General features: G+C 43.4%; 1 protein-coding gene across 1 annotated transcript; it reads left to right on the plus strand.

The window, feature by feature from the left end:
* The first annotated feature begins 12008 nt into the window (after nt 1-12008).
* On the plus strand, nt 12009-40609 carry cnpy3 (canopy FGF signaling regulator 3). Its single transcript, XM_072270929.1, has 7 exons — nt 12009-12105; nt 12218-12333; nt 15700-15823; nt 23160-23256; nt 25311-25433; nt 31998-32115; nt 39839-40609. Exons 2-7 carry the CDS (start codon nt 12231-12233, stop codon nt 40087-40089), a joined length of 816 nt encoding a protein of 271 aa, XP_072127030.1. The 5' UTR covers nt 12009-12105; nt 12218-12230; the 3' UTR covers nt 40090-40609.
* The last annotated feature ends 10289 nt before the right edge of the window (nt 40610-50898 follow it).

The following is a 50898-nucleotide window of genomic DNA, read 5'->3' on the forward strand; positions in this document are numbered from 1 at the left end:
TGGGCAATCAGGCTCAGACTAATTCTTTAAACTTCAAAAGTTCGAAGTAGACTTATTATCAAAGTACATATATTTCATCATATACAACACTAAAATTCATTTTCTTGTGGGCAATTACAGTAAGTACAAGAAACACAATAGAATCAACAAAAGACTGTATCCAACAGGGGAGACAAACAACCAATTAAAAAAGAACTGTGTAAATACAAAGACAAAGAGAGAAAAAAGAAATAATGGTAATAAAAATAAATAAATAAACAATAAATATCGAGAACATGAGATGAAGAGTCCTAGAGGGTGTGTCCCTAGGTTTGTGTTGTACTATTCTATGTTCTATGTTCTATGTAAGTTATCCCCTTTGGTTCAAAAGCCCAATGATAGAAAATAGAAAACCTACAGCACAATAGAGGTCCTTCGGCCCACAAAGTTGTGCTGAATATGTCCCTACCTTAGAAATTACCAGGGTTACCCATAGCCCTCTATTTTTCTAAGCTACATGTACCTATCTAAGTCTCTTAAAAGACCCTATCGTATCCACCTCCACCAGCGTTGCCGGCAGCCCATTCCACGCATTCACCACTCTCTGCATAAAAAACTTACCCCGACATCTCCTCTGTACCTACTTCCAAGCACCTTAAACCTGTGCCCTCTTGTGGCAGCCATTTCAGCCCTGGGAAAAAGCCTCTGACTATCCACATGATCAATGCCTCTCATCATCTTATACACAAAGATAAGATGATTGAGGAGTAATAACTGTTCGTGAACCTGATGGTGTAGGTTCAGAGGCTCCTGTACCTTTTTCCTGATAGCAGCAGTGAGAAGAGAGCTTGGCTTGAGAAGAGATCTCTGATTGGTTCCATGACACTGCTCTGTTTTCAAAATGTGCTAAGTTTTCTCTGATTTAAGTTTATTAGTAATTCAATCCTGAAGTCACTATTCACTCTGAGTAATAACTTTGAGATAGACCAAAGACATCTTCTCAATTCTCCTTGGATTTCTGACCAGTTTTCTTAATAGTCCATACCTCTCCGTACCTCCAGTTATCCAGCTATTTTATCATAACCCCATAATTTGACCAACACCAATGACTTCCCTCTTAAGGAGTAATATTTCAGCTTTTACTAGTTACTTCATGTGGTTATAGAACATAGAACATGCAACAGTATAGCCCAGTACTGGTCCTTTGGCCCATAATGTCGTGCCGACCTTTGAACCTCCTCCAAGATCGGTCTAATGCTTCCCACCCACATAGCCCTCCGTGTTTCTCTTATCCATGTTCTAATCAGAGTCTTTTAAAAGTCTCTAAAGTATTTGCCTCTACCACAACTCTTAGCAGTGCGTTCCATGGACGCAACGATTTCTGTGTAAAAAAACTACCACTAACACCCCTTTCCTTTCCTTAATCACCTTAAAATTCTGCCCTTTCGTATTAGCCATTTTTGCCCTGGGAGAAAGGCACCTGCTATTCACTCAATTGATGCCTCATCATTTTATACAGTAATGGATCAGTACTATCTGGCAGCAATGTGTTTGTAAACCCCTGGAACCAGAGCATAGTGTGTCTTTGTTTATGGACTGTGGACTTCCTCAGACTTATGCTTTTTATATTCTGTGATTTTTTTTTCTAATCGCCCGTTTTTTTCCTGTTTCGTTGTGCGAGGGGAGGGTGATCGAGGAGTTGATGTTCTGTTAGTTTTTTGTGGGGGGTGGGTTGATAGTCAGGATGCCATTCTTTTTGTATGGGGGGGTGGTAGGTTTGATGTTTCTCTCTGAGCAACTTTCATGTTCTTTCTCTGTTTCGTGGCTATCTGGAGAATACAAATTTCTGCGTTTTACATGGAAACATGCTTTGATATTAAATGAACCTTTGACCGTTGCAGAATTGGTTGGGTGAAATTAAAGTGGATGGAGGTACCTTACTTTCACTTTGAGCAATTTTCCTTGCCTTTTTACACACACCCATTTATTAGCATCAATAAAAGTGTCTGGATATTGAAATGTATTCTAACTACACGTATCAAAATGCAAGAGGCAGAAAGTGAGAACTTCTACCTTCCGCTGGAACTTCTATGAAACAAGCCGAAAGTGGGAAACCTGTGCCTCTCCTGTATCGTTTGAAGTAGCTGTACAGTGGTACAGTTAATAGAGCAGCTATCTCATCATTTCAGAGACCAGGATTTCAGTTCTGGCCTCTGGCGCTCTCTGTTTGGAGTTTGCATGGCCTCCCTATGAGGGTGTTGGTTCCCCTGGGTGCTCTGAATTCCTTCCTATCCTACAGACGTGTGGATAAGTTGGTTCATCAGCCACTACAAATTGCCCCTAATGTGGTAAAACCTGGCCCCTCAATGTCCAATCCTACATCCCCGTCATGAGAGGTGGAAATGGGTAAGGCCAGCCAACAGGGCTCTGGTGAAGCTGGATATAGGCCAAGCCCCTGTACAGTAGATGCAATGGATTGCAGAAGCGCTGACGGATCCCAGACATAGCACTGACGTCAGAGGATGATGGAGACAGGGGGTCATCGAGGGCCAATGTTCCACTGGGAACTAAGGGCTCAAGAAGGCAAGAAAGTGATGAAACTTGGAGAGTTGATGGAAAAATGGAACAAATAAAATTGGATTAGTGTATCACTAATGTTCAATGACTGATATAGACACGAAGGTTTAAAGGATTTGTTTCCATGCTATGTGACTCTATCTGGGTCAGTATCTTCTTTCATATCTTATAAGGAATGTGTTCTACATAGAACATAGAACATAGAATAGTACAGCACATTACAGGCCCTTCGGCCCACAATGTTGTGCTGACCCTCAAACCCTGCCTCCCAAATAACCCCCCACCTTAAATTCCTCCATATACCGGTCTAGCAGTCTCTAAAACTTCACTGGTGTATCTGCCTCCACCACTGACTCAGGCAGTGCATCCCATGCACCAACCACTCTCTGAGTAAAAAACCTTCCTCTAATATCCCCCTGAACTTCCCACCCCTTACCTTAAATTCATGTCCTCTTGTATTGAGCAGTGGTGCCTTGAGGAAGAGGTGCTGGCTGTCCACTCTATCTATTCCTCTTAATATCTTGTACACCTCTATCATGTCTCCTCTCATCCTCCTTCTCTCCAAACAGTAAAGCCCTAGCTCCCTTAATCTCTGATCATAATCCATACTCTCTAAACCAGGCAGCATCCTGGTAAGTCTCCTCTGTACCCTTTCCAATACTTCCACGTCCTTCCTATGGTGAGGTGACCAGAACTGGACACAGTGCTCCAAGTGTGGCCTAACCAGAGTTTTATAGAGCTGCATTATTACATCGCGACTCTTAAACTCTATCCCTCGACTTATGAAAGCTAACACCCCATAAGCTTTCCTAACTACACTATCTACCTGTGAGGCAACTTCCAGGGATCTGTGGACATGTACCCTCAAATCCCTCAGCTCCTCCACACTACCAAGTATCCTGCCATTTACTTCGTACTCTGCCTTGGAGTTTGTCCTTCCAAAGTGTACCACCTCACACTTCTCCGCATTGAACTCCATCTGCCACTTCTCAGTCCACTTCTGCATTCTACTAATGTCTCTCTGCAATCTTCGACAATCCTCTACACTATCTACAACACCACCAACCTTTGTGTCGTCTGCAAACTTGCCAACCCACCCATCTACCCCCACATCCAGGTCGTTAATAAAAATCACAAAAAGTAGAGATCCTTGTAGGACACCACTAGTCACAACCCTCCAATCTGAATGTACTCCCTCCACCACCACCCTCTGCCTTCTGCAGGCAAGCCAATTCTGAATCCACCTGGCCAAACTTCCCTAGATCCCATGCCTTCTGACTTTCTGAATAAGCCTACCGTGTGGAACCTTGTCAAATGCCTTACTAAAATCCATGTAGATCACATCCACCGCACTACCCTCATCTATATGCCTGGTCACCTCCTCAAAGAACTCTATCAGGCTTTCCAGACACGATCTGCCCTTCACAAAGCCATGCTGACTGTCCCGGATCAGACCATGATTCTCTAAATGCCCTTAGATCCTATCTCTAAGAATCTTTTCCAACAGCTTTCCCACCACAGACATAAGGCTCACTGGTCTATAATTACCCGGACTATCCCTACTACCTTTTTTGAACAAAGGGACAACATTCGCCTCCCTCCAGTCCTCCGGTACCATTCCCGTGGACAACGAGGACATCAAGATCCTAGCCAGAGGCTCAGCAATCAATCTCTTCCCTCGTCTCGTGGAGCAGCCTGGGGAATATTCCATCAGGCCCTGGCGACTTATCCATCCTAATGTATTTTAATAACTCCAACACCTCCTCTCCTGATTTGTATATTTCCATAAAAGTCTTTGTAGCTTGTTTTGATCATAAGGAACAGTGTTTGTAGCAATATCTGTAGTGTCATATTAAAATATTGGTAAAATTGAAAATTTCACTGTGTGAGCAAGTAAGACCATAAGGCCATAAGACATTGGAGCAGAATTAGGCCATTCGGCCCATTGAATCTGCTTGGCCATTCCATCATGGCTGATTTATTATCCCCCTCAACCCCATTCGCATGGCTTCTCCCAGCAACCGATGCCCTGACTAATGAAGATCTTCTCAACATCCACTTTAACTTTACCCAATTACTTGACCTTCACTGCCATCTGTGGATGGCAATGGATTCCACAAATTCACCTCGTTCTGCCTAAAGAAATAAGAAAATGAGTTTGGAACCTGTTGCTTAGTTTGTACCTTGTGTCCCCCTGTCTAATATCAATGCTGAATACCACTAGAGATTGTGCAATCTCCCCTCATAATTTTACCATTATGGTCCATTCTGGTAACTCAGTGCTGCAATCCCTCCAAGGCCTTCGCAAGACATGGTGCTCAGAATTTATCACCGTGCTCTTCGTTTGTGATAACAGACCCTCCAATAGCAGGAAAAGAACTTCTGGCTCTTGTATTTTTTATTGTATTCTTCATGCTTATTGCATTTTTTATGGTGCATCAGATCCAGCAATTATTTTGTCCTCCTTTACACTCGTATACTGAAGAATGACTATAATCAATCCTGAATCTTGTATATCAGAGCTCAAAGTTCAAAGTAAATTTATTATCAAAGTACATATACGTCACCATATACAACCCTGAGATCCATTTCCTTGTGGGCATACTCAACATATCTATAGAATAATAACTATAATAGAATCAATGAACGACAGCATCAACTTGGGCATTCAACCAGTGTTCAAAAGACAAATGTACAAATACAAAAAGAAAGAAATAATAATAATAAGTAAATAAGCAATAGATAGTGACAACATGAAATGAAGAGTCCTTGAAAGTGAGTCCATTGTTGGTGGGATCATTTCAATGACGGGGCAAATAAAGTTTAGTGAAGTTGTACCCTTTGGTTCAAGATCCTGATGGTTGAGGGGTAGTAACTATTCCTGAACCTGGTGTTGTGAGTTCTGAGGTTCTTGTTCCTTCTTCCTGAAGGCAGTAGTGAAAAGAGAGCATGTCCTGTGTGGTGTAGGGATCCCTGATGATGCTCGGAGATGGGATCCCTGATGATGCTCGGAGATGGGATACCCTTGATACACTGTGCCAAATCCACTACTTTTTGTAAAATTTTCCGTTCAAGGGCATTGGTGTTTCCTTACCGGGCTGTGATGCAGCCAGTCAATTTACTCTCCACTACACATCTATAGAAATTTGTCAAATTTTTAGATGTCATGCTGAATCTCTGTAAACTCCAAAGGAAGTAGAGGTGCTGCTGTGCTTTCTTTGTATTCTATTGGCTGATTTGATTATTTTCTGAGGGATAGTATCAAATCCAAAGAAGAAGCATACAAATTAGCCAGAAAAAGTGGCTCACCTGAGGACTGGGAGAAATTCAGAGTTCAGCAGAGGAGGACAAAGGGCTTAATTAGGAAGGGAAAAAAAGATTATGAGAGAAAACAGGCAGGGAACATAAAAACTGACTGTAAAAAATTTATAGATATGTGAAAAGAAAAAGATTGGTTAGGACAAATGTAGATCCCCCACAGACAGAAACAGGTGAATTGATTATGGGGAGCAAGGCCATGGCAGACCAATTGAATAACTACTTTGGTTCTGTCTTCACTAAGGAGGACATAAATAATCTTCCGGAAATAGTAGGAGACAGAAGGTCCAGTGAGATGGAGGAACTGAGGGAAATACATGTTAGTAGGGAAGTGGTGTTAGGTAAATTGAAGGGATTAAAAGCAGATAAATCCCTAGGGCTAGATGGTCTGCATCCCAGAGTACTTAAGGAAATAGCCCAAGAAATAGTGGATGCATTGGTGATAATTTTTCAAAACTCTTTCAATTCTGGACTAGTTCCTGAGGATTGGAGGGTGGCTAATGTAACCCCACTTTTTAAAAAAGGAGGGAGAGAGAAACCGGGGAATTATAGACCGGTTAGCCTAACATCGGTGGTGGGGAAACTGCTAGAGTCAGATATCAAAGATGTGGTAACAGCACATTTGGAAAGCGGTGAAATCATCGGACAAAGTCAGCATGGATTTGTGAAAGGAATATCATGTCTGACGAATCTCACAGAATTTTTTGAGGATGTAACCAGTAGAGTGGATAAGGGAGAACCAGTGGATGTGGATTTGGGTTTTCAAAAGGCTTTTGACAAGGTCCCACACAGGAGATTAGTGTGTAAACTTAAAGCGCACGGTATTGGGGGTATGGTATTGATGTGGATAGAGAATTGGTTGGCAGAGAGAAAGCAAAGAGTGGGAGTAAACGGGACCTTTTCAGAATGGCAGGCAGTGACTAGTGGGGTACCACAAGACTCAGTGCTGGGACCCCAGTTGTTTACAATATATATTAATGACTTGGATGAGGGAATTAAATGCAGCATCTCCAAGTTTGCGGATGACACGAAGCTGGGCGGCAGTGTTAGCTGTGAGGAGGATGCTAAGAGGATGCAGGGTGACTTGGATAGGTTAGGTGAGTGGGCAAATTCATGGCAGATGCAATTTAATGTGAATAAATGTGAGGTTATCCACTTTGGTGGCAAAACAGGAAAACAGGTTATTATCTGAATGATGGCCGATTAGGAAAAGGGGAGGTGCAACGAGACCTGGGTGTCATTATACACCAGTCATTGAAAGTGGGCATGCAGGTACAGCAGGCGGTGAAAAAGGCGAATGGTATGCTGGCATTCATAGCAAGAGGATTCGAGTACAGGAGCAGGGGGGGTACTACTGCATTTGTACAAGGCCTTGGTGAGAGCACACCTGGAGTATTGTGTGCAGTTTTGGTCCCCTAATCTGAGGAAAGACATCCTTGCCATAGAGGGAGTACAAAGAAGGTTCACCAGATTGATTCCTGGGATGGCAAGACTTTCATATGATGAAAGACTGGATGAACTAGGCTTATACTCGTTGGAATTTATTGAAACGTATAAAATCCTAAAGGGATTGGACAGGCTAGATGCAGGAAGATTGTTCCCAATGTTGGGGAAGTCCAGAACGAGGGGTCACAGTTTGAGGATAAAGGGGAAGCCTTTTAGGACTGAGATTAGGAAAAACTTCTTCACACAGAGAGTGGTGAATTGTGGAATTCTCTGCCACAGGAAACAGTTGAGGCCAGTTCATTGGCTATAATTAAGAGGGAGTTAGGTATGGCCCTTGTGGCTAAAGGGGTTGGGGGTATGGAGGGAAGGCTGGGGCGGGGTTCTGAGTTGGATGATCAGCCATGATCATACTGAATGGTGGTGCAGGTTCAAAGGGCCGAATGGCCTACTCCTGCACCTATTTTCTATGTTTTTTATGTTTCTTTGTTTAATGATCTTTTATATATACTTCGACTGGCACTTTTTTGAATGCTTCATTGTTTAGAAAATATCCTTGTGCCCATCATTCCTTGACACAGTTCAAGGTAGTGCATTGGGCACATATGTCAAAGGATAAATTAGCCTGTATTTTTTCCAATATCAATCCTATTTGCGATAGATGTAATATTGAGGTGGCCACTTTAACTCATATGTTTTGGTCTTGCATAATGGGGATAATTTTTGGAAAGATGTCTTTAAAACTTCATCAAAAGTCTTGATCTGGACTTACAACCAAATTTACTTACAGCTATTTTTGGGATTATTCCATCCGAAACAGGATATATTCCTGTTACCACTCAGCGGATGATAGCCTTTTCAACCTTATTGACTAGGAGAGCCATTTTACTTAAATGGAAGAATTCTAATCCACCTAATGTTTTTTATTGGCTTTCCTCCATTATGTCCTGTTTAAGTTTAGAGATAATAAGAAGTCGGACATTTGATACATCCTTTAAATTTGAAGAAATTTGGCGAGCTTTTATTCAATATTTTCATATGAATTGATCTATTGATTTTTGTACTGATTCTCTTCCAGTTATTTTTCCGAAGTTTTGGATCTGATCAGAAAGTCTTTCTTTTCCTGGTTTTACTCTCAGGATGGACTGCCCAGTCCCTTTTTTCTCTTTTTTGTATTTCTCTGTAAAGAATAGTGGGGGGTTTTTTTCACATTAAAATTTCAGTAAGTCTTCTTTCTCTTCATGAATTGATGAGGAGAATTAATTATCTTTTTCCATATTATACATTCTATATCAGATTAATACTATGCATGATTTTGATAATGTTTATTTCACCTTCTTTATGTATTGTTATTGATATATATATTTGAGGTAATTCTCCTCTTGTTTGTATATATGCTCTTTTTAAATCAATAAAAAGATTGAAAAAGAAGAAACTTAACTATACTTCACAGGATCGATATAGACAGCGTCTCAAATTAAGACCCCAAAGTATTTGGATATTGTGTGTTACAGTAGTCATAGTAGTCATAGTCATACTTTATTGATCCCGGGGGAAATTGGTTTTCATTACAGTTGCACCATAAATAATAAACAGTAATAAAACCATAAATAGTTAAATAGTAATATGTAAATTATGCCAGGAAATAAGTACAGGACCAGCCTATTGGCTCAGGGTGTCTGACCCTCCAAGGGAGGAGTTGTAAAGTTTGATGGCCACAGGCAGGAATGACTTCCTATGACGTTTAGTGGAATGAGTCTCTGGCTGAATGTACTCCTATGCCCAACCAGTACATTATGTAGTGGATGGGAGACATTGTCCAAGATGGCATACAACTTGGACAGCATCCCCTTTTCAGACACCACCGTCAGAGAGTCCAGTTCCATCCCCACAACATCACTGGCCTTACGAATGAGTTTGTTGATTCTGTTGGTGTCTGCTACCCTCAACCTGCTGCCCCAGCACACAACAGCAAACATGATAGCACTGGCCATCACAGAGTCGTAGATCACGTTATCACAGATTGAAAAAGAGCTGTAACTGTCATGGTCCGGTCCATGATGTCCGCATTCCGGTTTATGGTCCGGTCTTGTTCTGGGTTTTCCTGTTTTCTCCCTTGTTCTGTTAAATGCCTCAATTGAGGCACCAGATTCTCATTTTGGGCTGGCTACATAAATTGCTCCTGGGTTCAGCTTCATTTGCTAGACTGTTCCCTTCTCTTCCCCTTCCTTCTGAAGCCTTTGCCTGCAATGCTGTCAAGTTCATCCACCGGAGCAAGACCGGGGCCTTGATAAGGAACAGACTGTCATTGTTTGGAATTGTCTCTTTGTGTCCTTGCCTTTGCTAGGTAGGTCCGGCCGTTTGCCGCTACCTTGAGTTGGGAACTGTCTTTGTGTCCTCGCCTTCGCTAGGTAGCTCTCGCTGTTTGCCGCTACCCTGAGTGGAGAACTGTCCCTTTGTGTTCAGTGTTCTGTGTATAGAAAGAGCCCCGGCCCTTGGTCCTGTTCCCAAGGAGAGGGTTCTGGCTCTGTGTGCTGTGTATGAGTCCCGGCCCTATGTCCTGCTCCCAAGGAGGGGCCCCGGCTCTGTGTTCCATGTTCCCGTGCTCAGGTCCAAGGCTCCGTGTTTTCCGTGCTCAAGACCAAGGCTCCGAGGTTCCTGTCTCCAAAGACCAAGTCATGGCTTCGTGTTCTTGTTCTGTCGATGTGCCTTGCCCAGCCTTGTGCTGGAGATCCCTCGTCCAATGCTGGAGTTCCCTCATCCTGTCCAGGAGTCTCACATCTAGTCCTGTAGCCAAGCCTCCCCTAGTCCTGTAGCCAAACCTCAGAGATCCCAAGCCTCGCCTAGTCTTGTAGCCAAGTCTCAGAGAACCCAAGCCTCGCCTAGTCCTGTAGCCAAACCTCGGAGAACCCAAGCCTCGTCTATTTTTGTAGCCAAGCCTCAGAGAACCCAAGCCATGTCCAGTCCTGTAGCCACGTCACGTCCTCGCCTAGTTCCGGTGTCCGAGCCTGAGTCAAGACCCAGGTTCTGGGCCCTTGTCCAGTCTCTGGCTCAGAGTCCAAACCCAGGCTCCTAGTTCCCAGTTCCTTGTCCTGGTCTCGCATACCTAGCCAAAGTCCCAGCCAAAGTCTGTGTTCCTGTCCTAGCTCCTAGTCAATGTCCAGCGTCCTTTCTTCCCCACTTCCCTTGCTTTCTTGACTCTCCGAGTCCTGTTCCTAGTACTTCAGTGTCTGTGTCTTGCATTTGGGTCCGCCTTCAGCGCCCCCATATGACAGTAACATAGCAAAGAAAGAATTGGAACCGGGTCCTTTTCAGGCTGGTGAGATGTAAATGATGGTGCACCCCAGGGATCTGTTCTTGACTCACTATTATTTACTGTTGACCTGGAAGAGCGAATTAAGTGCAAGGTTTCCAAGTTTGTGGATGATATGAAAGGGGGCGGAAGGGCACGTTATGATGAGGACATTGTGATTCTTCGACAGGATAGAAAGAAAGGTCATCTTTATTTATCATACCACGTACATCAAACAAGCAGTGAGATGTGTTTGCATCAATGATCAAAATAGTTCAAGGATGTGCTTGGGGCTGCCTTCGGATATCGCCATGCTTCCGGCACCAACTTACTACCCCGAGGCGGCACGTCTTTGGAAGGCGGGAAGAAACCAGGGCACCCGGAGCCACGTTCAAATCCATATGGTGTCAGGAATGAACCCTGATGGCAATCGCAGGTGCTGTAAAGTGTTACACTAACTGCTACACTGCCATGTTGTCTGATACAGGTTTGTAAGTAAATTAGCCTACTAATCTGTACATTTTTTAGAATCTCCGAGGGAACTGAAGAAGTATTAGGAACACTCAAAATGCGCTGGAGGAACTCAGCAGGTCAGTCAGCATCAGTTGAAAAGATTAGTCGACGTTTCGGGCAGAAACCCTTCGTCAGGACTGAAGGAAGAACTTTCCTCCCTCCCCCTCCCTTCCTCTATCCCTATTTCGCATCACCTCCGCCTCCTTCTACTATTGTTCTCCTGCCAATCATCTCCCTACTTCCCCTGCCCCATCCCTTTGTCTTAAAAATTACTGTTTTTTTTTCAACTACCAGCATTCTTCAAACATTCCCCAAAGTTCTTCCTTCAGTCCTGACGAAGGGTTTCGGCCCGAAACGTCAACTAATCTTTTCAACTGATGCTGACTGACCTGCTGAGTTCCTCCAGCGCATTGTGAGTGTTCCTTTGACAACAGCATCTGCAGATTATTTTGTGTTTATGAAGCAGTATTAGGTTACCTGCGCTCAAACTGCGATATGGAAAGAGCTATTGGACTAACCGCAGGTGTCCTCTGCTCCTGTACGTTGGCTTCCTCCAGTGTTACAATTTTGTAAGATTTTATGAGCTTCGTCTATTCACTTTCAGTATGTCAGTGTACAGTGCGTGCTCCTGAAAACTTACAATTGCTTGTGTTATTTGAGAGGGTTGAAAAGCCGACGGTAAACGTATCCGGGAGCCGGCACTTTCTCCGCTTAAATATAATGATCATTCGCATCGTGGAGTACAGGAAAATAAATAAGCATGGAATCAGAAGATTAAAAGCAGAATCTGACCAGAATTTGTGTACAACACATATCACAGTCGGCTGTCATTGGCTGCTTCACTTTGCAAACACTCCCAACATTCCGGAACGTTTGGCGCGTGCTCCATTGAAGGTTTACCAGGATTGGTCAGACACGGACACGGCTGATCAGGGGATTGGTCAGCGTGAGCAGGAAGTGGATACAATGTGACAAAGCTTCGGGTGAGTGTCAATTTCTTATTGAGCGTGATTGTATTTTATTGAAAAAAAGACTGTAAAAATAACATTGAGTATAATTATAACTTTTATTGTTATGTTTTTTTTTACACATTAGAGATCGCGGCGCTATGCTGACCGTGACCACGCTGATTTCAGCCCTCCTCTTGCTCTCTGGGCTCATTTGGGGGGATGATGATTCCGACTGGGTGAAACTCCCCAATAAATGTGAAGGTTTGTATAGCACTTGTTACTGAATCATTGACAGCTCCACCTGCTACACACAGGAATGAAATGCTGCCTTTTAGTATTTTTTTGCTCATTTTCCCATTTTAACTGATACCAGAGGGTGCGTAAATCTCATTGACGGGAATTATTGCTATTAATGCAGAAATAAATAGTTGATTATTGCTTATTTCTTGACGTTTTCAAGAAATACAAAAGGAAGGATTGATTCTTGACTTGTCCCTATTACTTCCATAATTTTGTTTTATGAATTAAAGCTTTTGTGGTTAATGTGCCTAATGTTTAATCGGCCTACTTGGGATTCCTGTGATAACATCTTTTCATGTAATCTGCTCAGATTCTAGTTTAAGATTTTATTCCAAATACCCTGGACGGCACAGTGTTTAAATGTCCTTTCGCCCAAAAAAGGAAGAATTGCTGTAAATGGGTTGAATAGTTTGGTGCCTAATTCACTTTATGACATTGCTCTTGGGAATTTTAGTGGGTAAAATAATTTAGTCCATAGGAATAAAGTTTGAAATGCACTAAATCCAAAGTTGTACCAAATCATCTGAGTTGCAAGATACTGTCTGTAATTCTTCTGATTGTTTGAGTAGGTGATGATGTGAGGATGGCAAACTTTCAAACCACAAATTCAATGATATGGAGTTGTCCCAAGATGTGAAAATTTTGCCACATTCTGAGATTTAAAAGTCTCTATTTTAATATAAACGTTTAAATGATATATATTTAATTCTGAATAAAATACTTGAATGCTGGTTTAACATTGCTTCAATTTAAATTTCATGTTCCACTTATTTTGCCTACATCCAAATTTATTTCTTATATGTATTTTTAAGAACCTGCTCCATTTGAGGTTTTTGCCTGTGGCTTTTTGAGGTGATTGGAAAACTAGATGGATATTGACCAGAAGGAATCATTGTCATTTATTGGCCTTGGTATTCATCTTTGATTTGATCCACTGGAGCAGTTTTGAATGTTGATGCTCAGAAATATTGCTCCTTGGCAGCCAGCTTCAAAGTAAAGCTTTTTATTGCCTAAATACATGATGATTTCAGAGAAAGAATGCTTCCAATGATCTCAGTGGACTTGTATGTTGAGAATACATGCATTTAAAGAACTAGAGTGAGACTAGTCCTGTGTTAAATCTGATCCAGAAGGGTTAGATATTCTCACCTTTCCGCGGACTTATCCCTCCCTGCCTGCCTGCATGCCTTTATTGATCGCGACCATATCATTTAGCTTCTGACATCCTATTAACTCCTCATCGAACTCTTCCTAATATCTTCTTTGAAATTGTTTTTTGTTTTAACGTGTGTCTTTGAAGGAAGCATCTTAGGATGTCTTTCAGTCATTTGGGTGCTTTGTAATAGAAATTGTTTGTGACAAGGGGCAGTGGGGAAATGCAGAACTGATAGCCCTGCTCTACTGCAGCTTTATTTATAGAACATAGAAAATTACCGCCCAGTGCAGGTCCTTCAGTCCACGATGTTTTAGCCTTCTCTAAGATCAATCTACCCATTCCCTCCTACATAAGCCTCCATTTTCTATCATCCTCCCTCCCTCCCTTCTATCATCCATGTGCCTATCTAAGAGTCTTAAATACCCTTAATGTATCTAGCTCTGCCATCACCACTGGCAGAGGGTTCCATGCTCTCGCTGTAAAAATACCTACCTCTGACATTCTCCCTATACTTTGGTCCAGTAACCTTAAAATTATGCCCCCTTATATTAGCCATTTCCACCCTGGGGAGAAGTGTCTGGCTGTCCACTCGATCTATGCCTTTGATCATCATGTACACCTCTATCAAGTCACCTCTCCTCATCGTCGTCCTCTCCAAAGAGAAAAGCCGTAGCTCGCTCAGTAAGGCGTGCCCTCTAATCCAGGCAGCATCCTGGTAGATTTACTCTGCACCCTCACTAAAACTTCCACATCCTTCCTATAATAAGGTGACCAGAACCAAACGCATTATTCCAAGTGCGGTCTAACTTGGGTTTTATAAAACTGCAACATTACCTTGTGGCTCTTGGGCTCAATCCCCCGACTATTGAAAGCCAACACACCATGTGCCTCCTTAACAACTTTATCAACTTTCCACTTTTCATCTTTGTATAAAAAATAAAGAAACTTTACTCTCAATATTTGTGACTAGAATAAAAACTAGCATTTTTGAGAATATCACTGCAACTATTGGCTTGATTCATTCCAGTGAAATAGCCATTCTATGTTGTAAGTAGCACCACATTGTCTTCTGAAATGGATACAGTCCTTTCAGCTGTTCATTTACACACTTCCTTCAGCATTAAAGTTACTGGTAGGTTAGATTGCAGCTGCCTGTAGATGGTTAGCACTTTTTCTAATTTGCTTACAAACTGATTGAAAATCTGTAGTTAAAGTAATCTGTTCCCCTTTCTATAGAAGTATAGAAGTGAGAGTCGGTGCTGTTATTCCTTTCTATTTCTAGAAGTCAGAACTAATTTTATTGATAGTTTCTGCTTGTTTGTTTTGTCAGAATTATTCTTTATTGAATTCTATCCTTTGTATATTTCACCTTTAGATCATTTCTTCCCTTTCTCCATATCTTAAAACTGATTGTAAACTTCCTCCGTTTCTGAAAGGTTATCAGCCAAGTATAGAACTCTGATTGTTCCACAGATGCCTCCATTTCCGGCACTGTCTGCTTTATTGTTAGTGCTTGCTCAAATTAATGGTACTTCTATTTTAAATTCTGCATTATTTGTCTTACCAATGTGGTTAGTGTAAAACATTTAGAATTTTAAACTGGTGCATAGATAAAGATGGAATTGAGGGACGGAATTCTGCTTTCAAATTCATAACCAAAATGTTTACTGGATTGCTGCAAAAGGAGGGAGTTGCATGTACGGCATTGAAACCTTCAATCTGAGCATAATCGTTTTCAAGAATACATTGCTAATTTTTTTAATATTATTTTAGATTATGAGGACACGCAGTCCTCTTTTATTGTCATTTAGTAATGCATGCATTAAGAAATGATACAATATTCCTCTGGTGTGATATAATTTAGTATATTTAGAACATATTTTCAGTTTGATTTCGATCTAATGCCTTCATGTTATTGCTGTTATAATAATATAATCTGATGTGCAAAGTGAGGCCACTGGATATAGGAGCAGAATCTTGCCATTTGGTCTGTTGAGCCTGCTTTGTGAAGTACTTAACATATAACTTGGGGTAAATGGCAGCATACTGAAACTCAAACTATTGAGATAAAGATATAAAGTGTTTCATCTCTTAATAACAAAGCTAGTACTTTTACTTATTCTGCCTAAGTATTTCCTTTCTCTTATACGTTCTTTTGTATTGTCCTTTAGTTTGCAAGTACCTTGCTGTGGAATTGAAGTCAGCTTTTGCTGAAACCGGAAAGACCAATGAAGTGATTGATACCAAATACAGCTTTATGGAAGGAAAGGGTTCGAGGATTAAATACAGGCACTCGTAAGCAAATTCTTGCAAATTCACTGAACTTTGATAGGATGCTGACATTTATACTTCTTCGTTTTTGTCTTTACGTGGCATAGTCAAAAAAAAAAATGATAGGGTAGTCTGTCTATCATTCTCTTGAAAAGACATTCTGAATCCACATTGGTAAATTATCCACAAACTAGAGGTAACTGGTTGATGTAAACAATGAGGTGCTGCCCTTTTGTTTTGGTTGAAATCATATTTGAAGCTCAGAGAAAGAGGTGGAAAGGTCCACACTACCAGGATCAGGAACAGTTATTACCCCTCAAACATCAGGCTCCACTCATCCCAACAAATTCCACAACCTATGGACTCACTTTCAAAGACTCTACAACCCCTCAATATTATTTATTGATTATTATTATTTTGTTTTTCTGTTTTTACTTGCACAATTTTTATATTGGTTGTCTGTCTTCGTTTGTGTCTAGTTTTTCTTTGATTGTTTAATGTTGATTTGCATTCATTGTGAATGCCTGCAAGAAAATGAATCTCGGGGTAGTATATGGTGACATATATATACTTTGATAATAAATTTACTTTGAACTCTTTCGTTTGCTTGTTGAAGAGCCCTTTCGTAAGTAAGAATGGTACAGCTTCAACTTAGTCCAGAAAGAAATAAATCCGCAGCATGCATCTACATATCTCTTCACCAAACGTTAATTCATAGAAACATAGAAACATAGAAAATAGGTGCAGGAGTAGGCCATTCGGCCCTTCGAGCCTGCACCGCCATTTATTATGATCATGGCTGATCATCCAACTCAGAACCCCGCCCCAGCCTTCCCTCCATACCCCCTGACCCCCGTAGCCACAAGGGCCATATCTAACTCCCTCTTAAATATAGCCAATGAACTGGCCTCAACTGTTTCCTGTGGCAGAGAATTCCACAGATTCACCACTCTCTGTGTGAAGAAGTTTTTCCTAATCTCGGTCCTAAAAGGCTTCCCCTCTATCCTCAAACTGTGGCCCCTCGTTCTGGACTTCCCCAACATCGGGAACAATCTTCCTGCATCAAGCCTGTCCAATCCCTTTAGGATCTTATACGTTTCAATCAGATCCCCCCTCAATCTTCTAAATTCCAACGAGTACAGTTCATCCAGTCTTTCTTCATATGAAAGTCCTGCCATCCCAGGAATCAATCTGGTGAACCTTCTTTGTACTCCCTCTATGGCAAGGATGTCTTTCCTCAGATTAGGGGACCAAAACTGCACACAATACTCCAGGTGTGGTCTCACCAAGGCCTTGTACAAATGCAGTAGTACCCCCCCTGCTCCTGTACTCGAATCCTCTTGCTATAAATGCCAGCATACCATTTGCCTTTTTCACCGCCTGCTGTACCTGCATGCCCACTTTCAATGACTGGTGTATAATGACACCCAGGTCTCGTTGCACCTCCCCTTTTCCTAATCGGCCACCATTCAGATAATAATCTGTTTTCCTATTTTTGCCACCAAAGTGGATAACTTCACATTTATCCACATTAAATTGCATCTGCCATGAATTTGCCCACTCACCCAACCTATCCAAGTCACCCTGCATCCTCTTAGCATCCTCCTCACAGCTAACACTGCCACCCAGCTTCGTGTCATCCGCAAACTTGGAGATGCTGCATTTAATTCCCTCATCCAAGTCATTAATATATATTGTAAACAACTGGGGTCCCAGCACTGAGCCTTGCGGTACCCCACTAGTCACCGCCTGCCATTCTGAAAAGGTCCCGTTTATTCCCACTCTTTGCTTCCTGTCTGCTAACCAACTCACCACCCACACCAATACCTTACCCCCAATACTGTGTGCTTTAAGTTTGCACACTAATCTCCTGTGTGGGACCTTGTCAAAAGCCTTCTGAAAATCCAAATATACCACATCCACTGGTTCTCCCCTATCCACTCTATTAGTTACATCCTCAAAAAATTCTATGAGATTCGTCAGACATGATTTTCTTTTCACAAATCCATGCTGACTTTGTCCGATGATTTCACCGCTTTCCAAATGTGCTGTTATCACATCCTTGATAACTGACTCCAGCAGTTTCCCCACCACCGACGTTAGGCTAACCGGTCTATAATTCCCCGGTTTCTCTCTCCCTCCTTTTTTAAAAAGTGGAGTTACATTAGCCACCCTCCAATCCTCAGGAACTAGTCCAGAATCTAACAAGTTTTCAAAAATTATCACTAATGCATCCACTATTTCTTGGGCTACTTCCTTAAGCACTCTGGGATGCACACCATCTGGCCCTGGGGATTTATCTGCCTTCAATCCCTTCAATTTACCTAACACCACTTCCCTACTAACATGTATTTCGCTCAGTTCCTCCATCTCACTGGACCCTCTGTCCCCTACTATTTCCAGAAGATTATTTATGTCCTCCTTAGTGAAGACAGAACCAAAGTAATTATTCAATTGGTCTGCCATGTCCTTGCTCCCCATAATCAATTCACCTGTTTCTGTCTGCAGGGGACCTACATTTGTCTTTACCAGTCTTTTCCTTTTTACATATCTATAAAAGCTTTTACAGTCTGTTTTTATGTTCCCTGCCAGTTTTCTCTCATAATCTTTTTCCCCTTCCTAATTAAGCCCTTTGTCCTCCTCTGCTGAACTCTGAATTTCTCCCAGTCCTCAGGTGATCCACTTTCTCTGGCTAATTTGTATGCTTCTTCTTTGGAATTGATACTATCCCTAATTTCTCTTGTCAGCCACGGGTGCACTACCTTCCTTGATTTATTCTTTTGCCAAACTGGGATGAACAATTGTTGTAGTTCATCCATGCAACCTTTAAATGTTTGCCATTGCATATCCACCGTCAATCCTTTAAGTGTCATTTGCCAGTCTATCTTAGCTAATTCACGTCTCTTACCTTCAAAGTTACCCCTCTTTAAGTTCAGAACCTTTGTTTCTGAATTAACTATGTCACTCTCCATCTTAATGAAGAATTCCACCATATTATGGTCACTCTTACCCAAGGGGCCTCTCACGACAAGATTGCTAATTAACCCTTCCTCATTGCTCAATACCCAGTCTAGAATAGCCTGCTCTCTAGTCGGTTCCTCGACATGTTGGTTCAAAAAACCATCCCGCATACATTCCAAGAAATCCTCTTCCTCAGCACCTTTACCAATTTGGTTCACCCAATCTACATGTAGATTGAAGTCACCCATTATAACTGCTGTTCCTTTATTACACACATTTCTAATTTCTTGTTTAATACCATCTCCGACCTCACTACTACTGTTAGGTGGCCTGTACACAACTCCCACCAGCGTCTTCTGCCCCTTAGTGCTATGCAGCTCTACCCATATCGATTCCACATCTTCCCGGCTTATGTCCTTCCTTTCTATTGCGTTAATCTCTTCTTTAACCAGCAACGCCACCCCACCTCCCCTTCCTTCATGTCTATCCCTCCTGAATATTGAATATCCCTGAACGTTGAGCTCCCATCCCTGGTCACCCTGGAGCCATGTCTCTGTGATCCCAACAATATCATAATATTGTATTATTGTAATATTAATAACAATCTGCACTTTCAATTCATCCACCTTATTACGAATGTTCCTTGCATTGACACACAAAGCCTTCAGGCGCTCTTTTACAACTCTCTTAGCCCTTATACAATTATGCTGAAAAGTGGCCCATTTTAATGCTTGCCCTGGATTTGTCGGCCTGCCACTTTTACTTTTCTCCATAGTACTTTTTGCTTCTACCCTCACTATACACCCCTCTGTCTCTCTGCACTGGTTCCCATCCCCCTGTTGTGAACTAACCTCCTCACGCCTAGCCTCTTTAATTTGATTCCCACCCCCCAACCATTCTAGTTTAAAGTCACCTCAGTAGCCCCCGCTAATCTCCCTGCCAGGATATTGGTCCCCCTAGGATTCAAGTGCAACCCGTCCTTTTTGTACAGGTCACGCCTGCACCAAAAGAGGTCCCAATGATCCAAAAACTTGAATCCCTGCCCCCTACTCCAATCCCTCAGCCACGCATTTATCCTCCACCTCATCGCATTCCTACTCTCACTGTCGCGTGGCACAGGCAGTAATCCTGAGATTACTACCTTTGCGGTCCTTTTTCTCAACTCCCTTCCTAGCTCCCTATATTCTCCTTTCAGGACCTCATCCCTTTTCCTACCTATGTCATTGGTACCTATATGTACCACGACCTCTGGCTCCTCACCCTCCCACTTCAGGATATCTTGGACACGATCAGAAATATCCCAGACCCTGGCACCAGGGAGGCAAACTATCATCCGGGTCTCTGGACTGCGTCCACAGAATCGCCTATCTGACCCCCTAACTATCGAGTCCCCTATCACAACTGCCCTCCTCTTTCTTGCCCTACCCTTCTGAGCTACAGGGCCGGACTCTGTGCCGGAGGCACGGCCACTGTCGCTTCCCCCGGGTAAGCTGTCCCCCCCAACAGTACTCAAACAGGAGTACCTGTTGTTAAGGGGCACAGCCACCGGGGTACTCCCTATTACCTGACCTTTCCCCTTCCCCCTCCTAACCGTGACCCACTTGTCTGCCTCCCGTGGCCCCGGCGTGACCACCTGCCTGCAACTCCTCTCTATCACCTCCTCACTCTCGCTGACCAGACGAAGGTCATCGAGCTGCAGCTCCAGTTCCGTAACGCGGTCCCTTAGGAGCTGCATCTCGATGCACTTGGCGCAGATGTAGACGTCTGGGAGGCTTGGAGACTCCAGGGCCTCCCACATCCGACACCGAGAACAACAAACAACAACTGAAAATGAATGCCAAACCTTCCTCGCCCGTTTCCGCCTAAGCCCGTTGAGCCGAAGCCCTTAAGTCTTCACTCTGCTCCTGGCTCACTCCGCAGCCCGCAAACTATGCTGCCCGCTCTATGAGGCTCTGTTCCTTTTAAATCTGCCGCGCTGCACAGCCCGACGTCACACGCCTGCGCAGTCCCGCCTCTCAGAACGCCGTTGGAGAAAAAAAAAAATAACGAAAATTTCAAAAATGTCTTCCTCGGCACTCCCACTCAGACTCTCAGACTCCTTCTTCGAATCAAACCCGAAGCAGGGTGTCTGCCCTTTTAAATCTGCCGCGCTGCACTGCCCGACGTCACACGCCTGCGCAGTCCCGCCTCTCAGAACGCCGTTGGAGAAAAAAAAAATAACGAAAATTTCAAAAATGTCTTCCTCGGCACTCCCACTCAGACTCTCAGACTCCTTCTTCGAATCCCGGTCAGAAAAGTACGTTGCTCACCACTGTTTTAAAAATGAAATTGCCATCATGCAAATGAAAAAAGTGATGTTCTGAAATTGCACTGTGAACTTGCTGGGTTAAGCGAAGTGTTTTGTCTTTTTAAATTACCGCACTGTAGTAGGTTATTCGGTCCAACGTGCCCAAAGCAGACCAAGGAAGAAGTATCTAAATTAACCCCAAAATGTAGTTCTTAGCTCAAAACTATCTGTATAGTAGCATAGAACATTACAGGCCAGAATGAACATATTCTATTCCACACTTTTTCATTTCTGCAACAGAGTGGCAGAATTCATTTTGGGCTTAAACCCATTGGTATAAAGTTAGACTGTGCACCAGGAGCTTCTCAGGCAAGCACTAGGGGATTGATCCCCAAGCTTAGGTCTGAAATTTGAGGAAAGATGCGAGGGTCATGATTTTTGAGGATGGACATACATTTGAGGTGAAGTTATTTTGTATTTGTTTGATGTACCTGAGCTTTGTAGAAACTAATCGGGGCAAAAACATTCTGAGGCTTTGACCTACATTCTTTGCATTAATAAGCAGAAAATTCACCTCAGAAAGTTAAGGCCTTGATGATGAATAGCAAGTCAAGCGGTTTTGGAGCAGCAGCTGATCGGAGGAGGATATTGAGCTGGGGTTTTTGTATCTTGTGCATGTTGTACACTCAATGTTTTAGGAACAGCTTCCTCCTGTCCGCCATCAAATTTCTGAATGGTCTGTGAACTCATGAACGCAACCTCGCTTTTCGTCTTTTGCACCATTTATTAATTTTATACTTTTATTGTAACTTATGGTAATTATAGCCTTACACTCTAACACTGCACAAAACAAGAAAATTGATGACATATGTCAGTGATAATGAAGCGGACTCTGATTCATGATCATTGTCAGATAACACATAAATAAAGGTGGAAATGAAGAGTTCCAAGTGACCATATACATACAACATAAAATCTACAGCACATTACAGGCCCTTCGGCCCACAATGTTGTGCCGACCATGTAACCTACTCTAGAAACTGCCTAGAATTTCCCTACCACATAGCCCTCTATTTTGCTAACTCCATTTACCTATCGAAGAGGCTCTTAAAAGACCTTATTGTATCCACCTCTACCACCTTCGCTGGCAGTACATTCCACCCTCTGTGTGAAAAACTTATCCCTGACATCCCCTCCGTGCCTACTTCCAAGCACATTAAATCTATGCCCACTTGTGTTAGCCATTTCAGCCCTGGGGGAAAAGCCTCTGACTATCCACACGATCAACCCTCTCATTATCCTATACACCTCTATCAGGTCGCCTCTCATCCTCCCATCATTCCAAGGAGAAAAGGCCACGTTCACTCAACCTATTTTCATAAGGCACGTTCTCCAATCCAGGCAACATCCTTGTAAATCTCCAGTGTAGTAAAGAAAACCTGTTGCTCATCTCATTTTCAATTGGCAAGATGTTTTTATACATGCACTTTAATCCCCCTGTAGTAAATGCTAACATACCTGTTGCCCTTCTAATTACTTGCTGCACCTGCCCCTGGGTAGCATGGTGACACCAAGTGAGTGATTTCTTTTTTGCCATGTGTCTGCCTTTGCTGACACTGGTTCAGTCATGACTTCTTCTGCTGTTGGTGTGGAGTTTGCATGTTCTCTCCATAAGAACATAGGTTTCCTTCCATATCTCCCATTGGATAGGTACATGGATAAGAAAGGTTTAGTGCGGCGTTTCCCAACCTGGGGTTCACAGACCCCTCAGTTAATTTCAGGGATCTGTGGCATAAAAAAAAAGGAGGGAAATCCCTGATTTAGAGGAATATGGTCCAAGAGCAGGCAAATGGGACTGGTTTAAGTGGGCATTTTGGTTAGTGTGGATTAAGTGGATCATCCTCTTAACCTCATAAATTATGTCAGCTTGGCTTATTGGCCTTAAAGGGACAGAGCATGTTGATCATGTTAACATTAGGCTAACAAATAGGGTATTTTTGTTTGAACTATCACCAAGCCAGATTTCCGAAATGAAAAGCAGGATGCGACTGTTCCATTTTGATGCAAATTTGAATATCAGCTGATGGCCTGCATTCTTTTCCCCCTTACAAGGGATATTAGGCTGATTGAAGTCACGGAAAACATTTGCAACCGGCTGCTGGAATACAACCTGCATAAGGAGCGGAGTGGGAGTAACCGCTTTGCTAAGGTAAGAACCGATGAGCTGCCTTTTCGTGGAGGGGAGAGACACAGCTCTCTCTGGACTCAGAGCAGCATCAGAATGGACATTGCACTTGCCAGGCGTGGAGGTACGCATCCGCACAAAAAGAACCTTGGTTGTGTGAAGAGAATAGCTCGCATATGACAACTTTTATTCTTAGATGGAGTGACCAGTGCATAAGACGTAAGTCATTCAGCCCATCAAGTCTGCTCTGCCATTCCGTGATGGCTGACTTATTATTCCTTCAACCCAATCTCCTGCCTTCTCCCATTAGCTTTGACACCCTTACTAATCAAGAACCTATCAACCTCTGCTTAAGATAAACCCAATGACTTGGGCTCCACAACTGTTTGTGGTAATGAAATCCACAGATTTACCACCCTCTGGCTAAAGAAATTCCTCGACATCTATGTTCTATAGGGATCCCGCTCTACTCTGAGGCAGTGCCCTCTGATCCTGGACTCTCCCGTGATAGGAAACATCTTCTCGATAGCCACTGTGTCTGGACCTTTCAATATTCACTAGTTTTCAAAAAGATTTCCCCCTCATTCTTCTATATTCCAGGGAGTACGTGCCCAGAGCCATCAAAGCTTCTTATGTTAACCCCCTTTCATTCTCGTGAGCATCCTCTGGGTATGAATATGCTGCCCTCAATAGGAATTTAGACCTAGCAACAATGAAGGATGGATATAGCCAAGTCAAGACAGTGTGTGTCTCATTGATGTACAAGGCTAGGAAGTTTTATTTAAGTAAATGCAGCAGATGGCTGTAATGCATTGTGCAGATAGAATGTATGGTACTATTCTTTCAAAATACATTTTCTTAAGCTACATATTTCCAAGGTGTTTTTTTTCCCGGTGGGGTTGTTATTCTAAAACATCAAAATCTTCAAGAAATAGGACTTAACCAGTGATTTCCAAACTTTTTTTATGCCATAGACTCCTACCATTAACAGAGGGGTTGATGGACCCCATATTGGCATCCCATGGACCTAACAATTCTAGCTGGTGTTTAGAGAAAATCCATCTTTATTTTGAATAGCAGTAAACCTCAGATCTAAATCTCAATTTACAGTCAAGTGAACAGGTCAAGTTCACGGATGGCAACTTTATGGGCCATAGCAATATCTCGTAACTTTGCCAAGAATAGTGCTGATATTACAGACAATCAGAATCTCTGTGCAGTTCATTGGTTCATTATATAAGGAATTTGACTTCCTACACTCTTGGATGTATTTAATTATTTTTTTTAGATTATGAGAACACTCAGTCCTCTTTTATTGTCATTTAGAAATGCATACATGCATTAAGAAATGATACAATGTTCCTCCAGAGTGATATCACAGAAAAACAGGACAAACCAAAGACTAACACTGACAGAACCACGTAATTATAACATATAGTTACAGCAGTGCAAAGCAATATGATAATTTGATAAAGAACAGGCCATGGGCCTGGTAAACAAAAAGTCTCAAGTCCCGATTGACTCCCGATAGTCCCCGACAGCGGCGGCAAAAGGGAGAAACTCCCTGCCATAAACCTCCAGGCACTGTCAACTTGCCGATGCCTTGGAAGCAGCCGACACTGAGTCTGTCCATCCGCAAACTTCGAGCCTCCAACCAGTCCCTCCGATACAGCCTCCCGAGCGCCATCCTCTGCCGAGCGCCTTCGACCTCCCTATTTTATCTCCTTCCCTATTATCAAAAGAATAAAGATGTAGTGCTGGAATATAACTCTGTTAGACATTTGAATTCCTTTAGCCTGAGGGTGGTGAATCTGTGGAATTCATTGCCATAGATGGCTGTGGAGGCTGAAGGTAAATTTAAAATAGAGGTTGATAGGTTCGTGATTAGTAAGGCTATTAAAGGTTAAAGGGAGAATTGAGAGGAGAGGGGTAATAAATCAGCCATGATAGAGTAGACTCAATGGGCCGAATGGCCTAATTCTGCTCCTATGTCTTGTGGTCTTATGGTTAAAATTGGTGTTGGGAAACTGCACCACTGTTTAAAGCCTTTAAAGTTTCATTTTCTTTCTCTCAACCAGGGAATGAGTGAGACATTCCAAACTCTGCATGGCCTTGTTCATAAGGGTGTGAAAGTGGTAATGGACATCCCCTATGAGTTGTGGAATGAAACATCTGCCGAAGTGTCTGATATGAAGAAACAGGTACGTGCGGAATGCCTGAGGTAAAGAGGTTCTGCATTTGGTGATAAGCGTGGGACTATTTTATAAGGCAAAATAACAAAACGTAAGATGATCATTTTTCCTCTTCCTTTGATTGGGTCATTGTGTGTGCCCTACCTTGCCTGCAACTTGAAATCTGGAGCACAGATGCAAGCAGCACTCTAGGTCTGAGTTGATCTGCTGCTTTTAAATAGTTAATTCTTGGTTCCAAATTCCTCCTGTTACTATTACCTCCTGCATTGTTATAACTCAGAGTGATATCACCATTCTTGCAATTCTCTCTCCCTTTTCCTTTGATTGCTTTATCAACAGCCATATCTTCAATGGCCAAGACTAAGGAATTCCTTCCATAAGTAGCAATGTCCCTCTACCTCTTTACCACCATTTCCTCTTCAAAACCGACTCCTTTGTGCAAGCCTAAGGTCTCCTTTTCTGGCTCTATTTTTAACAAATATTGTTTAATAAAAATCCTGAGAAGCACTTGTCAGTCCATTCTGTTTTTACGTGAGACTGTGTCAAATGGACGTTTATTAAATTCAGCAGCCCCGGTCCCCTCATGTATGTATTTGGATTTTGCTTGCTGCTGTAGAGTGCCTTTGTGTGAGTTGTTTTTTTATATAAAAGCCTCTATATCATCAGGCCTGAATCATGGCTCTGTACGAAGAGGCTGCCTGGTCGAGCTGTGTTAGGCTGGTTAGGGCAAGTGTTATAGTTGCTTCGCATTGAGAAGTGGGGCTCGGGGCCGACTCCTGGCCAGTGTCATGAATGCGAACTGTTACCTGGGAGTGGCAGCACTTACCCCATTTGTCAACAGGCGGCCCAGATCCTAGAGTCATAGAGCACTACAGTACAGAAATAGGCCCTTTGGCCCATCTCGTCCATGCCAAACTATTCTGCCTAGTCCCATCGAATTGCACCTGGATCATAGCCCTACATACCACCCCCCCATCCTGGTATTTATCCAAGCTTCTCTTAAATGTTGCAATCGAACCTGCATCCACCACTTGCGCTGGGCAGCTTGCCCCATACTCCCACCACGCTGTGAGTGAGAAGTTCCCTCTCATGTTCCCCTTAAGCATTTCACCTTTCACCCTTAACCCATGACCTCTAGTTCCATTCTCACCCAACCTCAGTGGAAAAAGCCTGCTTGCATTTATCCTAAAAGAAAACTCTTGAGACAAGGAGAGCTGTGTAGCCAAAACGTGAGAAACAACAGCTTCCATATCCCCATGAGGAGCTGTAGCTGGTAACTTGGTAACTTCAGATAAGTCTGTGTTTAACTTCCAGTTAACTATGTATGTCATCAAAAACCTTGGCAAACTTCTATAGATGTATGGTGGAAAGTGTGCTGACTGGCTGCATTACGGCCTCGTATGGGAACACCTTTGCCTTTGAGCAGAAAATCCTACGAAAGGTAGTGGATTCAGCCCAGAACATCACGAGTAATCCCTCCCAACCATTGAGCACATCCCCATGAAATGTTGCTGTAGAGAAGCAGCATCCAGCGTCAAATAGACAATAGACATTAGGTGCAGGAGTAGGCCATTCGGCCCTTCGAGCCAGCACCGCCATTCACTGTGATCATGGCTGATCATCCACAATCAGTATCCAGTTTCTGCCTTATCCCCATTACCTTTGATTCCGCTATCTTTAGGAGCTCTATCCATCTCTTTCTTCAAAGCATCCAGAGACTTGGCCTCCACAGCCTTCTGAGGCAGAGCATTCCATATATCCACCACTCTCTGGGTGAAAAAGTTTTTCCTCAACTCCCTTCTAAATGGCCTACCCCTGATTCTTAAACTGTGGCCTCTGGTTCTGGACTCACCCATCAGCAGGAACATGCTTCCTGCCGCCAGCGTGTCCAATCCCTTAATAATCTTATATGTTTCAATAAGACCCCCTCTCAGCCTTCTAAATTCCAGAGTATACAAGCCCACTCGCTCCAATCTTTCGACATATGACAGTCCCGCCATCCCGGGAATTAACCTTGTGAACCCACGCTGCACTCCCTCAATAGCAAGAATGTCCTTCCTCAAATTTGGAGACCAAAACTGTTCACAGTACTCCAGGTGTTTTGTTCACCAGGGCCCTGTACAGCTGCAGAAGGACCTCTTTGCTCCTATACTCAATTCCCCTTGTTATGAAGGCCAGCATGCCATTAGCCTTCTTCACTGCCTGCTGTACCTGCATGCTTGCTTTCAGTGACTGATGTACAAGAACACCCAGATCTCATTGTGAAAGATCCTCAACACCCAGGCCATTCTCTTTTTTCACTGCTGAAGGTACAGGAGCCTCAGGACTCGCATCACCAGGTTCAAAACCAGTTACTACCCCTCAACCATCAGGCTCTTGAACGAAAGGGGATAACTACACTCATTTGAGGACTCTGTTATATTGTTATTTTATGCTTGTTATGTATTCCTATTTATTTATATCTGCATTTGCACCATTTGTTAACAGTTCACAGTTCCTGATGTTTACAGTTACTGTTCTACAACTTTGCTAAGTATGCTCGCAGAAAAAGAACCTCAGTGTTGTATGTGGTGACATGTATGTACTCTGATAATAAACTTTACTTTGAACTTTGAACTATTCTCTCCAACATGCTGTGAGATATGGGTCTCTGGTTTACAGAAACTCTTTTAAAAAAAAAAGTTGAAGAAAAATTCGGAGGAAGATTCCTTCCATTTGTAAACGAGGCTTGCCCAAGGACACAATTTACATCATCTGTTTTCTGTGTGCAGATTTTGCAGTCTGATTCTCTACAGATTTCTATAGAATAGGAGTAACTTGGTGTCGATAAACTCGAAGCATGTCCCCATGGACGTTATTCCACTACATATGTTTGCATGTATTGGGAAATTGCTGTGGTGTGTTGGCGCGACATGCAAAACGTTGTTTGACAATCATCAGCAATTCTGCAGAATAAAGAAGGATATAAAATGAAGTTAGAAGTACAAGTGTGGAATAAAATGTGAATAAATACATAAATACCAGCACGTGTTTACAATGTACCGGAATCCTTCAGTGAAAATTGATGCACAGTGTTAAAGCTAGAGAAGAGTTCAGTTTTGACCTCGGGTGCTGTCTGTCTGGAGTTTGCATGTCCTCCCTGGGACATTGTGGAGATTTTATTTACTTATTTATTGATAGGCAGCGTGGAATAGACCCTTCGAGTCTCACCGCCCAGCAATGCCCCAATTTAATCTTAGCCTAATTGTGGGAATTTTTTTTTTTACAATGATCAATTAACCTACCAAACGATACATCTTTGGACTGTGGGAGGAAACCGGAGCACCCGGAGGAAATCCACGCAGTCACGGAGAGAATGCACAAACTCCTTTCATCACAGCGGCGGGAATTGAACCCGGGTTGCCTGCACTGTAAAGCGTTGTGCTAACCACTACGCTGCTTTGCCACCCATTTCTTCCAGTTGCTCTGGTTTCTCACCACGTTCCAAGGTCGTGCAGGTTGCTAGGTTAGCTGGCCACTGTGAATTACCCCGAAAATGTAGGTGAGCAGTAGAATCTTGATTGCGGAGGAATAAAATTAGATTAGTGGAAATGGGTTCCTAATCGCTGGTGCAACCTTGGTGGCCTAAAGAGCCACTTCTGCTGCTGCAAGTCAGACAAAACTCTGGAGGAGCTCAGATCCGGCAACATTTATAGAGGGAAATAAACGGTTGACGTTTCAGGCTGAGATCCTTCATTAGGAACCTTTCTGCAGAATGACTTTATGTCTCTTACTGACTGATTGTGGGAGGGTGTCTTGATGAAAGATCTCAGCCCAAAACATTATCTCTTTATCTTTCCATAGATGCTACCTGGCCTGCTGAGTTCTTCCGGCATTTTGTGTGTGATTGATTGTGTGAGGGCTTGTGGTTTTATAAGGGCAAATACCAAGAAAGAGTTTTACATCAATTGTGACAAGTATAATTCTTCTGTATTACTCTGGGTGGAGGTTCAGAGGTCCTCCTGGACAAACTGAAAAGCAAGTGCGGACAGGCCTGATTAGCCTGGACGAACGGGGGCCATCACCAGGGTGACTTGTATTAAACATCGGAGTTAGAGCTAATTACGTGGGGATGCAGCGATCGTTTGGTTAAAAGCTTTGTGAAATTGTTCGAATGAAAGCTGCAGCAGTTCATTCTCTTTTATTATGATTTATGATGTTTTATTTTATAATATTGCACTATAAAACTGTTGTTTCTTTTATTATGTTGCTTTTGTGGTTTTATTGCCTTACACTATCGCAATCAGGTTTACTATCACTGACATATGCTGTGAAATTTGTTGTCTTGCGGCAGCAGTACATGCACGACATAAAAATTACTATAAGTTGCAATAAGAAAACAGTGTAAAAGAGGAATAGTGCAGTTGTGTTCCTGAGTTCATGGACTGTTTAGAAATTGGAAATCTAGTAATGGGGTTACTTGGGTTCAGTAAAAATTTTGTGAGGAGAATTTTCGGAGTGGGTGCTGCTCCGAGCTTTGACAAGCTTAAGATAAAAAGATCTTAAAGATTACCTTTACTTATGTACATTGAAAGGGTGGCATGGTAGTGTAGTGGTTAGCACAACGGTTTACAGTACAGGCATCCCAGGTTCAATTCCCGTCACTACCTTTAAGATCTTTAAGTTCTCCCTGTGGGTTTTCTCAGAGTGCTCTGGTTTCCTCGCACTGTCCAAAGACATACCGGTTGGTAGGTTAATTGGTTATTGTAAATTGTCCCTGATTAGGCTAGGATTAAATCAGGGTGTTGCTGAGTGACATGACTCTAATGCCTAGAAGGGCCTATTCCATGCTGTATCTTGATAAAGAATTAATAAATCAATCAGCATACAGTCAACGACCGACACAGTCTGAGGATTGTGTCCTGCTAATGCCACCATGCTTCCAGCACCAACTTACTATCTCCCACCCTAGTCGTGCATCTTTGGACTGTGAGAGGAAACCGGAGCACCCAGAGGAAACCCACGCGGTCATGGGGAGATCGTACAAGCTCCTTGCCGGTAGTGGGAATTGAAGCCTGATCGGCGATTGCTGTCTGGTACTGTAAAGCATTGGGCTAACTGCTACACTGCCGTGCTGCCCCTCTGCGATGGCTTTTCACCCCACTGGGATGTTTCTGGTATGAGTAATGCGGAGTTGTACCACAGAAGTAATGAGACTATTACCAGTCCGCTGCAGCTCATGAGCCTCCCAACCCAGTGCTGAACAGCCACACCACAGGCAGGTGGCACCAACCTGCCCAGTACCCCCTCTCATAGGCAGCCCCGACACACCAAGCTGTGGGAGTACCAGAGGAAGATTGCTCACTGCAGGTTCCCAGCACAGCAGCACACAGGGCGAGTGGAGGGGGTGTGCATCTGGGAGTGTTTGGTTTGGGGAACCAAGAGTCCTATAACGCATCAGTGGGGTAGTGTTAAGCAGAGTGCCAACTTAAAGAGTCATAGTTTCACAGATGAAACTGTGGTAAGGAAGGAAAAATGCATTGTTAGCATTCATCACAAGAGGATTAGAATATAAAGCAAGGATACCACTTGGAGACTTGGGTTATATTTTTTGTAACCTGCCCAACTGTTGTCTGAGCATCAAAATTGTACTTTCCTCAAGAGACACACTCGACATTTCAGAGCAACACACACGAAATGCTGGAAGAACTCAGCCGGCCAAGCAGCATCTATGGAGAAGAATACAGTTGACGTTTCAAGCCGAGACTCTTCAGCATACCTACATTTTAGAAACAGCTTCTCCTCTGCATGCGATTTCTGATTGGTGCTGAACACTATCACTGTTTTGCTCTCTTCTTGCACAATTTATTTATATTCTTATTGTAATTTATAGTGTTTTTTCTGTATTGCCCAAAACATATTTCATGACTGTCAGTGATAAGTAAAGGCATCCGTTAGTCGTGCGAGACCATGGATCTGCACCTGGAAAGTCTTCACTCTCCAGGGCACAGGCTGGGCAAGGTTGTATGGAAGACCAGCAGTTGCCCATGCTGCAAGTCTCCCCTCTCCACGACACCGATGTTGTCGAAGGGAAGGGCATTAGGACCCATACAGCTTGGCACCAGTGTCGCTGCAGAGCAATGTGTGATTAAAGTGCCTTGCTCAAGGACACAACACGTTGCCTCGTCTGGGGCTCGAACTCACGACCTTCAGGTCGCTAGTCCAATGCCTTAACCACTTGGCCACGTGCCCACTGTCAGTGTCAGTGATAATAAACCCATTTATGATACAGCCCCTTCTTGCGGCTTATCCCTTAGACCCACTACATTCTGTGTGGGGAAAACTGGCCTTCAGGTCCCCTTTAAATCTTTCCCCTCTCACCTTGAATCTGTGATCTTTCGTTTTGGACTCCCTACCCTGTGACTATCCACCTTTTCTATGCCCCTCATGATTTTATGTCTGTCTGTAAGATCACCCCTTATCTTCTAACACAGCAAGTTATCAGCCTCTTATAACATTATATTATTTTCTTTAAGCACTATGATTGTGGTGGTGCTAGATTAAGCGTAAATGTGTGCTCTCTTTAAATTACAGTGTGATGTGATGGTAGAAATGTATGAGGATGCTATTGAGGACTGGTATAAGAATCACCAAGAGGAAGACCTCACAATATTCCTCTGTGAACGACACGTGTTAAAGCCCCACGAAACAGGTACAAAACTTTAAAAACTCAGAACTCTGGCTGATGTGCACTTACTTAGGTTGCTATGATCTTTGGTATAGGTCAATTTTTTTTGTTTTAGTTGTATTCTTTCTTGTATAATTTATGTTTTTCTTGTGAATGTTATGCCTGATGCTATGTACCTGTGTCATAGAGAAGTTCAGCACAGAAACAAGGCCTTTGGCCTATCTAGTCCATGCCAAAACCATTTAAATTGCCTCTTCCCAGCGACCTGCAACTGGGCCATAGCCATCTATACCCCTACCATCTCTGTACCTATCCAAACTTCTCTTAAATGTTGAAATCGAGCTCGCATAGACCACTTATGCTGGCAGCTGGTTCCGCACTCTCACAACCCTCTGAGTGACAAAGTTTCTCCTCATGTTCCCCTTAAACTTTTCACCTTTCATCCTTAAGCCGTGACCTCTGGTTGTAGTCCCATCCAACCTCAGTGGAAAAAACCTGCTTGCACTTACCCTGTCTATAGCCCTCGTAATTTTGTATATCTCTATCAAATCTGCTCTCCATCTTCAACATTCTAAAGAATACAGTCCTATTCAATCTTTCCTTAGAACTCAGGTTGTCCAGATCTGGCAAAGTCCTTGTAAATTTTCTCTGTATTCTTTCAACCTTATTTCCATCTTTCCTGTAGGTAGGTGATCAAACTACACACAATACTCCAAATTAGGCCTCACCAACGTCTTATACAACTTCAACATAACATCCCAGCTCTGTACTCAGTACATTGATTTATGAAGGCCAATGTGCCAATATCTTTTTTTATGTCACATATATTCCCAGATCACTTTGTTCTACCACACTCCTCAGTGCCTTACCGTCCACTGTGTAAGACCTACAATGGTTGGTCTTACCAAAGTGCAAAACGTCACACTTGCCTACATTAAATTCTATCGGCCATTTACCAGCCAATTTTTCCAGCTGATGCAAATCCTGTGATAGGCTTCCTCACTGATCACTACACCCCCAGTCTTGGTGTCATCTGCAAATTAGCTGATCCAGATTACCACATTATCAGCCAGATTGTTGATATAGATGACAAACAACAACAGACCAAGCACTGTTCCCTGCAACACATCACTGCTCACAACTGTGATACAGTTGCAAATAAGTTATTGTTGCACCTGTGCTGGCATGTCCTCCTGCATCTGACGATAAACTCAACCTTGACCTTGAGAGCAATCATTTGGGCTGGAAAGGACCTGTAGCAAACAAGAAGTATCTGTCGCCCCCACATATACACACTCTGAGTTACTTCAGTATCTTTTATCTTTATAAAATGCTTCATAGATTTGAGGTGAGCAAGCTGTATTTGTTGCAAGCCTGTCTTCCCGTTCTATTTCTTTCTGTGAACTGTAGTCCCTCAAGGGAAACAAGGTTTGGTAGCACATATTGAAATGGAAAGCTTGATGATTAAATTGATCTATACACTTTGAAGTCTGCTGCTCTTTGATGACAGTGAATGCAATGGTATACTAGAATTATGGAAGAGTCAACACTAAAGTATGCTATGACATGTTGGCTCATTCAAATAATCCAATGTTAATAAGGTTGAAAGAGTGCAGAGAAAATTTACAAGGCTGTTGCCAGGACTTGAGGAACTGAGTTGCAGGGAAAGGTTAAATAGGTTTGGATTTTATTCCCTGGAGCACAGGAAAATGAAGGGAGATCCTGTAGAAGTAAAGAGAACTATGAGTTGTATAGATAGTGTGATTGGATGCAGGCCTTTCTCCCCCCTCATTGGATGAGACTAGAATTAGAGGTCATAGGTTTAGGGTGAAAGGTGAATCTGAGGAGGAACTCAGAGGGTGTTATGAGTGTGGAGTGAGCATCCAGTGGCAGTGGTAGATGCATGTTCAGTTGTAATATTTAAGAGTTTGGATAGCTACATGGATGAGAGGGGTATGAGGTCTATGGTGCAGGCGCAGGTAGATAGGACTGGGCAGAAGACCAAGACGGCAGGGACTAGATGGGCCGAGGGGCCTGTTTCTGTGCTGTAGTGCTCTATGACTAATCTAATCAGTTCCAGTCCCCCTTGTTAAGTTCTAGTATGTTGTCATTTAACCACATACAGTACACGGCCAAACAAAACAGTGCTCCTTTGGACCAAGGTGTACAACACAGTATGTATAACTCGCAAACAATACATCAAGTAATATTACCACCAATAACAAATAATTAAGTGTATTGCAGGAGATTGACATTTAGCTGAAACTGTTCTCGGTATTTATTCAGTTCATTTTTGGAAACTACAGTTGAAGCTCTGTCCACTGCCCTGTTGGTTCATTATAAATACTGATCCTTCTCCGGTTAGGAACAGCTAGTATATGCGATCAGCATTTGAGTGTCTGGCAGGATGGATTTGCTGGCGCTACAGGATTGCAGTTACCTCCTGCCAGGTGGGAACAGGGTATTTCCACGTGCTTGCCCTCACACCTGTTTCAGCTATCCTCTCTCACTCTTGGTTTTTGTTCATTTCTGACTTACAATCAGTTTGCAATACCCAAAGCAGTTGCAGAGTTAAAGTGTGCTGTACAACAGAAGCTGGCCCTTCAGCTCAGCTAGTACATGCCAAATTGTTAATCTGGCAGTTATTATCTGAAGGACACTCGTGCAAAGAAAACCCATTTAATTATTGAATGTAAATTCCTCAGCTACCATGTTGAGACTCCAAATCATTCCTCTGTATCAGTGAGCCAGAACTCTGGCTGCGGGTCCGGTAACTTCATCAACACTTCGGGATTTTTCAAATATCAAGGCTCTGTTTAAGCACACCATTTAAAATGACCTTGTAATGATATTTCATGCAAAAATGTATGCAAAAATGTATTAGCTTTACCTATAAGATATAGGAGCAGAATTAGGCCATTTGGCCCATCAAGTCTGCTCTGCCATTCAGTCATGACTGATCCTCCCCCCCCGCCCCCCAGCCCCACTCTCCGGCCTTCACCCTGTAAACTTTGATGCCGTGTCCAATCAAGAACCTTTCAAGCTGACCTCTACAGCTGCCTGTGGCAATAAATTCCACAAATTCACCATCGTCTGGCTATAGAGATTTCTCTGCATCTCTTTTAAATTGACATCCCTCTATCCTGAGACTGTGCCCTCTTGTCCTGAACTCTCCCACCATGGGAAACGTCCTTTCTACATCTACTCTGTCCAGGCCTTTCAACATTTGAAAGGTTTCAATGAGGTCTCCCCTCATCCTTCTAAATTCCAGTGAGTACAGATCCAGAGCCATCAAATGTTCCTCGTATGATAACCATTTCATCCTTGTGAACCTCCTCTGAACCCTCTCCAATGCCAGCACATCTTTTTAGATGAGCCCAAAACTGTTCACAATACTCAAGGTGAGGCCTCACCAGTGCCTTTTAAAACCTCTGCATCACATTCTTGCTGTTGTATTCTAGACCTCTTGAGATGAATGCTAACGTGGCATTTGCCTTCCTCACCACTGCTCCACCTGCAAGTTAAACTTCAGGGTGTTCTGCACAAGGACTTTTGCATCTCAGCATTTTGGATTTTCTCCCTGTTTAGAAAACAGTTTGCACATTTATTTCTACTACCAGAGTGCAAGACCATGTATTTCATTTGCCACTCTCTTGCCCATTCTCCTAATCTGTCTAAGTCCTTCTGCAGCCTGCCTGTTTCCTCAATATTACTGGCCTTCCACCAATCTTCATATCATCTGCAGACTTGGCAAGAAAACCACCTTTTTTCCATCATCTAAATCATTTATATACAGCATAAAAAGAAGTGGTCCCAACACCGACCCCTGCGGAACACCACTAGTCACTGGCAGCCAACCAGAAAAGGATCCTTTTATTCCCACTCACTGCCTCCTACCAATCAGCCAATGCTCTAACCATGTCAGTAACTTTCCTATAATGCCGTGGGCTCTTAACTTGGTAAGCAGCCTCATGTGTGGCACTTTGTCAAAGGCTTTCTGGACGTCCAGATGTACAACATCCACTGCATCCCCTTTATCTATCCTACTTGCAATCTCCTCAAAGAATTGCAACAGGTTCGTCAGGCAGGATTTTCCTTTAAGGAAGCCATGCTGACTTTGTCCTATCTTGTCCTGTGTCACCAAGTAATCCATAACCTCGTCCTTAACAGCACCTTCACAACCACTGAGGACAGGCTAACTGGTCTATAATTTCCTTTCTGCTGCCTTCCTCCTTTTTTAAAGAGTGGAGTGACGTTTGCAATTTTCCAGTGCACCGGCACCATGCCAGAGTCCAATGATTTTTGGAAGATCATTACTAATGCCTCCACAACCTCTACCACTACCTCTTTCAGAACAATGGATGCAGTTGCTCTGGTTCGGCTGACTTACGTACCCTTGGGCCTTTAAGCTTTTTGATCACCTTCTCCCCTGTAATGGTATCTGCACTCACTCCTCTTCCTTTGCACCCTTCAACATCTGGCACACTGCTAGTGTCTTTCACAGTGAAGATCGATGCAAAGTTCTCATTTAGTCCATCTGCCGTCCCCTTGTCCCCCATTATTATTCCTCCAGACTCATTTTCTTGTAGTCCTATATCCACTCTCATCTCTCTTTTATTTTTTACATACTTGAAAAAGCTTTTACTATCCACTTTGATATTGTTCGCTAGCTTGCTTTCATTTTTCATCCTTTCCCTCCTAGTTGCTCTCTGTTGGGTTTTAAAAGCTTCCCAATCCTCTCTCTTTTGCTTTTACATTAGCTTGAAATTCCCTTGTCAGCCACAGTTGTACTATTTTGCCATTTGAGTATTTCTATGTTTTTGGGAATACATCTATCCTGTAAATTCCTCATTTTTCATCAGAAACTCACACCTGCTAGCAGCTCCTTCCAATTTATTTTGGCCAACTCCTCTCTCATACCACTGTAATTTTCTTTACTCCACTGAAATACTGCTATATCAGACTTTACTTTCTCCCTATCAAATTTTAATTTGAACTCAAATCATATTGGTATCACTGCCTCCTCAGGGTTCTTTTACTTTAAGCTCCCTAATCACCTCTGGTTTATTACATAATACCCAATCCAGTATAGCTGATCCCCTCATAGGCTCAATGACAAACTGCTCTAAAAAGCCATCTCGTAGGCATTCAACAAACTCACTCTCTTGGGATCCATTTCCAACCTGATTTTCCCAATTGACCTGCATGTTAAAACCTCCCATGACTATCACAAAGGCCCTTATGACATGCCTTTTCTATTTCCTGTTGTAATCTGTGGTCCACCTCCCAGCTACTGTTGGGAGGCCTGTATGTAACTACCAACAGGGTCCTTTTACCCTTGCAGTTTCTTAACTCAACCCACAAGGATTCAACATCTTATCCTATGTCACATCTTTCTACTGATTTGATGCCATTCTTTACCAGAAGAGCAACACCAGCCCCTCTGCCTACCTTCCTCTTCCTCCAATACAACATGTAACCTTGGATATTCAGCTCCCAACTACAACCATCCTTCAGCCACAATTCAGTGATGGCCACAACATCGTATCTGACAATCTGTAACAGTGCAACAAGATCATCTACCTTATTTCTTATCTCAGTGCACAGAGCATATAACACTTTGAATGCTACCCTTTTTGATTCTGCATCGCTGATGCATTGATATTCACCCTGCCGGCTGCAATTATGTCCTGTCATCTGCTGGCCCATCCTGACAGCCTGACTGCATACTGTCTTTGCTTTTTTGACCATCCACCCTGTCCTGAGTTGCGTCACTCCGATTCCCATCCTGCTGCCAAAGTAGTATAAACCCTCCCCAACAGCTCTAACAAGCCTGCCCGCAGGCCCAGGTGTAACCCGTCACTTCTGAACAGGTCATACCTCCCCCAGAAGAGATCCCAATTATCCAACAACCTGAGGCCCTGCCGCCTGCACTAGATTCTCAGCCACGCATTAGTTTGTCAAGTCGTCCTGTTTCTATCCTCAGTGGCACGTGGCACAGGCAGCAATCCAGAAATTACTACCCAGGAGGTCCTGCTTCTCAGCTTTCTACCTCGCTCTTTAAATTCTCTTTTCATGGCCTCTTTGCTTTTCCTTTCCGTGTCATTGGTACCAACACATACCAAGACATCTGGCTGCTCTCCCTCCCTCTCCAAACTGTTTTGGACGCAATCTGAGACATCTCTGACCCTGGCACCTGGGAGACAATATACCATCGGGCGTCCCGTTCATGTCCACAGCATCCTGTCTGTTCCCCTGATTATTGAGTCCTCTATCACTACCGCCCCCCTGCTCCCTCTTTCTCCTCTGCATCACGGACCTCTGCTCAGTACCAGTAACTTAGTCTCCGTGGCATTCCGCACAACAGTATCCAAAGCGGTATACTTATTTTTTAAGGGAATGGCCATGGGGGTGCTCTGCGCTAACTGCCTGTTCACATTTCCATTTCTCCTGACAGTCACCCAGCTACTCGTCTCCTGCAACTTCGGGGTGACAACTTCCCTGTAACTCTGATCGATTGCCTTCTCACTCTCCCATACAAGCCGAAGGTCATCCAAATCCCTAACACGGTCTTCAAGCAGCTGCAGCTGGAAGCACTTCACGCAGATGTGTGATCTCAACGGGAAGTTAAAACTGCTCAACAGATCTCCTGCATTAGCCTGCCACCACCAAGGGCGTGTATACAGAAAGATTCCCAAGAAAACCCCACGAGACACTAGACACTAGACACTAGAATACTACAGCACAGTACAGGCCCTTCGGCCCTCGATGTTGTGCCGACCCGTATATTTCTAAAAAAAGTACCACACCGTAACCTTCTATTTTTCTTTCATCCATGTGCCTGTCCAAGAGGCTCTTAAATACCCCTAATGTTTTAGCCTCCACCACCATCCCTGGCAAGTCATTCCAGGTACCCACAACCCTGTGTGTGTGGAAATAAAAACAACTAACTAACTTACTCCTGATGTCTCCCCTAAACTTCCCTCCCTTAACTTTGTACATATGCCCTCTGGTGTTTGCTATTCGTGCCCTGGGAAACAGGTTCTGGCTATCCACCCTATCTATGCCTCTCATAGTCTTGTAGACCTCTATCAAGTCCCCTCTCATCCTCCTGTGCTCCAAAGAGAGAAGTCCCAGTAATATCATGAAGGATCCCACCCACCCTGCTTATGGACTGTTTGTTAAACTCCCACCAGCATCCACGCCAGGACCATCGGACACAAAAGCAGTTACTTGCCCCCCAAATCCTCAGCCTGTTCAACACCTCAATATATTAACCCACCCCACCGTCCCCCAAAACTACTACATACACATCAGACACGCCGTAGTCTATGCACTTTATGTACATACAGTCAGTCTGTGTATGTAAGCTATTCGGTCACACTCAGTCCGTTACTTGGACATTGTGTTTTTTAGGATTACTGTTATGTTTATTGTTTGTTTTTTTATTGTGTTTTTTATGCTAATTGTTTTTTTTTTTGGCTGCATTGGATCCGGAGTAGCAATCATTTTATTCTCCTTTACGCTCACGTACTGAAGACTGACAATGAGCTTTCTTGAATCTTGAATCAGAAGACTTGTACTGTCTTGCTGAAAATGCATTACCAGCATAGATGAGCTACATTATGTCTACTTTCACGAGAGCGTGCAGTTCAGGATGAATTGCCGTATCTGTTAAAGAAGGTTAGTTAATTAAAGTTGTGGCCCACTTGGTGAACGTACAAATGACGAACCTACTCTCTTTCAGAATGTTTGAAGGAAGAATGGACCGGCCGGAAGGGCGACCCTGCGGCCATTGATATGGAGAAGAAGAAGAAGAAGAAGAAAAAGAAGAAAGATACGAATGGGAAGGAAGAGGACAAAAAGAAAGGGAAAAAGGGAAAGAAGAAAAAGCAAGTAGAAGAGGAGAGTGAGCAAGAGGAGGGAGGAAACATATCATCAGGCGATGAGCAAACACAGCAGGAAATGCATCCTTCCCACAGACCTGATGAACTGTAAAGACTGAAAGACATGAGCAGGAAGCATTTATTGAGAATAGTATTTTAAAGAGCATCGTGGTTTAAAAAAAATCATTGACCTGAACCATATGGACCTTGCTCTTAGATGTGCGTTTAAATATATTTAAATTTATCAGGTCTTTTGTGAGCAAGTGGTTACTCTTCTAGCTGATGCTCTGTTTGTTTGTACATCATTCTCTGCAATAATCTTTTTTTTCTTCCATCTTTTCCTTGGTACACAGAGTTAATTTTAACTAGTACTTTATGACTGGATGCTCTGTCCTTTGCCTTTTAAACAAAAAAAACTTTTTGGATGTTTTGTTGACCCAGTAACATACACAGAAAAAAAAAATTGGTGTCATATGTTTTATTTTGTCAATGTGGGTGCAATTTTGTAATTATTTGAAGAGTTACATTTCTGGACATTTGGTCACTGCTGCATTCAAATGACAAGCCTTAAGGTAGAAATGTTCCTGAACAGAGTAACTTGAATAAAAGGCTTGGGAGAACTTTTAAATTGAGAGGATGGAATATATCTTTTTAGTGTTACTATTTTAATGCTCAGGCAAACAGAAAAAGTGCAAAGGAAAGTTCTTCTAACAAATACTTACAATCCATTTGGTGCGTGGCCAAGTGGTTAAGGGGTCCATCTAGTGATCTGAAGGTCGCTAGTTCGAGCCTCAGCTGTGGCAGCGTGCATGTTCTTGAGCAAGGCACTTAACCACCCATTGCTCTGCGATGACACCGGTGCCAAGCTGTATGGGTCCTACTGCCCTTCCCTTAGACAACGTCGATGGCGTGGAGAGGGGAGACATTGCAGCATGGGCAACTGCCGGTCTTCCATACAACCTTGCCCAGACCTGCGCCCTGGAAACCTTCCAAGGCGCAAATCCATGGTCTTCCAGTAAACTAATGTACAATATCTGAAAACTAATGTACAGTATCTGAAAACTGAAACACGAGATATTCTGCAGTTGCTGGAAATCTGGGGTAACACACACAAAATGCTGGAGGAACTCAGTGGGTCAGGCAGCAAAATGGGGAGGAATAAAGAGTTGATAGTACAATATCTGAAAACAGTCCCACCGTCTTGGAATTTTCCAAAAATAGATTGGAAAATTGAGATTGCAGAAGCTGTCTGTCTTCAAAACATCAGCTCAAATTGTTGAATCCCTATAGTAAAAATAGAATTTACCATTAAATCAGCTGACAACTACATGTCAATAAATGGTCACTTACATTACTGAAAAGGAATTTGAATTCAGAATAAAGGAACAGATACTGTATAAATGATTGGTCCATGTATTAAATTGATGAGTGGAATAATCAAGTAAGTGTGTGCACTTAAAATGTCACCAGTTATTTTGATGTTAAAAAGTTCTTTTTAATTTAAAGCCACATTACAAATCTGAGCAGAAACATTTCAAAATATTATTCATTGATTTTAAAGCAGAGCCATCATTTAAAGGTAATAGCGTTGGCTTTAGGTGATCATACAAATCAACCAGTTTCACAAAGGTCACTAGCAGTGGTTTATGATCTTCCATTGGTTTATGAATTTATCCACAGACAAGCAACTTCAGATGGCTAAAAATAGCCTGCATCAAACATGTGACAAAATCCTTTAAGAGTTGCTGTAATCTGATATACTGGATGCAGTTGCCTAGAATCCAGAAATTTTCCACTCATTTCTGCTGCTGACTTTTGTGAATCAGTAACTAGTGCCGTACCTTCCCTTACTAAATCATTGCATCACACACAAAATGCTGGAAGAACTTAGCAGGTCAGATGGCATCTATGGACAGGAATAAACTTTCAGTGGACCCTTTGTCCTGGTGAAGTCTCGACCTGAAAAGTAGGCTGTTTATTTCTTTCTATAGATACTGCCTGACACACTGAGGTCCTCTGGCATTTTGTGTGTGTTCTCTGGATTTCCAGCATCTGCAGAGGGGCTGTGGAAATTCACAAATCTATGATATAAATAGCCTTTGGGAAGAATGATGCTTTATACTTATAAAAGCCCCGGTGTATTTTTCTGCTGCATTTGACCTTTATGCGTATTCTCATTGCAAATAGAATAATTCCTAGTATTTGAATAACTCAATATAATTTAAATACCTGTCCTGTAATTTTCAAGTGTATTGTTGGTTTCTGCAAGTTAAGATGCTATTTATATGTCAGGATTGCTAATTAATTGCAGCAGGATCGTTGTTGAAGCAAGTCTTAAAATACTCCAAACATGTGTTTGCACATTTATTCTCAGAAAAATAACCGTGGGCTCACATTGCTTTTAAAAGAATTGAGACAATATGCCCCATTCTTCCAGTACTGGACAGGTAAGGTGAAGTGGATGGGCAGATTACTCTGGACCATCATTACCAATTATGCAAAAGAGCCCAGAGGCTGTACTTCTCAGCTGTCCAATGAGGAAAGCAAATAAAGAATTACATGAATTAAAAGCACAGAACTTCAGGCAATAATCTCCGGAATTCATTTGCCCTGCGGGTGGTGGAGGACGGATCACTAGATACATTTTAGGAGGAAATAGATAAAAAGGTGTGATTTAGCCTTATCTTCTTTAAATTAATTGGGTTGACTCAGTTCAAAACTATTGTTGTTTTCTAAGTGCCCTGTCACAACTTCCTTAATTATTTTCCTACTACTGATGTCAGATTAACTGGTCTGTAATTTCTCTTTTTTCCCCCTTTCCTCCTGTTTTAAATAGCACATATGCATTTATTGCATTTGCTATTTGGGAATCTGTGGAACTTTGTAAGATGATTTTCTTTTCTGATTATCTGTCTTTTTCTTGAAGATGGACAAAATATTTGTTTGGTTTCTCTACCACTTAATTTCCAAAATAATTGATGGGGATTTTAACATGAAAGTGGATTGGGAAAACCAGGTCAGTACAGATCTGAAGATGATAAGGCTTAAAGATACCCTTAGGGAACAGTGATCACAATATGATCAAGTTCACTTTGAAATTTGAGAAGAAGAATGTGTTGGTATTTCAGCGGAGCAAAGGAATTTACAATGGCATGAGAGGGGAACTGGCCAAAGTTGACTGGAAAGGGACACTAGCAGGAAGGACAGCAGAGCAGCAATGGCTGGATATTCTGCAAAAAATGAGAAAAGTGCAAGACAGATATATTCCAAGTAAGAAGAAATTTTTGAATGGAAAGAGGACACTACCAAGGCTGACAAGTGAAGTCAGAGCCAAAGTAAAAGCAAAAGAGAGGCCATACAAGGAAGCCAGAGCTAGTGGGAAGATAGAGGATTGGGGAGCTTTTAAAAACTTGCAGAAGGAAACTAAGAAGGTCATTAGGAAGGAAAAGATGAATTATGAGAGAAAGCTGGTGACTAATATCAAAGAAGATACTAAAAGCTTCTTTAAGTATATAAAAGGTAAAAGAGAGTCGAGGGCAGATATAGGACCAATAAGAAATGACGCTGGAGATATTGTAATGAAAGATGCAGAGATGGCAGAGGAATTGAATGCACATTTTGCATCAGCCTTCATAGTGGAAGACATCTGCAGTATACCAGCCATTCAAGACTATCAGGGAATTGACGTATGTGCAGTGAAAATTATGACTGAGAAGGTGCTCAGGAAATTTAATGGTCTGAGGATGGATAAATCTCCTGGACCTGATGGAATGCACCTTTGGGTTCTGAAGGAAATAGTTGGAGTGATTGCGGAGGCATTAACGATGATCTTTCAAGAATCGATAGATTCTGGCATTGTACCGGATGTTTGGAAAATTGAAAATGTTACTCCGCTATTTAAGAAGGGTGGGAGGCAGCAGAAAGGAAACTATAGACCTGTTAGCCTGACATCAGTGGTTGGGAAGTTGTTGGAATCGATTGTTAAGGATGAGATTATGAAATACCTGGATGCACATGACAAGATAGGCCAAAGCCAGCATGGTTTTCTGAAAGGAAAATCCTGCCTGACAAACCTACTGCAATTCTTTGAGGAAATTGCAAGCAGGGTAGACAAAGGAGATGCAGTAGATGTGGTGTATTTGGATTTTCAGAAGGCCTTTGACAAGGTGCTGCACATGAGGCTGCTTAGCAAGATAAGATCCCATGGAATTACAGGGAAGTTATTAGCGTGGGTGGAGTATTGGGTGATCAGCAGAAAACAGAGAGTGGGAATAAAGGGATCCCATTCTGGCTGGCTGACAGTTACCAGTGGAGTTCCACAGGAATCAATGTTGGGACCGCTGCTTTTAACGATGTATGTCAATGATTTGGACTATGGGATTAATGGATATGTGGCTAAATTTGCTGATAGTACAAAGATAGGTGGAGGAGCAGGTAGTGTTGAGGACACAGACAGACTTAGATAGTTCAGGGGAATGGGCAAAAAAGTGGCAAGTGAAATATAATGCTGGAAAGTGTATGGTCATACACTTTGGTGGAAGAAATAAATGGGCAGACTATTATTTAGATGGGGAGAGAATTCAAAATGCGGAGATGCAAAGGGACTTGGGAGTCCTTGTGCAGGATACCCTAAAGGTCAGCCTCCAGGTTGAATCGGTGGTGAAGAAGGTGAATGCAATGTTGGCATTCATTTCTAGAAGTATAGAATATAAGCAGGGATGTGATGTTGAGGATCTATAAGGCACTCGTGAGACCACACTTGAAGTATTGTGTGCAGTTTTGGGCTCTTCATCTTAGAAAGGATATACTGACATTGGAGAGGGTTCAGAGAAGATTCACGAGAATTATTCCATGAATGAAAGTATTACCGTATGAGGAACATCTGGTAGCTCTTAGGCTGTATTACCTGGAGTTCAAGAGAATGAGGGGGGATCTCATAGAAACATTCCGAATGTTAAAAGGCCTGAACAGATTAGATATGGCAAAGTTATTTCCCATGGTAGGGAAGTCTAGGACAAGAGGGCACAACTTCAGGATTGAAGGACACCCATTTAGAACAGAGATATGGAGAAATTACTTCAGTCAGAGGATGGTAAATCCGCGGAATTTGTTGCCACAAGCGGCTGTGGAGGCCAAGTCATTGGGTGTATTAAGGCAGAGGTAGATAGGTTCTTGATTAGCCAGGGCATCAAAGGGTATGGGGAGAAGGCAGGGGAATGGGGATGACTGGAAGAATTGGGTCAGCCCATGATTGGCGGAGCAGACTATTTGCTATTTCTTTTGTTCTGCATGTATAGAAGATTTTTACAGTACATTTTTAAGTTTCTTGCTAAAATACTCCCAATTCCTTGTTTCTCCTTTCATGACATTTGAAACTTTAGGAATCCTCAGACTTGCTGCTCTCTTGGCAAGATGGTAATCTTTTTCCTTTATCTTCTGCTAACTTTAACTTCGATGGTTCAATTTAGTATCAGAGCAGTATACAACCTGAAATCTTTACTCTTCACAGACATCCATGAAACAGAGAGAAAAAAATCCCCAAACAAGGAATGTTGGAACCCCAAGCCCCTCTACCCCCTCTCATGCACGAGCAGCAGCAACAGCGTCAACATTCCGCCCCCCCCTTGCTCCAGCAAAGCATCAGCCCCGAGAGACCATGATCTAGAGTCCTTCAAAAGCTGCTGTCTATTCCAAAACCGACATCTCAGACAGGCTCTTTCTCTCACTGGTGAGGGGAAGAGCGGTATTGCTCTTGCCACAGTGAGAGGGGGCACCAACAGCTTGCTCTTTCTCATGTTAGTCAAGAAATTACCATTTCTCCTGTTGGGTATTTGTCCCTCATGGGGATGTTCTGTAGATTTGCTGTAAACTATGTTAATTCTTTAAATGTAAATTGGTGCCCATTTACTGTCAAAACAGGTAATGTTATCCCAGTCTGCCGTAGCTAGCAAGTGCCTCTAAAGTTTATTTAGATTTAAGATTCTGGTTTCAGAATAACAAAATCATTTTAACCTGGATATTAAATTCCATCTTATGATCTTGCTTTCCTAAATGTCCATTAGCTACTGTTATCGATTCTTTCTCCCTACACAATACTGGATCTAAAATAGCCTGTTTACTTGTTGGTTCCTCAATATTACTGATTTAAAAAAATCATTTGTACATTACCACTAACATGGTAGTAAGCCTTTCTGCAGATTTAAGCGCCTCTTTTATCATACTTGAAACAAATGCCTTTAATTTTCTGATTTATTCAATGACCAACATTGCCACCACTGTTTATAAAGGCTCAACTGTAGAACGTTTCTGAGATACTTAAATCTCAAAACTTTCTGAGATACTCAAATCACCTCCTCTGGCACTAATAATCATTCTATGGTCAAAGTCACATAGATCACATTTGTTCCCCTATCTGACGTTTGGTCTGAACAACAACTACACCTCTTGACAAAGTGCATTGAGGTGCTGTCACATCATTATCAGATTAAGCATTTGCATTACTGAGCGGGTGTACAGGTGGACTTAATAAAGTGGCCACTGAGTGTACAGTATGTCATTCTAAGTACAAAAAAAAATAATTGAATAGAAAGTCACATTTATTTCAGAGTGCTGTAATGTTTTCTGGTTTCATGGATGGTAGCATTTATTATCTTTGAACCCAGTTCTATCTAAACATCTAGTGCTTTGATGGATATCGAACTTTAAATTTCCTGTTTTTTTATCCAGAGAATGGTTGTCACATTTTTCTTGCAGATCATATCTGTGTCTTTTCATTATGATAAATGGGTTGTATCGGATCAGAATGATAAAGCTGTGTATTTGAGACAAGTGGGGCATGAATGTCAACTTTTCCATTTCGTGGTTGTGGCAAATAAAACAACAACAATTCTGATCCAGTAGAATTTGGGTCCTTTCTCAGATAATAAATGGCCAGAATCAGAGGGTAGGAAATAAAAATTGAAAACTGCAGTTGCTGGAAATGCGAAATAAAAACAGAAATCTCTCAGTAGGTCAGGCGGTATCTGTAAGAGGAAGAATACGATTATCATTACAGATTAGGGACCCTTGGCTAGTGTCCGTAAATGTCTGTGTTGTGACATGTAATTAGATCAAGCACTTCATTTTCTGTCTAACATTTGTGCAATCAGTTGTGGGGAAACCAGGCCTATATAAGATAGTAAACTATAATCTGCTGGGGTCGTCCATTGTGTTCGGTGCTCCTGACGCAGTTTCCTCTACACTGGTGAGACGTGTCGTAAATTGCTTCGTCAAGCACCTTCGTTCCATTTGCCACGACGGATCTTTCCGGTGGCCAAACATTTTAATTTTGGTTCGCATTCCTCTTCCGACATGTCAGTCCACGGCCTCCTCTTGTGCCAAGATGAGGCCACCCTCAGGGTAGAGGGGCAACACCTTGTATTCCATTTGGGTAACTTCCAACTTGATAGCATGAATATCAATTTCTCCTTCCAATAAAAAAGCCTCTCCTCTCCTTCCATTCCTCACTCTGGCCTTTTACCTTTTCTCACCTGCCTACCACTCCCCTGGGTCCCTTTCTCCTATGGTCCACTTTGGGTGGCATGCAACAGGTGACTGGGTGGGTGCTGCAAGTGAGTGGGTGGATGCTGCAGGTGAGTGGGTGGGTGCAGCAGGTGAGTGGGTGGGAGCTGCAGGTGAGTGGGTGGGTGCAGCAGGTGACTGGGTGGGTGCTGCAGGTGAGTGGGTGGGTGCTGCAGGTGACTGGGTGGATGCTGCAGGTGAGTGGGTGTGTGCTGCAGGTGACTGGGTGGATGCTGCAGGTGACTGGGTGGGTGCAGCAGGTGAGTGGGTGGCTGATGCAGGTGAGTGGATGGGTGGGTGCTGCAGGTGAGTGGGTGGGAGCTGCAGGTGAGTGGGTGCAGCAGGTGACTGGATGGGTGCTGCAGGTGTGTGGGTGGGTGCTGCAGCTGGCAGGGTGGGTGCCGCAGGTGAGTGGGTGTGTGCCGCAGGTGACCGGGTGTGTGCCACAGGTGACTGGGTGGATGCTGCAGGTGAGTGGGTGGGTGCAGCAGGTGAGTGGGTGGGTGCTGCAGGTGAGTGGGTGGGTGCAGTAGGTGAGTGGGTGGGAGCTGCAGGTGAGTGGGTGGGTGCTGCAGGTGAGTGGGTGGGAGCTGCAGGTGAGTGGGTGGATGCAGCAGATGACTGGGTGGGTGCTGCAGGTGAGTGAGTGGGTGCTGCAGGTGAGTGGGTGGGTGCAGCAGGTGAGTGGGTTGCTGATGTAGGTGAGTGGGTGGGTGCAGCAGGTGAGTGGGTGGTGTGCTGTAAGTGAGTGGGTGGGTGCTGCAGGTGAGTGGGTGGGTGCAGCAGGTGACTGCTTGGGTGCAGCAGGTGACTGGGTGGGTGCAGCAGGTGACTGGGTGGGTGCTGCAGGTGAGTGGTGGGTGCTGCAGGTGACTGGGTGGGTGCAGCAGGTGACTGGGTGGCTGCTGCAAGTGAGTGGGTGGGTGCTGCAGGTGAGTGGGTGGGTGCTGCAGTTGAGTGAGTGGGTGCTGCAAGTGACTGGGTGGTTTCAGCAGGTGAGTGGGTGGCTGCAGCAGGTGAGTGGGTGGCTGCAGCAGGTGAGTGGGTGGGTGCTGCAGGTGAGTGGGTGGTGTGCTGTAGGTGAGTGGGTGGGTGCAGCAGGTGACTGCTTGGGTGCAGCAGGTGACTGCTTGGGTGCAGCAGGTGACTGGGTGGGTGCTGCAGGTGACTGGGTGGGTGCAGCAGGTGACTGGGTGGCTGCTGCAAGTGAGTGGGTGGCTGCTGCAAGTGAGTGGGTGGGTGCTGCAGGTGAGTGGGTGGGTGCTGCAGTTGAGTGGGTGGGTGCTGCAGTTGAGTGAGTGGGTGCTGCAAGTGACTGGGTGGTTTCAGCAGGTGAGTGGGTGGCTGCAGCAGGTGAGTGGGTGGGTGCTGCAGGTGACTGGGTGGGTGCTGCAGGTGACTGGGTGGGGTGCTGCAAGTGAGTGGGTGGGTGCTGCAGGTGAGTGGGTGGGTGCTGCAAGTGACTGGGTGGGTGCTGCAGGTGAGTGGTGGGTGCTGCAGGTGAGTGGGTGGATGCTGCAGGTGAGTGGGTGGGTGCAGCAGGTGAGTGGGTGGGTGCTGCAGGTGAGTGGGTGGGTGCAGCAAGTGAGTGAGTGGCGTGCAGCAGGTGACTGGGTGGGTGCTGCAGGTGAGTGGGTGGGTGCAGCAGGTGAGTGGCTGGGGTGCTGCAAGTGACTGGGTGGGTGCTGCAGGTGAGTGGGTGGTGTGCAGCAGGTGACTGGGTGGGTGCCGCAAGTGAGTGGGTTGCTGCAGCAGGTGAGTGGGTGGGTGCAGCAGGTGGCTGGGTGGTATGCTGCAGGACTGGTGTTGGGACCCTTGTTATTTGGATGTATGTGCACAAGTCTTGATAAGTAAAATCGGGAGGTGGTGTTGATAGTGAAGAAGATTATTGTAGATTACAGGGGGATTTTGATCAGTTAGGAGTGAGCCAAGAGGTAGCAAATGCTCTTCAATACAGATAAGTGTGAGGTGATACATTTTGGAAAGTCAAACCACCACAGGACTAAAGCCCAATTCATACTTCTGCGTCAAATGTACGCTGTAGGTACCGTGTAGCCTTTGCCGTAGGGTAACGTGCACCTCCCCAAAAAAGTAGCTCACACGTCGTGGCGATGCAGACCGCAACAACTGTGATTGGTCCGCTTGGTAGCATCGCATTTCCTCCTACGCATTTCCAGTTGCTTTTCTTCGCCATGTCTGTACCCTGATGCGAAATAAATGGTTGGAGACGATGAACCAAATCGTCAAATCTACCTGCTGACATCCGAAAATATTTGAAATGCATTTCCTCATCCATGTCTCTCATGAAGAAACTCAACACGGTGGCATAGAAACCCTATCACCAACTAGCGTTTTGGCGGTGAATTGCAGAGCGACGCAGACTCAACTACGCATGCTCGCTACAGCGTAGGGCTATGCAAAAGAATAAATCAGGCCTACAGCATAGGCTACATCGTAGCCTGTACGCACAAGTGTAAATCAGGCTTTACACCATGGATGGTAGGGAACTAGAGTGCGTAATGGAACAGAGTGACTTAGAAATACATGTGCATATTTCTTTAAAAACAGTGGTAGGCAGGGTGGTGAATAGAAAACATTTTAGCACGTTAGTCAGGGCATTGAGGGTAGGAGTTGGGACATTATGTTGCAGTTGCACAAGTCAATGGCGAGGCCCTACTTGGAGTACTGTACACAGTTTTGTTCACCCTGTTATAGGAAAGATGTAGTTAAACAGGAAAGAGTCCAGAAAATATTTACAAGGATCTTGCCAGGGCTAGAGTTACCGGAAGAGGTTGTTCATGTTAGCCTCATACAGAAATCTTTCCTGATCATTTTGACAGATCTGGAATATAGGAAAATGAGGGGTGACCTTATAGAAATGTTTGAAATTATGAGAGGTACAGACATGATAGATGATAACAGTCCCTTCCTCTGTGTTTGAGGAGTATAGAACTAGTGGGTATTTAGGTTGAGAGGGGAAAGATTTAAAAGGGACTTTTTCACACCTAAATATATATGAAAGGAGCTGCCAGAGGAAGTGGTTGAGGCAGGTACAAACGTATCATTTAAGAAGCACTTGGACAGATACCTGGAGGGGCAGGGCTCTGCGCATAGGGAACACTAAATCATACCTGGATTTCAGATGGGCAATGTGTGTATGCAGGCGCAGGTTTCCCAATGTAATAAACAAGAAATGTGACACTGTGGGTGATATTTTGTTTCGATTTCCATGCCTTAACTGTGGAAGTGATGCTCACGTTGTGAATTGTCTTGTGATGAGGCTAGGATCAAATATGGTTGCTGGGTGGCACAGTTCAAAGGGCCGGTCGGGGTCTATTCTGCCCTGCGTTGCAAAAAGTTA

The sequence above is a fragment of the Mobula birostris genome, chromosome 10 (assembly GCF_030028105.1).
Source record: "Mobula birostris isolate sMobBir1 chromosome 10, sMobBir1.hap1, whole genome shotgun sequence".
In the NCBI taxonomy this organism is placed as follows: domain Eukaryota; kingdom Metazoa; phylum Chordata; class Chondrichthyes; order Myliobatiformes; family Myliobatidae; genus Mobula; species Mobula birostris.

Coding starts and splice junctions, on each gene's coding strand:
- cnpy3 (XM_072270929.1), top strand. CDS start 12,231: ATGCTGACCGTGACCACGCTGATTTCAGCCCTCCTCTTGCTCTCTGGG. Junction 12,334..15,699: donor ACTCCCCAATAAATGTGAAG/GTTTGTATAGCA, acceptor ATTGTCCTTTAG/TTTGCAAGTACCTTGCTGTG. Junction 32,116..39,838: donor GTTAAAGCCCCACGAAACAG/GTACAAAACTTT, acceptor ACTCTCTTTCAG/AATGTTTGAAGGAAGAATGG.